The following is a 65152-nucleotide window of genomic DNA, read 5'->3' as shown; positions in this document are numbered from 1 at the left end:
CTATTTGCGTCCCTTTTTGATTCGCCGTTTTAGCCTACGTAAATATTTACGTCGGCTAAAACGGTGAATGAAAAAGGGATGCAAATAGCACCCGCTACGCTATTTGCGTTCCCCTTTATTTTCACTGTCATAGTCTACGTAAATATTTACGTATACTAAGACGGCCAAAAATAAGGAACACAAATGGCGGCGGCTGTAGCCGCCGCCATTTGCGTACGCGGGTTGTTGTTTTTTTTGAACCCAGCCATGATAGGCTACGTAAATCTTTACATAGCCTATCATGTTGTGTGTGTTTTTTTTTACACAAGACTGCAAATGGCGGCGGCAGCAGCCAGTCGGAAGACCAGACACCGCAGCCGCTGCCGCCACCGCTGGAGCCGCCGCTGGCCGGAAGATCTGCCCCAGGTAAATCTCATCCCGGGGGGGATCCGTGGGGGGGCAGGGGGGTGGCAGGCCGTTCCGCCACAGAGTTCGGGGGGCCGAATGCACTGGCATTCGGCCTCACCGAGATCCGTGGTGGAATTCTCTGCCATCCCTACAGTTAGTGGTGTTCAATGTAATGCCTTTGACCTTCAAAAACACTTTCCCTTGTCCTGAAAGTTTAAAACCATAAGATTTAGGACCAGCCGACACAAACTCTGTGATAAACTCATCTGCAGGGATTTCGCTTGTGAGGTCTCCTAAGTATTCTCTGAGAGGGGGCATCCACTGCCCCTCCCTACTCACAAATATCACAGAATCTGTATCGTGATATAAACAGCACTCTTGCAAGCCGTCTAGCAAAGCATAGAGCTTCAGCCAAGCATATGCTGTTGTAAAGGCAGCTATGAACACATTCTTCCTACCTAGAGTCATCATGCGGTCTTCAGAATGTTTCCAGGACGTGCATTCTGCATCAGTATCAATAAATTCACACATTGAAACCTCATAAGCATCAGAAAACAGAATCTGAAATAACTCATCAGGGTCTCCCACCACTTGTGTGTTAGGCAGGTTCGTCCTCTGGCCAAATTTTCCCCACAGATAATTTAAAAATAATTTTGCAATTTGCCATTTTGCGGGGTTCACGGCAATCTCATCGGGGCTCAACGCCACCCCTTCATTTTGGAGATAATCAGCGATATATTGCTGTTTATCTTCTGTGCTGACACACCAGTGTGGGTACCCTGAAGCTTCCTGTTTTTGGCGAAGGTGCATGTCAATGTAATCTGAAAACAAATGGGTGGTCCGCTTTTCAAAATGCCAGACTTCATAAATTTTCACAACCTTGTAGCCCTTTTCTACAGCTGCATTCAGCTCAACAGTGCACCATGTTCCTACTAGCAGAGCCTGTTCCTCATCAGAATGTTTACACGTTTCCTGCTGATGCGCTGCTGCACACAGGGCAAACATGAGCTTACCGCCCACCTTGGTAGGGAGGACTGGGAAGAAAACACCTTGGGGTGGGTAAACTTTAACCTTTGCAATCCTGAAGTAATCTGAGAGAGGTTTAAAGTTCTCATAAATTATTTTGGGGTGACCACAAGGATATGCTTTATTCTTGTTCACATAGGGATACAGGCTTGTAAAATCATAGCAATGAATCCGTTCCCCATCTTCAGGTTTATAATACAGACAGACCGCATTAGTATGTCCCCCAAAGAGAGTGTCCCGAGGTTCTAGAGGGTCTGGAAAATGAACATCAGTAAGAAAACTCTGTAGGTCCTCATCTGTTTTTAACATATGCCTCCACTCGTGTTCCCATATAGTCCTGACGTCAAACCTCATCAGTTTCAGTTCAGCAGCCCTTTTTTGTGTGGAGTTGTACAGGAATTCATATGTTTTACCATGCAGAGGGTTCTTATTCTCTGCAGAATAACACACTAAATACCCATGCCAAAAGCAGCTGTGAAATTCAAAGGCTGTCTTCTTATTATCTATGACCACATAGCCATCTAGAAAATAAGGGCCAGCTTTGAATTCCCCACCCTTTAAGGCGTGCTGAATCTGAATGTTTTCTTTATGCTCGATGTAGCTCAACCACTGAATTGCAGGGGTAGAAAACCGTTTACACTGCCGGTGATAATTATCTGGTGGGGGTATGGCAATGGTGTACTCCGTCAGAAACTTAAACTTGTACATCGCAAAAGATGTACTAGCCAGAGTGGGGTATTGGAATGGATCTATTGCTAACCTTTTCTTCACATACTTCTTACCATTCCAAAAAGCTCTCACTGTCTGTGTCAGTTCCATGATTTCATGTCGGTACTTGGTGCATGCCTGCTCCAAAATATTAACATCTTGCCTGCAGTAAAACATCAACTCCTTCTGCATTTCAAAAGTTTTTGACTTGTTCTCATCATGTTGTTGTTGTTCAGTCGTTAAGTCGTGTCCGACTGTTCGTGACCCCATGGACCATAGCATGCCAGGCCTTCCTGTCCTCCGCTCTCTCCTGGAGTATGCTGAAGTTCATATTCATTGCATCGGTGATGCTATCTAGCCATCTCATCCTCTGCCATTCCCTTCTCCTTTTGCCTTCAATCTTTCCCAGCATCAGGGTCTTTTCCAGTGAGTTTTCTCTTCGCATAAGGTGGCCAAAATATTTGAACTTCAGCTTCAGTATCTGTCCTTCCAATGAGCAGTCGGGGTTGATTTCCTTTAGGATTGACTGATTTGACCTCCTTGCAGTCCAGGGGACTTGTAAGAGTCTTCTACAGCAGCACAGTTCGAAAGCAACAATTCTTCAGCGCTCACCCTTCCGTATAATCCAGCTCTCACAGCCATACGTTGCTACTGGGAAAACCATAGCTTTGATTATACGAACGTTTGTCGGCAAGGTGATGTCTCTGCTTCTTACTATGCTGTCTAGGTTTGCCATAGCTTTCCATAGGTAAGGTGGTCTGGTACTCCCATCACTTTAAGTATTTGCCACACTTTGTTGTGATCCACACAACCAAAAGCTTTAGCATAGTCAATGAAACAGAAATAGATGTTTTTCTGGAATTCTCTTGCTTTCTCCATGATCCAGCGAATGTTGGCGATTTGATCTCTAGTTCCTCTGCCTCTTCGAAACCCAGCTTGTACTTCTGGTAGTTCTCAGTTCACATATTCCTGAAGCCTAGCTTGTAGGATTTTGAGCATAACCTTGCTGGCATGTGAAATGAGCGCAATTGTACAGTAGTTTGAACACTCTTTAGCATTGCCCTTCTTTGGAAATGGAATGTAAACTGACCTTTTCCAGTCTTGCGGCCACTGTTGAGTGTTCCAAATTTGTTGGCATATTAAGTGCAGCACTTTAACAGCATCATCTTTTAGGATCTTAAATAGCTCAGCTGGAATACTGTCATCTCCGCTAGCTTTGTTGTTACTAATGCTTCCTAAGGCCCACTTGACTTTACTCTCTAGGATGTCTGGCTCAAGTTCAGTGACCGCACTATCATGGCTATCAGGGACATTCAGATCTTTCCTGTATAGTTCTTCTGTGTATTCTTTCCACCTCTTCTTAATCTCATCTGCTTCTGTTAGGTCCCTGCCTTCTTTGTCCTTTATCATGCCCATCTTTGCACAAAACGTTCCCTTGAGATCTCTGATTTTCTTGAAGAGATCTCTAGTCTTTCCCATTCTATTGTTTTCCTTGATTTCTTTGCATTGTTCATTTAAGAAGGCCTTCTTGTCTCTCCTTGCTATTCTCTGGAACTCTGCATTCAGTTGGGTATATCTTCCCCTTTCTCCCTTGCTTTTTGCTTCCCTTCTTTCCTCAGCTACTTGTAAAGCCTCATCAGACAGCCACTTGGCTTTCTTGCATTTCTTTTTCTTTGGGATGGATTTCGTTGCTGCCTCTTGAACAATGTTACGGACCTCCGTCCATAGTTCCTCAGGCACTCTGTCTATCAGGTCTAATCCCTTAAATCTATTCCTCACCTCCACTGTATATCATAAGGGATATGATTTAGGTCATACCTGAATGGTTTAGTGGTTTTCCCTACGTTCTTCAATTTAAGCCGGAATTTTGCAATAAGAAGCTCATGATCTGAGCCACCATCAGCTCCAGGTCTTATTTTTACTGACTGTATAGAGCTTCTCCATCTTTGGCTGCAAAGTACATAATCAATCTGATTTCGATATTGACCATCTGGTGATGTCCATGTGTCGAGTCCCCTCTTGTGCTTTTGGAAAAGAGTGCTTGCTATGATCAGCGTGTTCTCTTGGCAAAACTCTATTAACCTTTGTCCTGCTTCATTTTGTACACCAAGGCCATGCCTGCCTGTTATCCCGGTGATTTCCTGACTTCCTACTTTAGCATTCCAATCCCCTATGATGAAAAGGACATCTTTTTTTGGTGTTAGTTCTAGAAGGTGTTGTAGGTCTTCATAGAACTGATCAACCTCAGCTTCTTCGGCCTCAATGGTTGGGGCATAGACTTGAATTACTGTGATGTTGAATGGTTGGCCTTGGATTCGTACTGAGATCATCATACCACGCTAAAAAAAGCCTCTCACTCTCCAAGCATCATGTATTGGGCACCATAGTCCTCTGCTTTAGGCAGCAGGCCCACATAGTCCCAATTCTCAGGTTTGTTAAAATAATGTGGGAAGTAGCCCTTGGTGCTGGTAAAACCCAAGGCTTTTGGTAGCTTTGAGAGGGCCATGGGTAGATGACAGAGTGAATCGATAAATTTTATATCTAGCCCCTTCACTGTGATACATAGCAATTTTCCCCCTTGAGTAATAAGATCTAGTCAGTTTCTCTTTTATCAGCTGACTGAGAATAAAGTAACCATCATACCCCTTTGAGTTATGGGCTATAAAAGTGCACCCTTTGAACTGCGCACTGTCTGTGAAGGTCTTGATAAATTCAGAGAGACAAGAATCACCCTTAAACTCCCACATTTTGCCAGCCATGGCCCACTGGCTTACATCCCCATGCGCTTTCACATGCTGCTTTCTCTTCTTCTTGCCCTTACCTGGTTTATCCTTAAGGTGTTCTACAGTTTCACCTGCAAACGCTTTTGCAAAACAGAAATTAGGAACATGAAATCCTGAAGACTGGTGCGCTTCAAAGTAGGGATGTACGAAACACCTACCTGGCTCTGTGCCGGGCAATCTGTGGTGGGGAGGAGGTGCTCCATCCGTCCCCCTGGAATCCTCGATGGGGGAGAAGGCAATCCGGTCTCCCCCCCTAGAATCCTGCCCAGCCGGCTCCGCTCCGTGGCCAAGCTGCGGAACCGCCGGCCAGCTCCGGCCACCCGCAGCTGGACATCCGGCCACTGGGCAGCCCTGCAGGGATGCAAATGGTGGCTGTTGTAGCCGCCGCCATTTGTGTCCCTGTATTGAGCCGTGATAGGCTACATAAATATTTACATAGCCTATCACGGCAGGGGGAAAATCCCCAGCATACGCAAATGGCGGTAGCTGCCGCCATTTGCGTACGCTGGGGTTTTTTCCCCCTGCCGTGATAGGCTACATAAATACTTATGTAGCCTATCACAGCAGGGGGAAAAAAACCCAGCGTACGCAAATAGTGGTAGCCGCCGCCATTTGCATACGCTGGGTCCCCCCCCCGCCATGATAGGCTACGTAAATACTTACGTAGCCTATCATGGCCTCCACAGGGATGGTGTCCCTGCATTAGCCGTGATAGGCTACATAAGTATTTACATAGCCTATCAAGGCTATGAAGAGGAGGAAGCGAATGGTGGCCGCAGGACGGCCACCATTCACAAAGCAGCGTGGACGGGAGCAGGGAAGTGCTCCGTTTCGCACGCCTTTTGTGGGTTGGGGGCAGTGGGGACTTCATCCCGCGTGCCTTTCGTGGGTTGGGGGGGTGGGGGCTTCGCTCCGTGATGGACTTTGTGGGGCCGAATGCACTGGCATTCGGCCTCACCGAGATCCGTCGCAGAATTTTCTGACATCCCTACTTCAAAGTCATAAAACACATATTTCACAGACAGTTTAGGGCCCCATATAGCACACATGCTTATCACCATCTATGATAAACCCCCAACAGACAGTGCACCGCCTTTCTGGACAACGTTCAATGTTATGATCATGTTTCTGGAAAGTCTGACAGTATTCACAATAGTCTCTAAAGACGCATTTTACTTTACTCTCTAAGGCCAATTCTCTATGTCTATTTAAGCAGGTACTGGATCTGCAGTTCATCCGACAATATCTGCACCTCTTCATTTTACCGACATTTACAGCACAATCTGCACTCAAGCAGAGCCTGCACATATATAGACAACTGTGACTGTGGGTAAAGATTGTACTGCATATTTCACAATAGTTTTGAGCTCCAAAAACCACCTTTACACTATGCACACCATAATAATGATTGTCATGTAGCATCATAGTATATAGGTTTGGGGGTACCTAGGCCCTGGTACTTTAAATAGCCCCCAACCTTTTTTTGCGAAACGTATGACTTAAATGTTGACCCTTAAATGGTTTTCAGTCAATGAAATGTCACTGGGGGCTACTTTTTTCTTTTCAGACCAACCAAGTTCCGTATGTAACTGTCTGGCGGCGGTCAACAACTCTGCATCTGTGGGTGTCCTCTCGGCCATTACTGCTAAAAGACCCCCAGCAAAGCAGAGATTGGTGCCTGTGTAATTTAGATCTACCAAATGTTGTCGTTTTCTAAGGATGATTTGACTGTTCAGGAGAGAACCTATTTTCCTACTTGGATTCCCACCGCCCCGTGGAGCCCTCACAATTGTAACAATCAGCCGCAGCATAACATCCCCACATATTTCAGCATGGCTTTGCAGGACATTACTGATATGGGATAGAAAATATTCTACATGTAAAACATCCCTATGTCTTTTAACTGAAAAAAGAGGATAAGCTAATCCTCCGTGGTCCAATTGTAGTTGGACAAAATCTTGAGGAGAGATTCTCCTATTAACATCATCCAGGATTTGCTGGATCATTGTGTATAATGCAGTCACAGCCTGTGAGAATGATGTTACATGTTCTAAATTAACAAATCTAAATTCTTCATCTATGTGCATTGACCTGTAACGCTCATGTTCCCACTCCCACCTACGCACAAGTTCTGCATATACTTGCGGGTGTTGGTCCACATTTCTGTTATTTGTGGGTGGGGTTTGGTCCAACCCTGAAGCATCCCTGGAAGCTTCAGAAGACTGTGAGGTATCTTGAGACTCCACCTCTGGAGGCTCACCCTCTATGCATGCTTCAGAAAATTGTGAGGCATCCTGAGAATCTGCCATTGGAGAGCAGCTTTTCTTAGGAGACCTTTGATTTTTACAGGCAGAGAGTGTTTTTTTAGCGTGGTGGCTTAGTGGTTAAGACGCTGAACTGCGGACTGGAAGGTCGGCAGGTCAGCAGTTCGAGACCCAAGTGCTGCGTGACGGAGTGAGCTCCCATCTTCAGTCCCAGCTTCTGCCAACCTAGCAGTTCGAAAGCAAGAAATTGCAAGTAGATAAATAGGTACTGCCTTGGCGGGAAAGGTAACAGCATTCCGTGCACCTTGGTGTTCAGTCATGCCGGCCACATGACCACGGAAGCGTCTTCGGACAGCGCTGGCTCTTCAGCTTAGAAACGGGGATGAGCACCGCACTCTAGAGTCAGACATGACTGGTTGGGGACACCTTTACCTTTACCTTAATATTTTACTAACCCTCCTCCGCCAGTAAAATCATACTTTGTTGAATGTGTTCTTCCTATGCCGCCTTTTCCAACACCTCCGGCATGGTTTACCACCCCCAACTTGTATGTGTTTAAAGAATGTGTTGCCATGTGCAGGATACTTTGTATGCATTTTAATATTCTGAAAAGAGCTTACTTCAGATACCCCATAATTATCAGCACTTAAAAACTTGCGTATGGCTGCTTCAGTCTCTGTACGGCGCTTCATGAGCTCATAGCCTTCTTTCAGTCTTTTAGAAGTATGTTCAAGCCAATCGAGCCTCATGTGGCGCAGAGCCTCATGTGGCGCGGAGTGGTAGGCAGCAGTATTGCAACCGAAACTCTCCCCACGACCTGAGTTTGATCCCAGCGGAAGCCGAGTCTTGGGTGGCCGGCTCAGGTTGACTCAGCCTTCCATCCTTCCAAGGTCGGTAAAATGAGTACCCAGCTTGCTGGGGGAAAGATAGCCACGACTGGGGAAGGCAATGGCAAACCACCTCGCTATACTCTGCCATGAAAACGCCAGCGAAAGCGGCGTCCCTCTAGGAGTCAGCAATGACTCGGTGCTTGCACAGGAGGAACCTTTCCTTTTCCTCAAGCCAATTAGCAAGCCCCCTCCCTGGTTTAGAGATTGCAGACTCTGGGTGCCCTTCATATCTTGATCTCTTTGCCTTTGGTCCTGTGGCTTCTTGTGGTTCTGCAGGGGCACTTTTCACAGTTGCAGGTTTCTGGTCTAAAACCAAAAACGAGAAGAAGTAGGGCGCATCCTTATTAATTAGGTACAACCCCCCCCTCTCTCTCTCACAGACATACACACACACACACACACACACAAACACACAGTCAATACCTTACCCTTGCCTGCTGGCGGTCCGGTAGCCTTTGGTTTTTTAAAAGGCGCTCTAACAGGTGTCATGTTCATTGTCTTGGCCTTTGGACCTGTGGCTTCTTGTGGTTCTGCAGAGGCACTTTTCACAGTTGCAGGTTTCCGGTCTAAAACCAAAAAATGAGAAGGGGTAGGGCACATCCTTATTAATTAGGTATAAACCTCTCCCTCTCCCTCTCACACACACAGTCAATGCCTTACCCTTGCCTGCTGGCGGTCTGGTAGCCTTTGGTTTTTTAAAAGGAGCTCTAAAAGGCGTCATGTTCACTGCAAAAAGCAATAACCACTTCAGTAGATTCCTACTTTCGATATGACTCCCCCATACACACACCAATCCCTTACCAACATTAACTTTTTACCTATTTTATCATCAGAAGGTGGTGAGTCTATGTGCTCGGTTTTTCTTGTGGCCTTCTTTGGGGGGGTTAATCACAGCAGCCTCCTGAACATTGGTTGTGGTTTCTAAAAAAGAAAACACACACACACTGCTTTCAGCTTTACAGGAAACCTTAAAAACCACATGACAATTATTAGAACAATTCTGTTTTATCTGCGCTACCAGATGCTGGTGTGAGTGCTGTCCTGGGTCTTTTCTTGCTAAAAGGATGGCTGGCCATAAAGTCTTCTGTTATTTATATATATATATATATATATATATATATATATTTATACACATAGCAGTACTTTCAGAAACAGCATGTTGTTGTTGTTGTTTTTACATTAAAAATACCCCCACCCCAAAAGCCTTACCCAGTTCTTTATCATTTGACTTAATTTTGGTGCATCTCTGTCAGGTGTGTGATTTCATGAGATAGTAAATAAGGAGAAGGTGCTAGTTTGATCACTCAAAGGCATGTAGAGTCTTGCCTCAAGGTTTTGCTCCGCCCCTCCGCACTACATATGGTGTGAGAGCCTTTTGACCATTTCTAGCAGACCCCTTGAGAAGAATGGAGGGGGAAACGGCTATGCTAGTTCATGCTTATATAAGCACAGCTTGTGGACAAATACCCCATAAAATAGCAAAATGCAAAACGTTCTTAATTTTGCAAAAAACACTTTCTACAATTTAAGATGATACTGAACAGCAGTTAAACACCCTCATCCTTGATCCCCAAATTCATAGTCTGGCTGATGCATTCAACACTTTTACTGTGGTGATGCAGTCTGAGTTTGCTGATGGAAAAATCAACTGGGGGTGGATTTTAACCATTTTTCTGTTTGGAGATATAATTGTACAGAAGCTACAGACAGACGATGGGGCTCTAACAAGACAGAATATAGAAGAACTTGCTAATTTTACCACTGCCTATATCATAAACACCAAAGCAAATTGGATCATGGATCATGATGGATGGGGAAGTCTGAAACACCCCACCACACTAAGATCCATATCCCTTGCTACAGATGTGTGTTCTTTTAATATTTATTATGGGTGGGGGGGATATCACGGTTGGGTGTGGGTTCTAAGATGATAAAGAAGCTATACTGCTCTTGTATTAAAAACAAGACCCCGCCGTAATGTTTTATCTTCCATAAAAAATAGGGCATGATAAAGCTACTATTTTCTATTTATTTCAGGAAAAAGGATTTGTAAGGACGTTTGAAGATAGAAATGCCTGGATTCCTACACATTCCTACAATGTGAAGACAAAAATCAAAGCTGCTTGCATGCACTATTTTTCCCTAAAATGGCTGTTGTTCTATGCATAGAGATTGCAGCAACAGCTCTGAATGAAAATATAAATTTTGAAAGTATAAAAAATAAAAAATGGTTAACCTATCAGTAGTAAGCAGGGATGTTAGAGAATTCCACCACAGATCCCAGGGGGGGCAAATTCCGTGCTGGAATGGAGCACCCCGCCCCTCCACCCTGCAAAAGCCCTGCGAAACGGCGCCTACCTGGCTGCGGCTGTGGCTGCGGCTCTGGTGGCAGCGGTGGCTCCGGCTGCTGCTGGGCTGCTGCGGCCGCAAATGGCAGCCATCATAGTGGCCGCCATTTGCGTCCCTACGCCGGCCTGGTGATAGGCTACGTATATATTTACGTAGCCTATCAAGGCTAAAGCAGGGACACAAATGGCATAGGGGACGCCATTTGCGTCCCTGCTTTAGCCGTGATAGGCTACGTAAATATTTACGTAGCCTATCATGGGCTACCATAGGGACGCAAATGGTGTCCCCTACTCAGGACGCCATTTGTGTCCGCACCAGCCTGGCAGCGGCTGGAGGCCCCGCTGTGGGTTGGCCCGCAGGCCTCCACTGCAAGTTGGGGAGCGGAGCCGGCCAGGCAGGATTCTGGGGGAGGAGGAACAGATCACCCCCCCATCGAGGATTCTGGGGGGAGAAACAGTTTGCCTCCCCCCACCTGCGGAACCCGCGGAGCCAGGTAAGCGGGGTTTCGTACACCCCTAGTAAGGAGACCTATTTGTGATCCTGCATCATCACTTACTGGCGCTCCCTGGTCATGCAGATTCATTTTTACCAATAGCAGCAGGTGGATAGCAGCAGGTGGTTCCCCCCTCCCCACAAAACTCCTTAAAACATACAAATTAACTAGAAAATATATGCCTTTTTGATAGACCTGTGACATCATTTTGCACCCCATTTTAGCCTCTGGAATTTGATTAAGTCCTTGCTCACAGGATGGGAGGGCGAATTGCACAGAGTGCAAGTGCAGCCATCTGGGGGAATGGCAGCATCTCAAGCCTTTTTGACCCTGGGTGTGTTTCCACGCTATCAGCTTCACTTTGTCTGCAACTTTGTTGCGATGTTTCCCCAGTCGCATCTTCTCCTTTTCCTGTTTCCACAGCCCTTAAAGATTCAGCTTATCATCGCTGTACCATGGGGCTCTGTGCTGTTCCCACTGAGCTCCAACTGAATTATTTTCTTGATGGCTGGGTGGAGTCTGGGTGGGGTCTGATGACCTCATCAGTGTTCCCGCCTCCTTGGTTGTGTTTCCAGGACAACGGAAGGAGAAGCTGATGGAGGAGTACCAGTTTTTTTTAAAAGGAATCAGCTTTGCTGGGAAGAGAGGCTTCCCTCCTCTCTCCTCCTTCTCCTTTCCCCTGAAAGTCCAGATGCACCTGCATTTCAGGAGCAAGCCTTATTGAGCACAATGGGAGTTACTTCTGAGGAGACACACATATGCTTGTGCTGGGAAAGGTGGGGGGGAGAACTAGCCCCCATTTTAACCCAGAGGACCTCATTGACCACGATGGGAGTTACTTCTAACAAGAGAGTAATGGGTTTGTTGTGGGAGAGTGAAACCAGCCCCCATTTTAGCGCACAGGGTCTCTATATGGAAGAATGAATGAGTTACATCCTAAGGCAATGGACCAAAGTCTCAAGATCACACTTAATCGCATTTAAGGAATTGGGCTTCAAAGTGTGCCATTTCAATTGAGGGGGAATCTCTGTAAGCTCTGAATGCCTACATCTCATTCAGCATAATGGGAGTTACTTCTGAGGAGACACTAATGGGTTTCTTGTGGGAAACAGAGTAGTACACACAAAGAAGGAATCCAGCCCCCATTTTAACCTGCAGGATAGCTATAATGGAGCTGCAAAGTACTTCTTCCTAAGGCAATTCATTGGAGCCTCGCTTGGTCGCTTAAACGCATTTAAGGAACTGGGCTTCAATGTGTGCCATTTCAATTGAGGGGGAATCTCAGCCTCATCCACCGCAATGGGAGTTACTTCTGAGGAGACACTAATGGGTTTGTTGTGGGAAAGGGAGTGAAACCAGCCCCCATTTTAACGCATAGGATCTCTGTTTGGAAGCTGTGAATGAGTTATATGCTAAGGCAATGGACCAAAGCCTCGAGATCAAGATTGTGCTTAATCACATTTAATGAACTGGGCTTCAAAGTGTGCCATTTCAATTGAGGGGGAATTGCTGTAAGCTCTGATGAAGGCATTCAAAAGCAAGCCTCATTCACCACAATGGGAGTTACTCCTGAGGAGACACTAATGGGTTTCTTGTGGGAATCAGAGTAGTAAAGACAAAGACAGAATCCAGCCCCCATTGTAACCAACAGAATAGCTATAACAGAGCTGCGAAGTACCTCCTTCCTAAGGCAATTCATCCGCAGCCTCGCTTAAACGCATTTAAGGAGTTGGGCTTTGATATGTGCCATGTCAATTGAGGGGCTTCTCTTTTATTTCTGTGGTCATTGAGAGGGCAAGCCTCATTCAGCACAATGGGAGACCCCACCACCCACCTTGGGTCACGGGCTGTGTTCTAGTGCTTAGTTTCAATGATGTTTTAAAAGTTGGTCCCTTGGCATCCTGCTCCAAAACGGCAATGAAAGTGAAACTGGAAAACAGGGAGGGAAAGTGTTGGGTCACTGAGGTCACAGCGCCACACCCACAAAGGCCGGGCTACACACCCTGTGGGCAGGACTTTGATACCGACCCAGTGTGGTTGTGGAAACAGGTCAGTAACGGAGCCATGGTAAGATGGAATAGTCAGAATATAAGCAATCTCAGAATCTAACAATCTCAGAAGAAGTCCCCTCACCCCACGTCCGGCTCGCCTGGCCGTGGGGGGGGATGTTGCGGGTGGGGGGGGAAGGGCGGGACAAGATCGAGGGCCATTCGCCCTCGCTCCTGACGTCCAGGTGGGGTGGGGGCTGAGCTGGCCGATATTTAGGCCTCCCCGCCCCCTTTCCTCATTCATTCTGGCTCTTCTGGCTAAGGAGAGCGGAGCAAAGAGCGCATGCGCCTCAGGATGGGGGCGAGGAGAGCGAGGGCTGACTTCACGCGCGCGGGCCCTTGGCTCGCCTTCCGTGCTGCTCCGTCTAGACTCTTCTCTGTCCGTGTGCTGCCGCTGCTTATTAGCGCATGAGGGAGAGCGAGCACGAGGGCCGGCCGGCCAGGATTCATTCTCACAGCAGCAGCAGCGTCGAGGAGGAGGCGATGAGCGTTGTGGAGGAAGCGACGGCGCTCGGCAGCGAGGGCTCCAGCGAGCCACAGGAGGGTGCCAGCCACTCTTAGGGCGGGCTGTTTTTGTTTGTTTGTTTGTTTGTGTTTGTTTTTCCCCGGACCTCGTGGGGCCATCACTCTCGAGTGGGGGGAGGGAGTAGTTCCCTGCATCCCCCCCGCTTGCCCCTAGCGCCGCTGACTGCAGGCCCTCGCCATGCCTATCGAGGGGGGGGGAGTTTCCCATGCCCCGTATAGCCCGGATTCTGCTGCGCTTTGCAGCGGGCGGCTGCAGCGCTGCCTTCCCGGCCAAGCAGTGGGATTTTCACAAGCTTGTTCCCTCCGGGCTTCCTGCGCCTTCTGTGGAGCCCCATTTTGCCCAACAAGGGAGTTTTCCCTCGCCCCGAGCAGCCTGGAATTGCCACCTTTCTCGGTGGCAGCGACGGCCTCCTGCTCCAACTGGAGGAGGGGGGAGTTTTCTCCCGCCTCGCCCGAATTGCCGCCTTTTCGCGGGCTTTTTCCTGCGCCTCAGAGCAGCCCATTTGCCGCTGACTGAGGCTCCTGTATTGCTGCCTTTCTTGGGGGAATTCCCCCCCCCCCGCACCCTGGAGTGGCTGCAGCCAACGGGGGTTCATTCCCTGAGGGTTCTACCCATTTTGCGGGTAGTGTGGCCTGTTTGGCCAATATAGCAGGTTGGCCTACCAGCTAGCAATCATCCCTGAGTAGCATGGCCTTGCTGCGCTACGGGCGCTTCCTGCACCTCCAGTGAGGCCCTTAGGGCTGGGGATTTCAGTGGGCAGCAGCTAAGTGGCCTTGCCGCCCCTGCAGAGGGAAGGGGAGTTTTCAGTGCTACGAAGCAGCCTGAATTGCCTTTGCTGTGGGTGGCAGCAGAGCAGCCTTGCCAGCCCAGAGAGGGGTGGGGGGGTTCGCCCATGCCTCCTGAAGGCCTGCAGTGCAATAATAATAATAATAATAATAATAATAAGCATGCAGCGGAGTTCTTTCCCCACGCCTCCAAGCAATCAGTCAAATGGCTGGATGTGCCCGATCTTTCCTGATCTCAAAAGCTAAGCGGGGTCAGCCCAGGTTTGTACTTGGCTGGGTGACCGTATGGGAATCAGGCTTCCCACATTTAGCAGGGGGCTGGTCCCAATGGTCTTGTAGTCCCCTTCCAACCCTATGATTCTATGATTTTTGGTGGCCTTATTTTCTGCATGGGAAGTCCACGTATTTTGTTTGTTATTAGTCTCTCCCTCTCTTCCAGAGAGATCTTTTAGACGATCTCTGGAAGAAGAGATAAAGGCTTTCTTTTATTTGGCCAAATGAATACATAGCATCAGGGCTATGCACTGTGAGCAGATTTCTTCCTTCTCACCCTCATAGGAAGGAATGGAGACATGTGCATGTGGCCCCATTGCTGCAGGGGAAGTTGTGTTTGGGTGGGGAGGTGAAGACATAGATCCCCCTCTACAATTCAAAGGGTTGTTTCCATCCATTCCCACCCCACATAGAAGGTCTCCTTTCCGCAGGGAGGCAGCTTCGAATTGTGATCTTAATTTTTCAGGTCGGCGTGCAAGGTCCATAGACAGGGAGGAAAAGGGACAAAAGGAAATGAGAAGAAAAGTGAGCAGGGGGGAAGGGGGAAGGCCCTCCGCCTTGCCTAAGTTTCAGACTCGGGCCTTTGAGCATATCACAGAGCCCCCTTATTTTTAACAAAGTCTGGGGCTTGATTCCCAGCTTCCCTGGGTAGGGCGTGGTGAGAATCTTGACTCACGCCCCTGGTAGAGCCATTGCCAACCCCCGCGAGGGGAGACTGGTAGCTATGTGGGTTTGGGGTTCTCCTGTTTTCACTCCTCCCTGGCAGCTTAGAGTACCAGCTTGGTGCAGTGGTTAAAGTGCCATAATGGGACTTGGAGATATGGGTTCTAGTCCCCAATTGGCTGTAAAGCTCACTGTGTGACTTAGGCCAATCCCTGGCTCTCTGTGTAACCCGCCTCACTGGGTTAATGATTGTAAGGGTTGTTCTTTGTTCATCTTGCAAGGCAGCAGCTTTAGCATTCACTCCAAGGGCATGCTCGGGAGGAACAGGTAGCTTCTGCTTTGCTGAAGCTAAACAAGGTTGCCCCCCCACCTTTTTTGTTTACTCCACAGTCAGTGGCAGGAGTCTGTGCCAATTCAGCTAACTGGTTAAATTTATTAAGGTTATAACTGTGCAGTAACACGGGAGGTATGAAACACTACCCTGTTAGGGTCAATGTATAGGATCATCTGGTGCGTAGTGACACGCCCAAGGGCTGCCCTATGATCTCTTGAAATCCCGTTTTTCAAAATTCTCTTATACACAGGATTGCCCATGCAGACTGATTCAAGGCTTTACATCCATTCTTAAATTCCTTGTGTGTGAGGGGCAGGCCTCCATTCAGGTTATTAAACCACAGCCCTCCTGCAATCCGATCCTTATGGATCGGGTAGTAGTATTGAATTTGCAACACACCTCCTGAGTAACGCCTGTTTTTCTCATGAGGCATATAAACGGCAGGCCAAGCACCAGTGCCAATGTTTCATCTAATACCCGGACGCTGGAAATTCCAGAAACCACGCTAAGAGGCTCTCGTTGAGTGTTGTGTATTTAAGTAGTGTAAGCCATGCTGCGCTTCATGTCTCACAGGACAAGGGCCTTCTGTACCTGGGTTGACAGGGAGCCCTGGGGTGTTGCTCTCTCATTCAGCTGCAACAGTTGTAGCCCTCCCGGTAGTTTACAGTTATGGTCTTGTGTCCATTCCTAAAGTGTGGACTTTACTGCTCGGCATCTCTTTTCTTGTCCTTACAGTTATTTATTTATTTTCTTTGATCAATGTATTGGACATCAACCCGTGCGCGCGCGTTCTCATGTCCGGACACAGCTTGTTGTTTCGAGCTGGTCGTAGCGCATATACGTCAAGCTGCAGCTCCCGGAGCAGCCTGTTCCACGGTGCATGTGTTTGTGGATTGACCGGTGCAGCTTGTAGCGAGAGTGCTTTCTTCCCACTCCGTTCCATTATGGGTTGGTGCGTGTTCCCCTGCAGGTTCCAGTGCTGCATCTAGGAGGGAACAACCTGTGTGGGTGGGAAAGGCAAGGACCTTTCCCAGATCATGCGGCACAATTTGCCAGCTATAATGATCATTGGTCCAGCTTGCTTCCTCAACTTTACTGGAGGAATGCGCTTGGTTAGATGGTTGGAGTGTTTGTGAACCGGTGTGGGTGTTTGACTGTGAGCACAGCATGGTTTTCTGTGCCCGTCGGAGGGCCTCCTCAAGCAGTGGATCCCAGCTTGGGCTTAGCTGGTATGCCACCATTCAGTGATTGGCAGATGCGGCATGCGTTTGGAGCACCTCCTAGTAGGTAATGGGCTGCTAACCCAACTTATATCATTGCCAGCTTCAGACGGTGTGGTTAGCAGAATTTGCCTCACTGGTTGCTGACCAGGGGCAATGGGTTGGAACAATCACAGGCCCCTCAGTCCACCTTCAAGGTGGACAGGCCAGGGAAAGCTCAGAACAGCAACTTGGTGTGCCAGTGTTGAAGCCAGGGTGGCATCACCTCGAGGGTGGCAAAAGCTGATGTCTTCCAGTTTTAGCTGTACCCAGCAGCTAATTCCTGTTGTTAATTTTTCCCCTGATCTTTGAATTGGATATTTATAAGCCCGTGTGTTAATCAGAAAATAAAAGTCAACCAGCTTCTTTTAAAAACTTAGAGGTTTGCTGTGCTATGCTTCAGCATTAAGTAGCAGAATGGTTAACAAACATTTAGAGTGCTACACGCAGGTCCTAATATTCATTTTGTGTTTCATTGTGCGGCTTCTAACTTACCTCGCATTGCTTCCCCTGGTGACTTTTGAATGGAGACAGTCTTGGAAAGTAGATGACAAATTGTTAAGATTTTCTCTGTGGCAGTTGATGGGAGCTGTTTGGGCTTATATGTATAGCAGGAGTTTTTCTTATTATTCAGCTTCCTGTACTATGCCCAGTGCTATGGCAGTACAGGAGATGTGTCCAATCCTGGCCTTTAAGTAAGATCTAGTCTAGGCTCTTTTGCTCTTCTCTTATCCTACCCATAGGGTATCCTGCTAGAGTAACTATAGTTTTGGCTTCAACTTCTTCCCAAGCAATGGCCTCAGCATCCTGTTCAGCTGGAACTGATTCAGGACTACGATCAATTTTTAAACATGAAAGGGACTGCCCAGACTATTGGGGCAGGCTTACTGCACTGGCCTTCTGGGCTAAAGATGAAGGGTGTGGCCGACAACACTGCTGACTTCCTGGTCTGGCAGGTGCTCCAGGGTTGGTCTCGGGGATCCCTGGCACCTCCAGACTCCAGACCCCTTCTGCTGCCAGACATATTGCTGGGTTTACGGGCTCTGTGGCCTTTGGTTACCTCACCACACGAGGCTTGGCAGTTTAGTGATGTGCAATTTCCCCAGCAGATGGTCTTTATTCCGCTGAGGAAGTCCAAAACCGACCAGGTAGGGAGTGGGGTTAGCGCGTTGCTGTTCCCAGCCAGGGTGCTGGAACTTTGTCCGGTCACCACCCTGGGGGCCTTTTCTCTAGGTCTGGAGGAGTCTCCCCAGCCCTTTCTTCTGCCTTAATGACTCCTCTCCCCTGACCAGACATCAATTCTGGGTAGTCACTCTGTGGCCTTGAAGGTGTTGGGCTTGCGCCGTGTCTCTGGGGCTCACATCAGACAATGTGCAGGCTGGCAGCAGGTGGAGCTCCAAGGCGTATTGGGCCTCTACAAGGCCCCTGCTGGGCCTTTTCGGACATGAGGACGCTGGGTTCACATGTTTGTCTCTTGTTCTTTCAGATGTCCGGGTGTGATGGAACCGGTATGCGTGCTCATCTGGGGGCACAGCATGGTTCTCTGGGCTAGTCAGAGTCCCTCCTCAAGTGGCGGAGCCTAGCTGGGGCTCAGCCAGTGTGCCACCATCCAGTGGCTGTGCAGACGTGGCATGTGTTGGTGCGCCTCCTGTCCACGTTCTTCCAGCAAGGGCTGGTGAAGGTTCCCCCGCAGATTCTGGTTCTGCACATGGGGGGAACGATTTATGCCTGCTGAAGGGCAAGGCCCTGATTCTTCAAGCCTGAGATTTACAGCTGATTTGGTGCCGCTGGCCCAGAATTGCCATCATTGGGTCCATCCTGCTGCCGAGAGGGGCATGGAATGACAGTTGGGATCCCTGAAGATGGTGGTCATCTCTGACCTAGGCAATGTTTTCTTGTAGGAGTATCTGCGAAGGGGCATCTTGGAGTGTTTTGCTGTGTAGGTTGGGGGGAGGGTGACTAAGCAGAGGCTTGTTGCCCTCCTGTGGCGGTTCCGGGTGGGCACTCCACTGGGGGAGAGGACAGGTGAGCATTCGTGGGCACCGTTTCAGGTGACTGGTAAGGCCCAAGGCTCTCGGCTCCGGATTTTGTGGCCCCGAGTTGGGAGATAAGGCTTACCTTTGAGGCTGACCCTCCTCACCCACTCGGGTTCCATGGCTCAAGGGGTGGTGACAGGGGAAGGTCTCCCAGCCCAGAATTGGGTGGATCGATCTGCAGGGTGGCTACAGTAGACGCCATGCCTCAGACGACGAATGCCTCACTCTATACCTGTCATGATTACTTGTTTTCTATGTGCCCGCCGGGGCTTCCTTCGCAGATTGTAATATGTCAATAAATGTGGCCCCGTTTTATCCCAACTCTATTTGTGTTGTCTCGTCATTTCTCCCCCCTATGCACCCGCAAGCAGTTTTTCAGCAATAAAATGTGGGGATGGTGCTGAATGGCCATGACATCATGGAAACACGGAGACCTCACCACACAGCCAGGTTGGAGTAAATCGCTGTTGGAAACACAGCCTGTGAAGAGAGATTCTTTCTGAGGGGACTGTAAGGAGAGGATATGGATATCGTAAAAGAAGTTCTGCTCTGACTTACCCCGTTACCTGTCAGTAGATGTTTGACAAGAAACTGTCATTAACTTCTAAGTCCTCAACTGCACAGCTAAAAGCAGGAATGTATTTTAAGAAATAACTTACCTTTAGGGAACAAATCACAATTGGATTCCCTTCTCTCTATTTTATGGTATTCATTTGGATGTTTGTTTTTCTTCCTCCCCCTTTTCCTTGCCTATTACAAAGAACTTATTCCTTGTTTTATAGGTTGCTCACTGAGTTTTCCCCACCTGCTTTCAGGGAACAGGGGGTCCTGGTGGACTTAGGTATGCTAGTCTGGGGTCAGCCTCTTTCTCCCTCATCCAGTACCATACGTATGAACCCACCAGCAACAGGGATGCTGGCAGGGAAAGTGGGGTTGCAAGTGGAAGCACCCCTGGGGCCTGGGGTGGGGGCTGTGTGCCCCCTCCCCCAAGGGTGATAGGAGCGACAGTCCTAACAACATCTGGAAGGCCACAGGGTCCCCATCCCTGTATTAAGCAAAACTTACATTTGCAGTGTAGAGGTGGCCGGGTACGAATGACTAACCTGCAGGGGGTTAAACTAAGGCCTTCCAGCTGCAATGGGCTGCAGATGGAGCAGAGGCTGCTCTCCTTTTCTGGCCCTTTCCTTTCTGCCTGCTGCACTGTGTGTACGGAGCAGGTGGTGGCTGAATTTGGAGTCCTACAATTGGCTGTTGGCAGCTCCTCCCTTCCAGCCAGGACTAGGCCAAAGGTGGCCAGCTCAGGCAGCTGATTTGGGGTGTCATGGAAAGGCAAGAAATTGCTGTAGAGTGGCCAGGTGTCCGACGTTACAGAGGGCCATGCTCTATTGGAAGAGGTCTCAGAGGACAGCCCTCTCTTGGAAGGCCTACCCAGTCAAAGCCTGCTTTAAAGTTGATGAACCTTAAGATAAGCCTTTCACTGGAACCAGCACAGCTCTTCCTACGTTCTTTAGCTGCTCTTTAGAGCTATTATGGTGTTCAGAGGTGTGCATTCCCTTTAAATAAGGAGGTTGTACTAATAGAAGGTTGATATTGATGTGCCAGCCATTTAGGAAAGGGTGTCTAGGAAACACTATCTGGAAATGTGTCCAAGCTTTCTTTAGTGCATGTCCTTGGAAGTTCTCACAGTAACAAGGGGGGGGTGGTGGTGTCTCCACCAGTGATTTACTCTGAGCTGGCTACATTTGGAGGTCATTAGGGATACATGACATCATGGCCATCCAGCAGTCACCCTGGAACTTATCACAGAAAAACTGGATTTCCTGAGACTGCTTAAAGTCAGATTCTTTCCTTAAGTCAGGTTCTCTGTGGCATAGCTGTTGTGTGTCCCAACCCCGCATTTACCTCAGGTATGCTAGCCCTGCCCAGGGTTGTGCATTTCACCATGACCCTGGTCAAGTGGTGTTTCCTCTCCCTTTATTTCCCAGTACAAGTCAATTAGTGTCTATTCAGAAGCAACTCCTATTGTGGTCAATGAGGCTTGTCCCCTGGATGCGCACACCAGCATTTACAGAGATGCCCCTTAACTGAAATAGCACATTTTAAAGCACTACTCCCTAAAGGATGTAAAGTGCTTTCTGGAAGCTGCAATTCTCCATTGTTTGGTTTATTCCCTTTGGAAGTAACTAATTCACACCTTCATTTTTGAGCAGCATCGGGTTAGAAGGGTAGCTGGTTTCCCACCCCTTTGTTTCCCTCCCTGTCTTTCCCAGCACAAATATATGTGTGTATCCTCAGAAGTTACTCCCTGTGAAGGATTGCTGGTTTCACCCGAACAACCCTGCAAGGTAGGCCAGGCCCAACTTGGCCACAAATTTCCCCAGAATTAACCCAGTAGCTCCCTTCCAGGCCAATAGGCACTGCATTTAGCACTGAAGTTATTCAGGAAGACCACACCAACTGAAGGTTGGATAAAAGTTTATTAAGGGGCAAAGAGGAAGGAAAAGGGGAGAGGTGGTAGGTTGTACAGGAAATTACAAGCAAGGTTCAAACTCTAAACAAAACCTGAAACGCCAAACACCAAGGCACACACTCCCATGAGCAAAACAATAAAGCTAGCTAGTCTATCCTATACATTCCATTCCATTCCATGGGGTTTTCTTGGCAAGAATACTGGAGTGGGTTGCCATTTCCTTCTCCAGTGGACCACATTTTGTCAGAACTCTCTGCCATGACCTGTCTGTCTTGGGTGGCCCTGCACGGCATAGCTTATGGCTTCGCTGAGTTACGCAAGCCCCTTCGCCACAACAAGGCAGTGATCCATGAAGGAGAGAGAGAGAGGGAGAGAGCAGAGGACAAGAAGGCCTGGCATACTATGGTACATGGGGTTACAAAGAGTCAGACATGACTTAATGACTGAACAACAGGTCTATCCTATACATACCAAAGTATGGGCCTCCCAGGATAGCCATCAACCAGCAGCAGCACACCCTAGTACCATCAAGGCCAAGAAGAGACACCTGCCCCTGCTTTAGCCCTCTTTTTATTACCCAGCCCTTGCAACTCCAGGCAGATTTGAAACACCCAATCCAAGTCCAGTCCCAGGACACCCCACTCCACCCTCCAAAGAAGGTGCATCATCCCACGAGGCATGGCTGTTATCATTTTCCCAATTAGCCAGAGCAAACCGTGGCCTTGAACTGCCGGGCTGAGAACCGGCCAAAAAACAATCAACCTCCAGGTGGCTGCTGCATACATGACTGCCCCAGCAGCCCTCATGGCTCCTACCCTATTAACCCATTCTTGACACTCCCGTAGTGGTCAATAAGGCTTGTTCCCAAAATGTGCACTACTGAAGTTACTGAGATTCCCATGAACCGAAATAATGCATTTAGAGAGTCTTAATGTCCAAGCTTCAAAGCTTTGATTGATTGCAGCAGGGCAGCAAGAACGCTGTGTTCCAATCATTGTTTATTTAAGGAAGGAAGGAATGGGGGCAGGGGGAGGAGGTTGTTCACAACTTTGGCAGCTTCAAGGCAGGGGAAATGCTGTGTTCCTGTGATGATTGTTGGTTGAAGGAAGGAAGGAAGGAAGGAAGGAAGGAAGGATGGATGGATAGATGGATGGATGGGGGGGGCGGGAGAAGGAGAGTAATTGCTGTTGTACCCAATCTTGGGATTTCACAACTTTGTATTAAATTTGTATTAAAACTCTTAGAGGTAGACTAGTACAGTAAGAGAGAAAGTTGTTCAGTTTTGAAAGCTTTTTCAAAATATCCCCCCATTGCTATGACCCGCACTTTTGGAGTTATATAAAATAGAAAAGCATATTTTTCCACTTATTGTGATGAAATTAGCTCCCAAAGTGGTTTTCAGTGTTTTTTTTGCCAAATCTGCGTGGTAAATGCTTTCATTAAAAATATTTAAATCGGTCAAGTGGAACTTGAGATACTGATGGCTAAAGAAATCGCTTCACATTTTAATACCACATGGTGAAAAATTTCATAACAGAGGTTCATGTTTGTTTATTTATTTATTAGTACAGTCCAAGACCAGCTCATATGTATAAACAATCTAAAAATGTCACAATAAACTAAAATATTCCCAAACAATACATGAACAATATAAACAATAAATGAACAATAAAACATTATTTAAAATTACCTATTACAGATTAAAATTAATATTATTAGGATTTTAAAGCATTATATACAATACCTCCACAAATCTTACAGGCGGCTGCAAAAAACCTTGCACAAGGATCTGTTAACTGCACATTAGCACCTAAAAGAAGCTGCCTGGCAACCTCAACATCAGATCTGCCCAGAAACCTTCTAAGCAGAGGAGAAATAAACTTTACACTAATTTCTTGATAAAACTGACAAGAAAAGATAACATGTTTGGTTGTTTCAACCACTCCAACACCGCAAGGGCAAATTCTCTCTGCCATTGGAGTCTTACTATATCTCCCCTCTAGCACCGCTGAGGGGAGTACTCGCCATCTGGCTAAAGAGAAAGCCCTGTGAAGAGTAGGAAACTCCAAAAACAATACACAGGCTGCCATTTTTACAGTGCATCTGATGTCCTCTACTCTGCTAATATCACACTGCCGTTCAGTATCTAACACTCTCTGTTTGGTAGTTACCATCGCCTTATCCAATCCCATTGTTAGGAGAGTCTGTGGCAAGAATCCCAGCAATGTAATCTTTTGATGGACTGCAGTTAGCCAAGAAGAACGAAAGCTGTCCTGAAGAATTAAAGAAGTTAATCCTTGCGGGCAATAATTTAATTGGAGCCAAAAGTTAATAGAGGCAAGGCTTATCCTAGCCTCTATTTTAATCAGGCCAGATTCTAAACACATACTAATGTTAGAAACACAACTGGGCATACGTAAAATTGCCCTTATAAATTTGGATTGAACTCTTTCTAATGGGCCAAAACAAGAGGATGTTGGGCCTAGAGTTGTCCCATAGAGAAGTTGAGATAGTGTTTTGGCCTGATATAATTTAAGGACAGCAGGTATATATTGCCCTCCATCAGTGTGAAATTTTTTTAATGTAGCTTGAGCAGATCTTTGGCCAATCCTGGCCACATACTCATGATGGACATTCCTTGCCCCTGAAGATTGTAACATCACCCCCAGATACTTAAAGCACGTCATCTGCTCTACTCTGTATCCATTAATATATCCTAATTTTAGGATGTTTCCCAAAAGACATAATCTTTGCTTTTTCGTAATTAATCTCCAACTGATTCTCATTACAATAGAGACTAAATGCCCGTAGGGCTCTTCTGAGACTCACAGGAGTTCTGGAGAGTAGTAACGTGTCATCGGCATATAAGAGTGCAGGGATCTTTCTATCGGCTAAAGTGGAGGGAAATATATCACGGGTATTTAAACAACTGATCACGTCATTAATATAAAAAGTGAATAATAAGCGTGCCAAAACACATCCTTGTTTCACTCCTTTTGATGTTATTATGGAGTTGGTAAGATGTCCAATCCTATTGCATCTGACTTTCAAAGATGTGTTAGAATAAAGGGCTCGCATTAAAGATAATGTGACTTTCAGTCGATGGATGTGGCCCCAAGTTTCTCCCATAGTCTTTCTCTAGATATAGAGTCAAATGCAGTCTTTAGGTCGATGAATGCTGCATATAGTGAAACCGTGGTTTTAGCTGCATACTTCTCTATTAAATGTTGCAGAAATAAGCTGTGACCCAGAATTGATCTACCTTCCCTAACTCCAGCCTGCTCCTCAGCCAATGGATTTTCCTGTTCAATCCATAATTTAAATTTATCTAACAAGTGGCTTGCATAAAGTTTGCCAATTATGCTGATCAGGCTAATTGGTCTATAATTGGCTGGATCATTCCTCCTCCCTCTCTTAAAAACTGGAATTATTATCCCCTGTCTCCATTCATTTGGGATATGCCCTGAATAATCAATATAAGTAAATAACAACACCAAGGGGGGAGCCCACCAATCAATATTGTTTTTCAAAAGTTCAGGAGAAAATTGTCGATACCAGGGGCTTTCGCTCTCTTAAGTTGATTAATCAGTGACTTAATTTCTTTATCAGAAACTGGAGACCATTTGGGGAGATCAGCCATCTTCTCTGTACAAAATTCATAAGCAGCCTCAACATGTATCTTTCGGAAGTATGCTTCCCAGATATCGGGTGTGATTAAGGAATCTAAAGGGGAGGCATTCTTAGGTGAAAATTTTGATGTCAGTTTCCAGAAGACTGAAGAGTTCTTGTCTTTGGCTGCCTGTATAAGCCGCACCCATGTTGCTTTGGTGTCATCTTTCTTCTTCTGGGCCACTATCTGTTTATAAGCTCTCTTTTTCTCTAATAGTTGATTAAGAAGGCTCAAAATATCTGACCTTGCTGCAGCCTTATAAGAGTAATATGCAGAATTGAGTGCCTTTTTTGCTTCCCGGCATTCTGTATCAAACCACCGCTTTGAATGCCTACTTACTCTTTTCTTTTGTAAATCAAGCATCATGAGTCAGTATTGGATTCAATAGCCACAATAAGTTATTGTAGGCAGTTATTGGCTCCTGCCCCACTGGCCTTTCCACTATAGCTGCACGGCACTCTAACATGCCTTCATCCTCTAAAGCTGCCTTCAGCTTCTACTCAAGTAGGGGTGACCATTTAGCACAACACGCCAATTACTGGGTAGGTATTATATAAGCCCTGGACTGGATCTTAAGATACGACTGGCATTCTAAAGGAGCCATACGGAGCAGAAGTAGTGGTCTCCCACAAATATAGGTAGCACCTGAAAGTTCTTAACAAAAGGGAGTAAACTTTAATTGGTTAACATGTACTATGTCTTGTTCCAGCCATGATAGTACTATGTGTTATTCCAGCCATGAATGAGAAATCTCCTGGATAATCCCCTAAGGTAGATCCATTCAAAATAGTAAAATTCAGTCTTTCAGCCATTCTAGCAAGGCATATACCAGCATACTTTGCTGTGCCATCTTTAGAGAAACGAGGATAATGGGTATAGAGATGTTCTTCCTCATTGTCAGCAATAGGCACCTTATATTTAGCATAAAAAAAATGATCATTTGGGCCCAGTCTGGCGTTAAAATCCCCCCCTAAAAGGACCTTATCTACAACATTGTCTACTATTAGATCTTGGAGGTAACATTCCAGATCAGTCCAGATCATTGTGGTGATCATCTTTCTTTGTCGCGGGGGGAGATATATATTTACCACCAGTATAGCAACAGAGCCTAATTTAATAAGTATTGCCATAGCCCAGAGGTGCATGTAAAGAATTCAAAGGGCTCATTCAAGTACTAGATGACAATTTCACCATTATTTATCTATCTCTGAACACGTTTGACATTCCTCATCTTCAATTAGTAAATGATGTGCTTGAGCTGCTTCTTTAAAAGTATCGTATACTACCCCGTTATATATTCTGATACCTTCCTAACTGGTGGCACCAAAAATGTGTAGTAACAGTAATCTAAGAAAATATCTTTCTGTATCTGAAGGAGATACATCATGCATTCTCCCTAGACAGGGACAGCCCAAGGCACCAGGGATTGCCTACATCAGAGATGCAGAATCTCAGACCTGGGATCCCAATCCAGCCTGCTTGGGGTCCCAATCCAGTCTTTCAGGGTTCTGCAGACAGGTCTCCCACCCCACCTGTACAGTAAGTACAACGTTGAAATTAAAACTGGGAGGTAACAGCCTATGCACTCAGTGGAGCACATACCCCCAGCCTTTCTGGGGAATATTCCTGTTCATATGGAGCACAACCTGCAATATCAATGGTGGAGAGCATTAACAATGGTGGGGAGCATACATACATTGGCATTGCAAGGTAATCGCATTGCAATACAGTGAGAAGTGAGACCGTGATTAAATTAAAATTTTTAACATTTAATAATTGATGTTTTAAAAAAACTAATTTTTAAAAATAGAATTATTTTTCTGCAATTCTAGGCATCAACAACAAATGCATGCAATTGTGTATTTTGTGCCCGTTCAGCTCTGCAAAAGAAATTATTATAAACTTTAACAATTAATTGTGAAGCTGTCAATTTATTTTTGGGCGTGTGATTATTCTTCTGCAAATCTAGGCATAAGCAGCTTTAATTTGGGACCATTCCAAACTCGATCGGATAATATTGTACAAGAGGAGCTGTGTTCCATCCACAGCTTATTGGCTGATTTGGACAGTCATAATGCTGTTTCTGCAAAATAACCTACACTGCCTGTGCTGGCTTGATCCCTGAGTGGGTCAACACATAGTCTGCCACCAAGGTTGGCAAGTACGAGACAGGGATGTAGAACAGCTTTGCATCCCAGCCTGCAGAGTAGCGAGTGCGAGGGTAGCAGCACGTCAGGGCATGTTCTATGCAGTCAGTGACTGGATGGAGGTTCTTGCTGCCTGTCTTCAAGTGATGTTGTAATGATTTCTGAACTGTGTGTGAGAAATATGATGAAAAGGAAAAGTTAGTCCTGTGATAACATAGGAAACAACAAGATTTTTTTGGGAGCAGAAGGACAGATGTGCAAAGCTGAAGGAGGGACATCTGAACAGGGATGGCGGAGTATTTCTCCCCGAATCTCCGGGAGGCCGAATGCCAACGCATTTGGCCCCCCGAAATTGGTGGTGAAATTCTCCGCCGCCCCCCCCCCCCGGGATGGGACTTACCTCGTGCGAATGTCCCTCTCGGCGGCGGGTCCCGGCGGCGTTTCGGCGGGGGCGGCTGGTCTTCTGACCGGCTGCTGCCGCCACCATTGCGAAATAAAAAAGGAAAGTAAAAAACAAACAAACACGTGATAGGCTACGTAACGATTTACATAGCCTATCACGGCTAGATTTCCAAAGTCAGCCGTGATAGGCTACGTAAATCATCATGTAGCCTATCACGGGTGACTTTGAAAAAAAAAAAGCACGTATGCAAATGGTGGCGCCCATGGGGCGCCGCCATTTGCGTTCCTTAGTTTGGCACGTCTAGTCTACGTAAAGATTTACGTAGACTACGGCGAAAATAAGGGCAATGCAAATAGCGTTCCCTTATTTTCGCTGTAGTCTACGTAAATCTTTACGTAGATGAGACGTGCCAAACTAAGGAATGCAAATGGCGGCGCCCCATGGGCGCCGCCATTTGCATACGCGCTTTTTTTTTTTCAAAGTCACCCGTGATAGGCTATGTGACGATTTACGTAGCCTATCATGGCTGACTTTGGAAATCTAGCTGTGATAGACTACGTAAATCGTTACGTAGCCTATCACGGTTTTTTTTCTTTTTCTTTCGCGGCCGGGGAGACGGGGTGCTTCTCCCCGGCCTGAATTTCGGCCGGGCGAGGCGGGGCGCCTCCCCCCCCGGCCTGAATTTCAGCCAGGCGAGGAGGGGCGCCTCCCCTGCCTCGCCTGAACTTTGGGGGGAGAAGCGAAGCGCCTCCCCCCCACCGCGAAGCAAGCTGCGGGACAAGGTAAGTCCCTTTCGTCCATCCCTACATCTGAAACTATCACTGACATTTGAAACAGAATCTTCCAAGCAGGTATGTGGGTAGTGAGTGTCATTATGTAGCTTGGTCACTAAGTGGCACTGGACATAGTTGCACCTGGGTGGACTTAAGAGATTCATGTTAGTGTCCTGTTCTTTTTGAAGAACAATAATAAACATCTTGTCTATCTTCTTGACGGCCATGTCCTCTAAGCCCTCCATGATAGCAGGGCTAGAGGTCCTTGACCTTCACAGCTCCTGCCCTTTCAATTTTTGACACACATACACAGAGCCTGCAACACAGTATCCAGAAATTAACTCACAATCATCAAAGTATCGTTGCCCATAGGACTCTCTGATGTCAGAAGGCACCCGGTTCCACAGAATGATGAAGTCCTCTTCTATTTTTTGGGCAACAGCGGTCATGAAAGCACCAGGCTCAATGATGCTGACTTGGACTCTGAAAGGAAGGAGCTCACGCCTGAATTAGAAAAAGAAAAAGAAACAAAAATCACTTCCTATCATCATCATTTCTAAATCGCCCCACAGCCAAAGCTCCCTGGGTACTTTACAAAGATTAGAAACGCGTAAAAATACAGTATACAATGTTTAAAAACTATTAACATAAAAAACACACAAGAAGACAGCATATATAGAGACAACATATGTCCACAATAACTTTAAGTAACTGAACCATAGTAATAATGCAGATATGAATATAGGAACAATTGCAAATTCTAGTTCAGGGATGCTCTCTCCCAGTCATTGTAAGGGCCCTCCTTATCACAGCTTCTAACATAAAGAAAGAGCTTCTAGAGTGAGCATGAGTTACAACAAGATAACATGAGTTTATCACATGGGGATGTCCATTTCAAAGAAGCGGCAGGAGAGACCCCCCCCTTTTACTCCACCCAATTATTTTTTAAAATTCATATTTATCCATTCTAGCATTTATAGCCCATGCACTAGCCAGTGAGGTGCTCCAAGCTGCTCCAATGCAAAAACATAAAATAAATGGCACAATAAAACACTTGGATAAAGTCTTGCAATCATAAAACAGCCTAACGCAGCTCAAGGCAAAAGTGGGGGATTATTTATAGCACAGGACCAATTCTATTAAAAGCTACTCATCAGTTGTTGTTGTTGTTCAGTCGTTCAGTCGTGTCCGACTCTTCGTGACCCCATGGACCATAGCACGCCAGGCCTTCCTGTCCTGCGCTCTCTCCCGGAGCGTGCTCAAGTTCATATTCATTGCATCCGTGATGCTATGTAGCCATCTCATCCTCTGCCGTCCCCTTCTCCTTTTGCCTTCAGTCTTTCCCAGCATCAGGGTCTTTTCCAGGGAGTTTTCTCTTTGCATTAGGTGGCCAAAATATTGGAGCTTCAGCTTCAGTATCTGTCCTTCCAATGAGCACTCAGGGTTGATTTCCTTTAGGATGGACTGATTTGACCTCCTTGCAGTCCAGGGCACTCGTAAGAGTCTTCTCCAGCACCACAGTTCGAAAGCATCAATTCTTCGGCGCTCAGCCTTCCTTATAGTCCAGCTGTCACAGCCATACATTACTACTGGGAAAACCATAGCTTTGATTAGACGGACCTTTGTCGGCAAGGTGATGTCTCTGCTTCTTACTATGCTGTCTAGGTTGGCCATAGCTTTCCTCCCAAGGAGCAAGCGTCTTTTAATTTCATGGCTACAGTCACCGTCTGCGGTGATCTTGGAGCCCAAGAAAGTAAAATCTGTCACTGCTTCCATTTCTTCCCCTTCTATATGCCAGGAAGTGATGGGGCCAGATGCCATGATCTTCGTTTTTTTAATGTTGAGTTTCAAACCAGCTTTTGCACTCTCCTCTTTCACCCTCAACAAGAGGCTCTTTAGATCCTCTTCGCTTTCTGCCATTAGGGTGGTATCGTCTGCATATCGGAGGTTGTTGATAATTCTCCCAGCAATCTTAATTCCGACCTGTGATTCATCCAACCCGGCATTTCTCATGATGTACTCTGCATATAAGTTAAATAAGCAGGGTGACAATATGCAGCCTTGTCGTACTCCTTTCCCAATTTTGAACCAATCGGTTGTTCCATGTCCAGTTCTTACTGTTGCTTCTTGACCCTTGTACAGGTTTCTCAGGAGACAGGTAAGGTGGTCTGGTACTCCCATCACTTTAAGAATTTGCCACAGTTTGTTGTGATCCACACAATCAAAGGCTTTAGCGTAGTCAATGAAGCAGAAATAGACGTTTTTCTGGAATTCTCTTGCTTTCTCCATGATGCAGCGAATGTTGGCGATTTGATCTCTAGTTCCTCTGCCTCTTCTAAACCCAGCTTGTACTTCTGGTAGTTCTCGGTTCGCATACTGCTGAAGCCTAGCTTGTAGGATTTTGAGCATCACCTTGCTGGCATGTGAAATGAGCGCAATTGTGCGGTAGTTTGAACACTCTTTGGCGTTGCCCTTCTTTGGAATTGGAATGTAAACTGACCTTTTCCAGTCTTGTGGCCACTGTTGAGTGTTCCAGATTTGTTGGCATATTGAATGCAGCACTTTAACAGCATCATCTTTTAGGATTTTAAATAGCTCGGCTGGAATACTGTCATCTCCGCTAGCTTTGTTGTTACTAATGCTTCCTAAGGCCCACTTGACTTCACTCTCGAGGATGTCCGGCTCAAGTTCAGTGACCGCACTATCATGGCTATCAGGGACATTCAGATCTTTCCTGTATAGTTCTTCTGTGTATTCTTGCCACCTCTTCTTAATCTCATCTGCTTCTGTTAGGTCCCTGCCTTCTTTGTCCTTTATCATGCCCATCTTTGCACAAAACATTCCCTTGAGATCTCCAATTTTCTTGAAGAGATCTCTAGTCTTTCCCATTCTGTTGTTTTCCTCGATTTCTTTGCATTGTTCATTTAAGAAGGCCTTCTTGTCTCTCCTTGCTATTCTCTGGAACTCTGCATTCAGTTGGGTATATCTTCCCCTTTCTCCCTTGCTTTTCGCTTCCCTTCTTTCGTGAGCTACTTGTAAAGCCTCATCAGACAGCCACTTTGCTTTCTTGCATTTCTTTTTCTTTGGGATGGATTTAGTTGCTGCCTCCTGAACAATGTTACGGACCTCCGTCCATAGTTCCTCAGGCACTCTGTCTATCAGGTCTAATCCCTTAAATCTATTCCTCACCTCCACTGTATATTCATCAGGGATATGATTTAGGTCATACCTGAACGGTTTAGTGGTTTTCCCGACGTTCTTCAATTTAAGCTGAAATTTTGCAAGAAGCAGCTCATGATCTGAGCCACAGTCAGCTCCAGGTCTTGTTTTTACTGACTGTATGGAGCTTCTCCATCTTTGGCTGCAAAGGACATAATCAATCTGATTTCGATATTGACCATCTGGTGACGTCCATGTGTAGAGTCTCCTCTTGTGCTGTTGGAAAAGAGTGTTTGCTATGATCAGCATGTTCTCTTGGCAAAACTCTATTAGCTTTTGTCCTGCTTCATTTTGTACACCAAGGCCATGCCTGCCTGTTATCCCGGTGATTTCTTGATTTCCTACTTTAGCATTCCAATCCCCTATGATGAAGAGGACATCTTTTTTTGGTGTTAGTTCTAGAAGGTGTTGTAGGTCTTCATAGAACCGATCAACCTCAGCTTCTTCGGCCTCAGTGGTTGGGGCATAGACTTGAATTACTGTGATGTTGAATGGTTTGCCTTGGATTCGTACTGAGATCATTCTATCATTTTTAAGATTGTACCCCAGTACTGCTTTTCCCACCCTTTTATTGACTATGAGTGCTACTCCATTTCTTCTAAGGGATTCTTGCCCACAATAGTAGATATGATGGTCACCTGAATTAAATTCGCCCATGCCTGTCCATTTTAGTTCGCTGATTCCCAAGATGTCGATGTTCAATCTTGCCATCTCATGTTTGACCACCTCCAGCTTACCTTGATTCATTGATCTGACATTCCAGGTTCCTAAACAATATTGTTCTTTACAGCATCGGATTTTCTTTTCACCACCAGACACATCCACAGCTGAGTGTCCTTTCGGGTTTGGCCCAGCCGCTTCACTCTTTCTGGCGCTACTTGGAAATACCCTCTGCTCTTCCCCAGTAGCATATTGGACACCTTCCGACCTGAGGGGCTCATCTTCCGGCGTCATCTCGTTTAGCCTTGTGATACATTCCATGGGGTTTTCTTGGCAAGAATACTGGAGTGGGTTGCCATTTCCTTCTCCAGTGGACCACATTTTGTCAGAACTCTCTGCCATGACCTGTCCGTCTTGGGTGGCCCTTCACGGCATAGCTTATGGCTTCATTGAGTTACGCAAGCTCCTTCGCCACAACAAGGCAGTACCCAATGCTTAAACTCTTGTTGGTACCATTAAAACCTTCCTGAACAGGAAGACCTTAAACAGCTGGAGAAGGTTGCTTCAGAAAGACCCAGCTACTGAGACTGCCTTCTAGCCTTGGCCAGCTCTGTCCAGGCATCTTGTTTATAGGGATGAGGCAGGCCGTTTGTATGACATGAACACCACCCATTTTTCTGGGAATCATCTGGCCCTTTTTCTATAAAAATGATACCAGCTCTTTGATCTCCCACCAGCAGTGTTTCTGCCAAGTGATGACGAGTTTGAGAAAACTGTTGGTTTGTTTTTTCTGGAATTACTAGGAAACACTACCGAGAATAGTGCTGATACATCTCCCTCCACACAATATACGATGTCTTGTTGTAAAATGCCAAGTGAAGAACAATGGAAAATGCTTTCTGAGAAATAACTATCAATTTAGAGATGTGAAAGTAGTGGTTCTATTAAGGGAAGGCACAAATGCATGAAGCAAGTTCACAATGAATTTTGCGTAATTCACATAAACCTAATTCATGAGTTGGTCTGAATAATTTCTATAAACAAAGAAAGGGTGTTGAGTTAAAACACTAACACTCAAGGTCAATGGTTATTCGTTCAAGGTTAAGGCAGTTATCTGAAGTTTGTGGGATGGTCATTCTATATATTTATGGTAAAAGTGAAAAGTGAATTCAATGTTTTGTCATAGTACAAACCAGAACTGAACCCACCAAACAATTCTTGGCGTACCTGTTGTTGAAATGCATTCATCAGCTATAGGTGGCTAATGGGTAGCTTCCTAAATATTGGCATTCCAGGGGCATGTTGGCGAGCCTTGGTCCAAAACCCTCTCATTCTTCCAACATGCCTCAGGCCTGAGCCCCACACCTATGCCTGCCTGGAGCTGCAAAAGCTATTTTCCTTCCTTTGGTTTCAGTGGGAGGGAAAATTTAAAAATGCCGATGACAAAACCCTAAAAAGCCCGCCACACACACTTCTTCCACTGTGGTCAGAGCAAGCCATCAGAGCTTGGGAAGTGGGGATCTCTCCCCCTCTTGACTTAGGATTGGTCTGTTAATGCTGAGCTATATGAAACAAAGGAGATCATACAATCATGGAATCATAGAATAGTAGGGTTGGAAGGGGCCTATAAGACCATTGAGCCCAACCCCCTGCTCAGTGCAGGAATCCAAGTCAGAGCATCTCTGACAGATGGCTGCATCAGATGGTTCCAGATTACTTAGATTCAATAAATGCAGGACTGTTTCTGAAGAAAGCAAAGGACTTTTACTTCAGTATTCAAAGAAATAAAAACTATATAAGAAAAGTAAGTGAAATAAGCAACAACATTACTAAACTAGAATCCAAACTGACATATGTTGGAGCATCAGGTTTGGAGAATGATAACAATGGCATATTTCAGAAGAAAATTTAGAAGAATCAGATAGCAAAATGCAAAGAAACAATATTTAATCCAGTAGGGTTCAAGAGAGAAATCTGATTAATTCTTCCGGCATTCATTGACCCATATTTTGGGGTCAGATTCTAATTAAGATATTTTGATATAGAAACCTTTTTGGGTTCATTTTGAAGTGGCTACAAACAGACAATTTGATATAGAAACCTCTTAGAGCTATTTTCTAAAAGGAAAGTTGATACACCTAGCCTAGGCCCAAAATGTAATATGACTATTAGGTGATACAATTCTTTGTTGAGCTTTGAGCACTCAACGTAGTATTAGAAATGATGGGGTTTCAAAATTAAATAGATATTGAGAGGAAAATGGTATGATGTCAAATTTCAGATTTATTAATAGCAGCCAAGGTGGTTATGGCTAAGGATTGGTGGGATTCCATGCAATCTATTTAGGGATCGATCAGTAAAGACTGTATGTCACTCAACTGATCAAATTGAATCAAATTGTTAAAGACATGAAAGGCTGAACATAGATTTCTCCTTACCCACTATCAGAATCAGAACTGGTTCACTGTTGTTGTTGTTTTCAAAACCAAGACATAATCTCGATGTTAATGAATATACTTATTTTCCAACACTGGAATCAAAATTTCTCTAAAGGCTTTTGGGCTCTTAAAAGTGGTATTTTATTTTTTAAAGAAGGCTTTAAACATCCCCCAAAATGACAGACAACATGACCCATGCCACTTAAACAAGCAGAAGAGAAAGCTACAGAGCTGATAATTACCTCAGACTGTCAGAGAAGGCTTCCACTCCGTACTTGGCTGGGCAGTAACCTCCTCCATGGCATGCCAGTCGTCCCATCACACTGGCCATGTTGACCACCCTCCCTTGGGCTTTTTTTACCAGGGGCAGCATGTGCAGCGTCACGTCAATCACCCCAAGCAGGTTGACACTGATCACCTTTGCAAAGTCCTCTTTGGTCAGCCATTCGTTGGGAGCTAGAGGAGCAGCAATACCTGCATTGTTTACCAAGCCCCAGAGCCCTGTGCAAGGAGAAGATGAACATATTCAGAGATGGCCTTATCATTCTAGGTTTCAATCCGTCTTAAGAATTGGATTTTTACTATATTTTGGGGGAGTTTGTATGTAACCACATATAACCTTGTGGTCTCTATATATGATGTTATGTATTCTAAGATAAAAACCCTTCAAGATTAGGAGAAGAGTTCATTCTGACACAACTTTTAAGAGTAGTATTAGTTTACTGTTTCTGGATGGTTGAGGATGATTACTGGAGAAATAATTCATTAACCTCCCTCAAAATTATATAAGATGTCATGTTATGAAATGCTATGTAAACTGAAAATAATTTGTAATAATTTAATAATTTGGGGATATGAATATATGTTAAAATAGTGATTCTGTATTATTTGTGGAAGTGCATTATTCAGCTATAGGTGGTTAACTGATAGCCTAGGTTTCCCTAAATACTGTAACTATAAACTGATTACACTAGCAAAGTTATAAATCCGTAACAACATATGCACCAACAAGCATATAAATGGTAAGTTAAGACTCCCATCTTAAGATCCATGCCACAGAACCAGTAAAGACTTATAATCTTACATATTGTGCTTAAGACCTAAGGTCTTGTTTAGATCTTAAGCTCTATACACCCACACTTTCCCACTGAAACTGACATTGGGGTGATTGAAAAGAAGCTCTTCAATGGACAATTCAGTACTATTCCCCCAACCACAGTTAACAGAAAGCAATAAAAAGGGCAAGACCAGCTAACATTCAATTAAAGGCAATGAGCCCTGAAAAGCCTCAATAATGCTTCACCTGTCTGCCTTTGGCAGGCTGGGGCTGCCACTGAGTTTCATTTTCAGTTAAAATGGCTACAAATCAGGAATGTCAACACATAAAACGCTGGGCTGCAACAACAACGATGTCTGGATTCTCAGAAAAGGTGACTGAACAGAAGATAGATGACATACGCTTGTCTCTCTGAATATCCATGTGCACATATCTGGTAACTCTGAGTAATGGTAAACACACAGCAATAGCACATATATGTGGAGCTGTTCTTGCATTTGATCTCAAAATATCTGGAGGTCAACCATACACCCAGGGCCACAGGAGGGATTCTACCAGTTTTAAAAGTGGGACCAACCAGTGGCCTGTGTAGGCCATTTCTGGAGGTGTATCAGGTTTTGCATATGGCATCAATGCTCAGCCAAAGTTAGTTATACCGTCATGAGACGAGCTTTTGTTTTCTGTGCACTGGGCTCTCCATACTAACATAGCTGGAAATGGTGTGCAAGGCACTGCAATATGACTATTCCTAGGCTGCTCCCAAGGTTGTCAACTATTTAGCCTGCCCCTGGGACAAACTACACATTACATGTGGGAGTCATGGTCCAATTTCCTTATATTTTAATTTCAACTGACAAGTACTTACAGGTCCCCCAAACTGGATTAGGCAGCATCTCAGGAGGAGGGTGGAAGGACCTTTTCTTCCTGAGCCCTTTTCCTGATCTAAATTACACCCCTTCCTAGCTGCTATAGGCCTCAGAGGGGCAGGGGATACAGAAACAATACAGGTACATCCATGTGTCCTTCACAGGGCTAGTAGCAGCTTTGGAGAAGGATTTGGACTGGGAAAATTGTGGAATGGGAGGAAGGAGGGTCAACCCCTCCTCCTCAGGACTCACTGGCTGGCTCCAATTGGAAGTCCCCCAACAGCTGCTTTTAAATTAAAATTAAATATTGGGAGATCTGACCTCATAAGGGCATGAGAAGATCTGTGCTGGATCAGCCCAAAGCCCTGTCCAGCATTCTGTTCCTGCAGTGTCTAACCAGATGCCAATAAGAAGTCTGCAGGCAGGGCATGAGTGCAATAGTACGCTCCCACTCTTGTTGAAAGGCATACTGCTTCTGTTACAGGAGGCAATATATAGCCATCATGACCAGCGGCCACAGACAGTTTTATCCACTAATTTGTCTAATCCCCTTTTAATGTGTTAATATTTTAATCTCCTGTGTTAACATGTAGTTCGGTTGTTTGTATGTGTGCTTTTAACAGTGGCTTGATTGATAGACATTAGCAGGTTGTAATGTTTATCTTTATGCCAAAAAATGTTTCACATGCTGATTTCTCAGATCAAGTTGCTGTCAATGGCACAAGAGCAGAACAGCATGCTTTATACTGATCAGTTGGCAACCGTAGCAGCTCTTGTTTATGTTTTAAGTACACCAATCATGTCACTTGCCCCACTCAAACACAGCATAGATACAGCACAATAGAAACAGAGGGAGCCGGTCACCTTTGTTCCCAATGCGCCGTTTCACCCACTCGGTTGCTGCCTCCACACTCTCTGTGCTGGTGACATCCAGAATGGTGGTTTTCAGCCGCTCCGAGGTGGCCTTTCCCAGCTGCTCCGCCCCCTTCTGCGTGAGACAGGCCGCCAACACACGCAGGCCCTGGAGATCCAGCTGCCTGGCGAGCTGGTGCCCAAAGCCAGAATCGCAGCCGGTGATGAAGACATATTTCTCTCCGAGGTTGTCCACAGTCTGCCTCTCCCGGTACCATCGGCGAAGGAAGTAAAGGCCCAAGAGGGCAGCCAGGTAGAGCCACATGGCTAGAATCTGCAGGGAAGAAGGAAGCAGTGTGTGAGAGCTGTGGCGTATGTATCCATCAGGCCAGGGAGAACAGAGTTCAAATCCCCCTCAGCCATGAAGTCACTGGGAAGACATCGTCAACCATCTTGGCAGCGTAGAATGACAGTTCTCCTTCCTGCCGAACATAATTGGTCATAATATTCTATTCCTTCACTCCAATACTTCTCTCAGGGTTAGACTTAGGGCAAACGGAATGTTATCAGAATGTATATCAACTGACAGAGAGTATGCCAGGGATGCCTGTTGGCCCCTTTCCCTTTTAAAATGTCTATATTAACAACACTGTACAAGAACTGAGGAGTCTGGAATATTTTCAGTCCTGGAAGCTTTTAGTCCTGTAGTAGGTAGACAATATTACAATGACCTCCAGTACATTAATTGAGATGTGAAGGCTACTGAGTAAACTGAATAAGTTTTGTATAGAAGAACATGTGACTATTAATTTTTCTAAGATCCAATAGTTTGGGGGAAAAAGAAAAACCCATACATGGGAACCCGACAACAAACCCATTGAACAGCTGCAAAATTTTAGATACTTGGGGCTTTGTTTTAATGCCCAACTTCCTTGGAAGCAACACTTTGATGTCATTAAGCTGAAATCTTCTCAGTCCATTCAGTCTCTGATGTGATTCTCTAAATCCCAAGGAGGGAGTCTGCAGTTGAAGTGTTCTGAGAAGGTAGTCCTGCAGGTGATGTATAGCATGGAGAGATGGGGGTATATAAATATCTCCACTATGGAAGTGGTTCAGAACTCTTTTATTAGATTAAATTTTATTAATTTTATTATTATAATTAATACTTTAATTTATTAATTAATTTATTATTATAATTAACAATTTATTTATTTATTTATTTATTTAAATTAATTAATTTAAATTAATCTAATTTTTATTAGATTAAATTAGATAAATTAGATTTTATTAAATTGTTAAGCATTAACTATCTTCCAAGATACCCCTGCGGCGCTTTTAAGGGAACAAGTTGGACTAGTTTCCATATGGTGCTCATGTTGCAACTCTATATTTGCTGAAGTTGGTTTGTATGAGTGATTCCCGACTGCCAAAAAAAAAAAAAAAGGTTTCCAGGAACAATTACAAATTCCATCTTGGAAGTCCTGGGTAAACTCATTTAAACTATATTACATGCCTAGGGGTTCAATATTGAGACTAACTCTATCAGAAGGAAGAGTAGGTAAACCGATCCTCAAAGAGAGAATCTATTTCTATGCTAAGCGGTGGGATCTATATTCAGTTTTACAAATGTCTTACTCTAATTGGTACCCATTATATTAAATGGCATTTGGCCTGGAGAATTATTTTATAATTCTTACTATGGCTGGTATATGAAAATCATTCACAGCATTATGACTCCAGTGTATGCCCTCTGCTTTTTTGGAAGGGCAATTCAATAACATCCCAACCCACCAAAGACTCTGTATTCCTGAGTCTGGGGAGGGTGAATACGTTTCTAATTATTTTTGAACCCTATATGAGCATCCTAGGCAGAAGTTTCTTATTTCTATTCTTCAGTCCCTGTCAAATAGACCCCTACTGGACCAGATGTGTGCACTACTATAGGCAATTTTAAGGCAATGGTCATTTCAGGCATATCAAAGAGGCAAAGAGGCTGACTGAGCCAAAGTTTGCTTTTGACTTATTACTGGCAGGAAACCTTATGAGAAACTGTCTTGCTCAATGAGGTTCATGTTCCGGGCAGATCAAAACCACAAAGGACAAGTGGGGAAATTTCTATAGAACTGTACAAGTAAAAACATGATGTCATTTAATATGAATAAATATGAAGAGGCGGGATTAAAAGAGTACGGTAGCCAATCACAGTACAGTAAGTAATCACATCACATATCACAATCAAGTGTAAAATTATAAAAGTAAAGGGAAGATATTGGGTGGGGATGCTCCCAGCAGGGCATGATCTCTGCAGGCAGAGATATGTATTGGTAATGTATGCACTGTGCTTTGTCTTGCTTTGTTTTCTCTTGTAACCTTTGTCAGCAAATACTAAGGTATTAATCTCTTTTTGTAGATGTCTTAAACATGCTTACTTGTCGTTAAGAAATTCTTAAAATATAGTCTACAAGCATCCATTTATAAAATAACAGTGTTGAGTGTAAAACGACCAAGTCCTTCTCAGCATCAACGCCCCCCATCTCTACGGACCCAGATACAGACAGAAAATAGGAGCCTGTCAAGATAATAATAAGTCTGCTTATCCATAAATTATTATCCATAAATTATTTCTCCTACACTACTTGTAGGGAAAGATGTATTCATTATCACCCAAGTAGCAAAATGTACTTTGGCACCTAAGAAAATACGGACTAAGGGGGTGTCCCCATGACAATGGAAAGAGAAGCAAATGGTGGCTTACCCGGATTTTTCAAGGAACTGGCTTTGGTCCACACAGGGCTCCACAAACAAATGCACTGCACCATTCTAAGTTGCTTCACAGGAACATACTTTCAGATGGGCTGGGGGGGATTTTGAGTGAATGTCATCAGACTGGTATTATGCCTCCCTCGGACTCCTCCAAGGACGGGGCCTGCTGAAGGGGCAGGCTCCAGACCCGGGGAAAGGGACTAGCACAGAAGTAGCCCCAGCCCCCTCACCCCATATGGAGGAGCCATGCCTAGCTGCAGCTTCCCCAGAGGATTTACAGGGCAAAGTTCCACTGACCCCAGCAGAGCAAAGGTGGCTTCATGTCAAAGAGCAAGGAAGGTGAGCCTCTGTCCGTTTAAGACACTGAAGCTCACAGAGGTCAGAGGATTGATTGCTAGCAGCTGCTCCAGGACACCGCCATTAAAAGCAGGAAGCAGGCAGGGACAAAGCTTCTGGAGAACAACGTCATTTCTAAGTGCCGGATCTCATCAGCCCCACCTCGACCCCAAACCTGAACCTCACCTTGCTTCTGAATCCCTGTGATTAAACCTTGGACTGGAAGATGAACTTCTCTCTGCCATGCCATCTTGGGTTTGTCAAACTGCTAAATCCCCCTGCTCTAGTCTCCTCCTTTCTTAGCCTTGGATAGGTTTATGATCTGGCTCATCAGGCAGTGAGTTATTGCTCCTGTTTGCCACCGGCAAGGACTGACAACTAGCAGGGGCAGCTCAACCAGTAAGAGAGGCTCCCCCACATCCAGGCTCTACCCCCCTTTCTCCTTCCCCTGAAGGTGCCATATTGTGAAGGAGCGAAGCTTCACATTAATTACTTCCTTACAGCAAAAAAACAAACAGTGAAGAAACGCAGCACTGATATTTATCAGTGAGGAACAAGCCTCATTGACCACCATGGGAGTTGCTTCTGAAGAGACACCCTGCTTCCCCAACCTATGCCTGATTCTGCCAATTTTTTTTATTTCTTTCCCTTTAAAACTGCATTAGCAAGTGCTACCCACTATCTCACATTTGTCAGCAATTCCTACACCCCCTATCTCACTATTCCACAATTGTGAGATAGGGGTTTTAGGAATTGCTGACAAATGCGCGATAGTGAGATCAGGGATTTAGGTACTGCCAACAAAAGTGCTATTTCGCTTTAATGCTTTACTTTTTTAAAAAAGAGGCTGCCTGGAGCACACCTATACTTTGCAGGGATGGCCACCAGTGGTGGGCAAGGTGAAATAAATGCCACGAGGTAGCTCAGAACTCTGACGGCCAGCTGTGAAATGGCAGAAACGTCAGGGAAACACAGGCAGGGAAAACACTGGGGAAACATCCCTTGACCAGGTCAGTAATGTCATGGCCAGGAGAAAGACACACTCCTGGGCAGGGAAATCATGCTGGAGTAAATACAGAGGGTGGTGTACACCACAAAAGGAGTGCAGAATTGAGGAAAACAATTGGACTAAATGTAGTCTCAGAAGAACCAGTTTGGGGGCACAAAACTCCAGGATGGCTGTGAGATGGCTATGACTTCATGTGCCCCAAATGACCTCCGAATGCAGCAACCTCACAGTAAATCACTCGTGGAGACACCCCCTAAGAAAATATGAGCCATGTCTCAAAGAACTTAGTGGGGATGGATGGGATGAGTTCTTTCTATATTGTATTTTTAACATCTATAATTCATTGTAGAGGGGTTACATATTGATCGATTGCTGAATGTGTTATACTCTTTGTTTGTTAGTTTATATGGTGGTGGCCTATGGCGTTAAACAAAAAGGTTGTTATACATAATGTACTGTTAAAAGTAGGAAAAGAGTGATCTCCAGCAGATCATATGGCAGGATATGCAACAGAGCACCTCAAATCTTATAAAGATGGATCTTAAAGGTTATTTTAACATGCAAACTGCTGTAACATCAGATCCCCGCTCAGATAAGGAGGAATCCATTAGAGTGCCAACGAAGCATCTCAAACTATTGAAAAATGGAGGACAGAATATGGAATATGCTTATTGCAGACTGGACCAAGATGCTGAAGCTGTTAGAAAGCAAAATCTCAAGCCTTGATCAGAAACTGAATGGCATCACTGACACAGCCAACAAGGCATCTGAAACGGGACTTGCTCAGAAAAAGAAAATCCAGACTCTCACCACAACTACATTAGATCTGCAACTTAAGGTGGAGGATTTAGAGAACTGGGATTGCCACCAAAGCATTTGGGTCCATGGCCTCCCTAAACTGGCAAAAGGGTCAAGTATGCAAGATTTTCTTGTCAAATGGCTCACACACAGAATACCAGGCCTGGGAATCACCATAGTGGATATCGAGTGGGTACATAGAATGTCCAGACCCTGGCCTTCTACCCCTGACAGTCTGAAAAAATTGGTAGCACACTTCTCAAAATATACCGTACGATTCACCCTAAAGGAGGCCATTTTGAAGCCACTCTGAGAGCAACAAGCAATTTATTATAAGAGAATGAGAATCACAATTTTTCAAGAACTTTGCTCTGCCACTCTACACATTTAAGATATACATGTTAAAGCTACAGAAGGCCAAAATTAAAATAGATGGGGTCACTCATTCAACTTGATTGTTCAGCATGGACAAGAAACCCTGACTGCCATGTTGCACAAAGAAGCTAGAGATAATACGGCAGAGTTAAACCTGACCACAGACAACAACCCTCAGTAATTGTGGGCAGGACAGAAATGAACAACTTGCTTGGAGCCAGGCAGAGGAATGGATAGAAGTTACTAATTGCTTCAGCACAAGGGGAAAAAAGGAGAAAAGGCACCTCTGACCCAACTGACAGCTGCTCCATAGTGATGCCCACTCTACAGTAACCTCCATAAAGCCATGACTCCAGTTAGGTAGCCCTATAATTGTTACCTGTGTAGTATAAAAAAGGTAGGTCACACTCTTTATCATACACCTTAAGGTTCATGTATGTACTCTTATTATGCCCTAGTAAGCTTAGAAAACATTACAATGGTTGGAGATGGGAAGGGAAAGATTGGCTGTTTACTGCTGTACCCCTTTGGTTTAGTGAGCTAACGCTCAAGTTGTTATTTATTTATTTACAATATTTATATACCGCTCCACATCAGAAGATTTCGGAGTGGTGAACAACAAGATAAAAGATTAAGACACCAAGTTAAGAGATGTAAAACATTTTTTTTAAAAGACAAATCCCAATAAGGTGGAATTTAATAAACCGCGGATGGTCACGCAAGGGAGGCCTTTCAAAATAACGTCTTCAGGAGGTGCTGGACGGAACACAATGTTGGCACCTGCCTGACCTCTAAAGGCAGGGAATTCCACAGGAAGGGGGCCACCACACTGAAGGCTCTTTTCCTGGTGGACTCCAAACGGGCCATGGATCCACGCGGAACCAACAGGAACATGCCCTCTGATGACTGCAGGTTGGTAAAGAAGGAGGCGCTCTCTCAGGTATCCTGGTCCCAAGTTGTTTGGGGCTTTGTACATGAGTACTAAAACCTTAAACCTGGTCTGGTAGTGAATAGGCAGCCAGTGCAGTTCCCTCAGCAAAGAAGTTATATACTGAAAAGGGGTGGCTCCCGACAACAGCTGAGCTGCTGCACTCTGCCGAGGAAAAGTCACCCAATGTTATTCTCTGACATTGGCCCCGTAGGTAGGTCCAGAACCACTGTAGCATAGTGCCTCCAATACCCATCCCACGGAGTTGATCTAGGAGGATACCATGGTCAATGGTATCAAAAACCGATGAGAGATTGAGCAGAATTAACAGGGTTGCATTCCCCCTGTCCCTCTCTCGATAAAGGTCATCCATCAGGCAGAGCAAGGCTGATTCAGTCCTGTAACCAGGACGAAACCCAAATTGAAATGGGTCTAGATAATCAGTATTATCCAAGAGTGCCTGCAGTTGGTCCACCACAACCCTCTCAACTACCTTCCCTTGAAAAGGGGTATTTGTGACTGGGCGGTGGTTGTCTAATATTGTTGGGGCCAGAGTGGGCTTCTTCAGGAGTGGCCATACTGCCTCCTTAAGGATAGCAGGGACCACCCCTTCCTGTATGGAAGCATTTATCTCTCCATGGACCCACCCAGTCATATCCTCTTGGTTAGCTTTTATTAGCCAGGAGGGACAGGGATCGAGAGGGCACATGGTTGGGTGCATTACTGCAAGCACCTTGTCCACATCACCAAGCCACAACAACTAAAACCGATCCAAAATCGGGCAGATGCTGGCAACAGACACCTCAACTGGTACTGCACTAACAACAGCATCAAGTCTGCTGCAGAGACAAGTGATTTTGTCCTCAATGTGCAATGCAGAAAGTCACAGCGGGTCCTTAACGGGGCCAGGGCCCCATTTACTGGGGAAGATGTTAACAACCGCCAGACCACCTGGAAGAGCTCCAATGGACGCCTACTTGAGGACGCAATGGAGGCAGCAAAATAAACCTTCTTTGCTGCCCGCACTGCCATGCAGCAGGCACAATTATGCACTCTAGAGCGTGCTCGGTCGTCTTCACCTCGAGTCTTGTGCCATTTGTGCTCTAGCCGACCTCCAGCCTGTTTCATTGACTGCAGCTCCCCAGTATACCAGGGAGCAGAACGGGCTCCACAGCGCTGGAGAGGGCACTCAGGTGCAATCAAGTCGGAGGCCCTCCGCATCTCACTGTTCCACAGTGAGGCTAGGGCCTCAGCTGGATCACCAGCTCTCTCCACTGGAAAATCCCCAAGAGCATTCAGAAATCCACTGGATTCCATCAGCCTCCTGGGGCAGACCATCTGAATAGGTCCCCCACCCCTGCAGGAGGAGAGTAACACCATAAGTTCAAATCTCACCAGGAAATGGTCTGACTGTGACAATGGGGTTACTTGGACCCACCCAATCTTCAGACTACCCAACTCACAACTTGGAGCAAAAACCAGATCAAGGGTGTGTCCTGCTTCATGTGTTGGGCCGATGACATACTGAGACAGCCCCATGGTTGTCATGGAGGCCATGAAGTCCTGAGCTGGAACTCCAGAGACAGCCTCAGCATGGAAGTTGGTCACCCAGAACCACCACCCTGGGTTCCTCCAACACCACACTTGCAACTGTCTCCACTAGCTCAGTCAGGGAGGCTACTGAGCAGCAGGGTGGGCGGTACACCAGCAACATCCCCAATCTGTCTCTATGGCCCAACACCAGGTGCAGCCCCTTGAAGCCTGCTCCAAGGAGGTGTGGTTTCCTGATGATAGAGGTGGAGGTTCCATGAACCATGGCAACTCCTCCCTGTCCCAGCCCTCCAACCTCTGTTGGTGCTGCACCGAGTGTGAGCACCAACATCGCTATCAGTGTGAGCTGGTGATTGCGCTGGAGGGAACTCCACCATGGCTGAATATTTTTTATGTTGTTACTGAATGTTAATAGGTCTAGTCAGTTACATGACCTGAGGGCAGCCCAAGCTATATATGCTAGCTACAGGATTTCAGAATGTCATGGGTGACCTCAAGGCGTATATGCCCAATGTAAACAGGTTGGGCAACCCTGTCAAATGCCAATGAAACCTGATATTGTTTTCCTGCAACAAACCCATCAAAAAAGCCAGGAAGATGGTTTACTTGAAGACTTGCTTTGGCATATGCTCCCAACTCAGGACAGCTGCAGGTTCTGAGGGAAACCTTAAATAGGCTGAACCTATTCAGAAGTGGCAACATATTGTGAGGTTGAAACCTAAATATGGCACATGACAAAAATGCAGATAAGAGGCCCTGGCATACCAAGTTGTAAAGACTGAGGCTTCCTTCAAGGTTAACAGCATTTCATTGACGCTGGTGTGGAGGGCACCAGGTTCAGGAGAGCTGGAATAGTGGCTTGAGGAGAAGTGTGGAAAAATACTAGAAAAAGTGTATATGTGAGGCTAAGGTCTCTCTCAAGACCAAAGTGCAATAAGAATGTTGCAAAGCATGGTGAACTAAATGAAGACCAAGCAAGAACTGCATGGAGAGCATGGAAGGAGTTAAGTTTTAGTTTGATTTCCCCAGTTAAGTTTCATTTTTTTCAGGTTTGAAGCAGTACTTTTGGTTTTGAGGGAGGAGGATATATAAAGAGACTGAAAGAGCCAGTAAAAGTCAGAGTCGGGGAGACTACTACCTGAAGAGGGAGCAGGAAGAATCAGCCTGGAGAAGCCTAAGTACAGCTAGCACAAAGGAACTTGCACTTCACAACCGTTATTTTCTTTTAATGCCTTTTGTATCACTCCGCTGTAAATACCTTTAGTTGAAATTTGTTTTAAATCTACTAGTAAACTGTTGTGGTTAAACCCTGTGTCTAGAATGTCAGCCACCCCATGCTTACAGCCTAAACACCATTTATTGGAAAGGAAAAAGAAAAAAGAAGGAAGGCGGGACTCTTAAGGAGGCAAGAGATCCTTAAGGAGTTGCTCAGTGGGTCCAGGTCATAAGGGGAACCCTGACAAAGGCTCTACTCCTTGGCCCACCAACAAGAACCGCTAGACTGTCAGGTACTAGGGAAAGGGCTTTCTCAGTGGTAGCCCTACATCTTTGGAACTCCCTCCACAGGGAGAGATACACATGGTCCCATCACTGCTGGCTTTAACAAAAACAGAGCAAAACAAAACACTGAAGACACATTTATTCCGGTCTGGATGTGGTGCTTAAGAAATCATCATCATCTGCTGTTTGTGTGTGTGTGTGTGTGTGTTCAACTGGAATTGCATGTTCATATTTTTATAATATTGTAATCTGTCTTGTGAGGGCAACGTACCATAAAAGTTGGGTACTTTAAAACAAAAAAACAAAAACAAATTAACTACCTGCCATTTCCTTAGCTATGTTAACAAAACCACAATTAGCACTGTGTGCACATATTCAGTGACATGCTGGTCTATTGGCACTCCTGTCAACTGAACCTGTGGATAGTTTGTAACATTCAGCAAGCATATTTACGGGATTAAAGCGATCATCCAAGGTTTGGAGAGCCACTTTATAAGGACTGCATCCCGAGTCACAGCAGTAGGAGAAGACAGATTGTTGAAGATCCTCTGGCCCCAAGGAGTAAGGCAACAAGGCCCTCTGTTTGTCAGGGGTAACATCACTGATCCAGATGGTAAGGAGATAACTGCAACAGCATGCCTTCCGTTATCTCCAGGGAAGAGGAGGTTCTCCTGGGGTGGACAGGAAGAAAGGCGGCAGAGGTTTTGCTTTTGATGTTGGTGCACAGGCAGGGGAGAAGCTGCATCAGAGTCAAGAAAATGCCAAGGTTAGAGAAGTAGAATACCAGTCAGTAGCTGCAGTTGCAAAAGCAGTACTCACATAGTTAACAGGATGCAACAAGCACCACTCAAATACATTGTGCAATAGCTTTTTTTATGGAAAGAAAGAAGATGGGAGAAGCAGTGGGGAAAATATGAGATGTTTACAAGCAGAAGACAATATTTGCTTGGACTTCCCGTAAAATTCTGCGAATGAAGCAGGGTGGTCGCAAAGTAGTAGCCTCATCGGGAACGAACAGAAAACACACCTACACACAAAGCAAAACATCACCAAGATTCCAGCACATGTAATTTTGGTTGTTATTCCTAAGGTTTTACAGTCTACACTGCATAAAAACTTCATTTTACACTGCTGTGCCCCCTCAGCATTATTTATATTGCAGTTCTTATTTTCCTCCCCCTTTTAAAGTTGACAGCTTTTTTCAAACAAGGGTGGTCCTGCTCCTGTAACAGCTGCGTGAGAAGCAGAAACTCAGCAAGTGAACTTACCCTCTGGGTGGAGATGCAGCGAGGTGAAAAGTCTCAGCTGCTGAATAGCAAAACAAAGCTGACCCCCGCAATGGAGCCCCATTTTTTCTAAGGCTCATGCATGCATTATGCAAAACTGACGTTTGCAATGTAAAGCTAGCCGGATGTCAGCAACTAACCTGCTTAAAAGAAGGCCTCTCAGCGTCAGTTGGTTGCAGAGACACAGAACAGACGTTGTCTCCTTTTCTGGCCCATTCTTTTTCGCCTGCCAAAAGGCGGTGGCTGAAATTTGAGTCATCCAATTGGCTGCAGGTGCCTCCTGTCTTGTAGCCAGCGCTGATTCAAAGTTCAGACCAACAGACAATACAGATAAAATGGTCTGACGATTGAATTCAAGGGGTTTCCCCAGACTAATTGGGAAAATTGCTGTGTGTGTGTGTGTGTGTGTGTGTGTGTGTGTGTGTGGAGTGCCCAGTCCTTCCTTCTGCAGATTTGAGTCTGGGTCGCCCTAAATTCAGACCCTTTCCCATCCACACATGTGTATAGACCACACACAATCATTTGCTTGTATGGAGCAGGGAGCTGTAGTTGGGAAAATCCTTAGTACACAAGCACATTTACAGCACTACGAAGCTATGGTGCAGGGCAGGGGGGCTGCAAAATCAGCTTTTAACTATGGCAGCAAAATAACCTGACCTACCCTTTCCTTTCGTTTTACTGGTGCTTCCTGCCAAGACTGTAATCGCACTTACAAACCAAAGCCCCCTTGAGCAGATCAGGCTGTGTCCACTTCATAGTTCCTTTATTTTAAATGTTGGATCCTGCTGTCTCGTAGAAGTGCTACCTGCTCTTTGCCTTTAACAGGTAAGCTTTGGAGAAGAGATGTGGGCAGGGCTGAAGTCTCCCTAATGCAGAAAATCAGGCCATAGATCACCTTATAGCTGTCACAATGAAATTCAAGTAAGGTCAAGGTGTGGAGTACCTTCCTCCTATTATGCAGTATTCCTAGTGGGCTATAGATGCCAGCATCCACATCAGGGATGCTTGTTGTTTTAATGAAATAAAAACTGAAGGGCAGCCCCATATAACAGAAGGCATCTGTGTGTGTGTGTGTATGTATATATATATATATATATATATATATATATACGCACACACACACATACACACACATATACGAAGGTCTCAGTTCACTGTCCTGGCCTCAGAAGACTGATTCATTCGTTTGTTTGTTTGTTTATTTATTTAGTACATTTCTAATCCACCCAATAACTAACGTTCTCTGGGCAGATCACAACCAGTTAAAAGCTAAAATACCATTTTAAAACACAGTTAAAATTGTAAAGCACAATACAAATATTTAAAGGAATAAAACACAATTTAATGCAAAACAAACAGTACAGGACTCGATAAAACAGCCATAATACCCAGGTCTCTAATATGCTTGGGAGAAAAGAAAGGTCTTTGCCTGGTGCTGAAAAGATAACAACATAGATGCCAGGTGATCCTCTTTAGGAACTTGGGTGCCACCACTGAGAAGACCCTCTCTCTTGTAGCCACCTCCTTAGCTTCCTTTGGCAGGGACACCTGGAGGAGGGCCTCTGAAGATGACCTAGGGTCTGAGCAGGTACATGCAGGAGGACATGTGCCTTTAGTCTGATGTAACGAGGGGTGGGATATTCAAATAAAAAAGTTTATGAAGGGGAGGTTATCAATGCATCAAATAAATCATACACACACACACACGCAATATACATTTCATGCATCGATATACCACACTTCATTACATTGCTGTATCCAGGGCAGCTTTCTTGCAATGTCTTATCATTCCAGGCTGCTGAAGTCATAGTAACATGTTAGTGAATGAAGACAGGAATGAATCTTAGGTTTATTAATCCATCACAGATGTTGTAGACCAGGGGTGGAAAAAATGTGTTCCCTGGGCCACATGCAGCCTGTCAAGCCATTTCTGGTGACTTGCCAGATGCCCACTCCCTGCATTTGCCACTGCCACTGAAAGAATTGGGGCCACACTGCCTCAGGTTTCCCATGCTGGTGCTAGCAAATGAATCCCTTCCTTATCCCCAATCTCGGCAGATTTGGAGGACATGTAATGAATGGCAGGGGGGAGGAGGGAAAGGAAACTCTTGCTGCACAAATGGAAGTCTGCTTGCGTAATGTTGGATTTAGCCCTATAAATTCATGGCCTGATTTTCATGTAGGTTGACTTTAACAGGGTTTTCTAAAACTTATTCCCGTAATTCATGGGCGTTGAACCTTTGAGCCCCAGGGCCGACTTTGATGGTCTGCAGCTGAGTGCGCACAGAAGCTGGGGGCAGAGCTGACATGTGCCCCCATGTCTCCTTCCCTACTTTTAACTCTACATGCAAGAAGTGAACACCTGCATAGAGCTAGTGTTACAGTTATTGAGACAGTAATAGTCACTTCTGCCGTTCCTGGGAGTGCCATTGCTGGCCTCTGCTGCTGAGTCTGGCCATGCCTTCCTGGGTGAGGGCTGCTTTTCACATCTCTTTCTTTTTACCACTCTGCTGCCTTTCCTTTCCTTTCCCCCCAGCCACTCTTCCTTCCTTGGCCTTCTCTGCTTCTCCTCTTGTCTTTCTTCTCATAGCTCCTGGCCAGCCCTCAATATATATATATTTTTTAAATCACTAGGAATGTTGCCGAAAATTGGGCCCAGTGGAGGGAGCTCATGGAACTAACCTTTGCAGGCGCAGAAGCACACACATGGTCTGAAGAACAAACGGTCCAATGCACCTCTAGATCTACATCGGACAGAAATGCAGATATCTCTGCAGGTACAGGGGTGCTTGGGGTACAGGGGTGCTTGCAAACCATCTGCAGAGTGTAGAAAGAAAACAACAGTACTGTTTGCATTGTTGGAAGCGTATTTCATACCCAGAAAAGTTTCTATACCATGTCAAGTAGTTTGTGAATGGCACCAATGACCACCAGAAGCAGTAGATGACTGAGTCATGCAATTATGCTTAATAGCTCAAGATGGCAGCTTTCACAACAGTGACAGTATGGTAAAGGATAGGATATTTATTTATTTATTTACATTTCTATACTGTCCCATAGCCAAAGATTTCTGGGAGGTTTGCAGAAGTTAAAACATTAAAATACAATATAAAAAGTTTAAAAGCCATTTACATAAAAGCACACAGACAACATACACAAACAACAACTAACTAAAAACAACTTTGAACAGTCAGTCATAATGAAAGACACACCCAGGACCAATTAAAACTCATCATGTACTGCCAAATGCCTGGGAAAAGAGATACGTCTTAAACCTTGCGTCGAAAAGATAACAATGTTGGCTCCAGGCAGGCCTCATCGGGGAGCTCGTTCCATAGATGGGGGGGCCACCACTGAGAAGGCCCTCTCCCCCGTTGCCGCCTTCTGAGCTTCCAGCCGATATGAATGGCTTCTATCTCAAAAGAGAATTTACTGCAGTAGGAAGATCTGATCTTTTGCTTTCACAATTAAATGCTGTATTTTCCCTGCTCTAAAAAAACTCACCAGAAGTGCTGGTTACATACAAAAGCAAAACTAGAGGGTCATGCCATTGTCTAAAGAACCTGTAAACAACTGTAAATAGGAAATGATGAGAGCACGATAAATGCCTCATGTAGAAGAGCCCTGTGAAAGTGAAATAAAGCACCATTTCCTCTTACGTACTTACATATTTGTGCTACTCTGCTATACCACAATGCCACTTTGAGGTTATGTAGCAGAAAAGCAGGAAAGGAAATTCTCCTCATGTAGCACTCAGATCTCACTTCTGCGAGGAAACTGAAAGTAGATACAGCAGATTAACAGCTGATTAACATGGAGAAAAGCTCCTTGTGTCTCATGTCTTTTTAGATTGTGAGTTTGAGGGCAGGGACTATCTGTTGATTATTGTAAGCTGCTCTGGAAGTCTTTTGAGTGAAGAGCAGGATAGAAATGTTTCAAATAAATAAATAAAGCAAGACACGGCCAGAAAACAGCAAGGCTGCAGTGTTGATAACTTCTGGGAAAAGGGGATAAAGAAGCACTTCAAAAGTTGAATGCTGTTTTGAATGAAGAACTAGAAAGGGCTTCTCTACACAAGGCTTTTATTGTGCACTCATGATTGGTCACTCACGGTTTTTCGTGGGTCCTTTACTGGGCCCTTTACACAATGTCATCAACCTCCAGGGCAAAGGGAGACAAATGTTTATTTTGAAGTTCCTTTCCAGGAATCAGACCAACAGGAGGCTTCAGGAAATGATGTACTTTGAATGTTCAGATCATTGGAACAGATGGGCCTGTTCAGATGTTTTGACAGACCACTGTGGCTGTTGTGTTGTGCTGAGCACCCATGGGTGCCTGGCTTGCCATGTCATGTGAACCCAGGTGGCAGGGGCTGTTTGAGGGTTAGAGAACCCTCAAATAACCCTAAAACAAGCCACGTCTGAGTCTGGCCTACTGGAGAAATGATTGCTGACGATTATAAGCATCCTTTTTCTGATGTTGACTTGTCTGAGTGTCCCCTGCCTCACTGGTATCTGGAAGAGAGCTTCGGCTATTGGGCGGTATAGAAATGAAATAAAATAAATAAATAAATAAATAAATAAGTAATGAGTCAAGAGTATGGATGCTGTATTGATTTATGGGATCCTGATTGACTTAGGTCCTAAACAAACCCAATTCGCAGTTGCTAAAGTGAGACAAATCACAAATGGATCAATTTAACAGTTTATTGATTACACAAAGATGATATATGGAGGCAGAAAGAATATACAAAGAAAGCTCACATCCCTTCAGTTGACAAAGCAGACCTTCATCACAGCTGATTACACTGTGGGGGCCCCACAGTGTAAGAGATGTTACCCTAGGACCGGCAAGTTTCTCTGGGCTGGTAGCACGTGTATTCCCCCTTGGAGCAAGACCAAAATGGTCTGCTTTGTTCTCAGCTTATATAGCTCTCTCTCATATTCTAGAAGGTGCTCAAAGCATCCCAGTCTATGAAATTAATTGCCTTTCCTGTGAGAAAGAGGCCCTAACATTCCAGCATAGGAGGGAGAGCCTCCCAGCTCATGGGTGGGATAAAACACTACACCCTTATCTCAGAGGGGTAAGGTAACCAGGCAGATGTATAGTTATTGACATATGGAGCTGCAGTTGCTTGGTACCAATTAAGAATGTGTAAGAGACCCACTAAAGAAGCTGTCCATCAAGGGGCCTACTACCTTGGTTAGCTAAAGCCTGCCAAAATCTACTCACTATGTTAAGCTACACATGTCTCTATGCATTTAACACACTATACAGGATGCAGCTGTGAGAGCTCACTAAAATTCCTCGCCAGTTCTTCCGGTATCAAATCCACTACAGATACATACAGATTGGCTGATATTAAGTTGCTAAAATGGAAGAGTACAAAATATCATAGGGGAGGAGGGCTGTTTATAAGGTAGACTTTAAAAGGCAAAAAAGATAAGAAGTAATTAAGTCAAAGATTAAATCAGGGATAGGAAATATTTAGGGGCCATGGGCACATCTGGCAATTTAAAGAACTGATTGACACCACAAAATGGCTGCCATAAGAGACATGGAAAGAGCAAGTAACCTGCCCCCCAAATTGAGAACAAGGCAAAGGTGGGTTCTGAGCTCCCCTCCACGCTAAACTGAACCCACAGTTTTCAGCACCAACAGAAATCTATTGTACAGCTGCTGATAATTTAGAAAAAAAAGTGGGAGGAGTAGGGAAACTTGGTGGGTGCCAAGAAAGATGTCCTGGGGCCGCCCATCCTTGGGATAAATACTTGTCTTCAAAATGAGAAAACAGGGAAATGCAGAAATCAATCCTTACCTATAGGATGGAATGATCAAGAGGCTATCAGGGGTTAAATGGATTATCTAGATCCATTTCAATCTGGCTTCAGGCCTGGTTTTGGAACAGAAACTGCCTTGGTTGCCCTGTGGGATGACCTCTGCCAGGAGAGAGACAGTGGGAGTGCGACCCTGTTGATTCTCCTGGACCACTCAGTGGCTTTCGATACCATTGACCATGGCATCCTTCTGGATAGGTTGTCTGGGTTGGGAGTGGGAGGCACTGCTCTGCAGTGGTTCTGCTCCTACTTGGATGGCTGACTCCAGAAGGTGGTGCTGGGGGATTGCTCTGTGCCATGGCAGTTATGCCATGGGGTTCCACAGGGCTCTATTTTATCCCCCATGCTGTTCAACATCTACATGAAACTGCTGGGGGAGGTTACCCAGAGGGCTAAGGTGTCATCATTATGTGGATGACACCCAGCTCTACCTCTCTTTCTCATCAAAACCAGGTGAGGCAGTGGTTGTTCTGAATCAGGGCCTGGGCACGGTAATGGACTGGATGAGGGCCAATCAACTGAAGCTCAATCCAGACAAGATGGAGGTGTTAGTGGGTGGTTCGTTCGCCTGGCTAGGTGATGTTCAACCTGTTCTGGAGGGGGTTGCATTCCCGCTCCACGTTCGTAGTTTGGGGGTGCTCTTGGATCCAAAACTGTCACTTGAGGCACAGGTGAACTCAGTGGCACGGAGCACTTTCTATCAGCTTAGGCTGGTATACCAACTATGCCCTTATCTGGACAGAGATAGCCTAGCTACAGTTATCCATGATCTGGTAACTTCTCATCTGGATTACTGCAATGCGTTATACATGGGGCTGCCTTTGAAAACGGTCAGGAAACTTCAGCTGGTCCAAAATAGGGCAGCAAGATTGTTAACAGGGACTGGCCAGCGAGCTCATATTACACCAATACTTTTCCAGCTGCGCTGGCTGCCAGTCCATTTCCGGGCCCAATTCAAAGGCCTGGTAACAACATTCAAAGCCCTGAACGGCTTGGGGCCAGGTTATCTGAAGGATCACCTCCTCCCATATGTGCCTGCCCAGACCTTAAGATCATCCTCAGCAGCCCTCCTCTGTGAGCCCCTGCCAAAGGAAGTGAGGCGGGTGGCTACTAGGAGGAGGGCCTTTTCTGCTGTGGCACCCCGGCTGTGGAATGAGCTCCCTAGTGAGGTTCGCCTGGCACCTACACTGTATTCTTTCTGGCGCCAGGTGAAGACCTTTTTATTTTCCCAGGCATTTTAGCTTTCTAGACTTTTCGCTTTGCTGTTTTAAATCTGTATTTTAAATCCCTGTATTGCTGCTAGGTTTTATTCTGGTTGTATTGTTATACTGTGGTTTTAATGTTTTATATATTTTATACTATTTTATTGTGTGCGCTTGGTTTTAATTTTTGTGAACCGCCCAAAGAGCTTCAGCTATTGGGCAGTATAGAAATTAAATGAAATAAATAAATTTTTAAAAGGGTTTTTTTAATTTACAGAGCAATTCTATGGCCTCTAGACAGTGTGTGTTTGGGGGGGCATAGGATAGTTCAGATTCCTGGATCCGAGGTCGGAGACAGCACTCTGACCTTCGACCCAAGAGTCCGAGCTCCCTTTCCCCCTCCCCTCACAGATGGCATAGAAAGAACCACGCTGGCTGCCTCCAAGGTTGCAAAGGAGAGGAGGGAAAGGGGGTGGTCCTGTAGGCAGGGAAGGGACTGAGGAAGTGGCGATATGAGCTATCCCCAGCCTTCCCCAGCCTCCTCCCATCCCCCTCCACAGAGCCCTAGCTAGGTGGGCAAAAACCCGTCTAGCAAAAATGCAGAACGTGAGAAGCACAGAGATTACAATTACCTCCATGCTTCTCCTGCTCTGCATAGGATGCCTGTCAACCTCTGAGTCTGGAGGCTGATTGGCATCCCGATAGGATTGTGCCCTTGGCGACTTAACAGACTTTGCCTTTTCCAAAAAGCCAGGGTTCCTGTTTTCTCAACTGGACTTAATTCTGAATAATCATGCACATCCTGGTGATGTGATGAACAATACCAGTTTAATTGTACTTGGCTTCAACATGATAATTGGGACTGCTGCTTTTGTAGTTGGAATATTTCTGGTGAAAGATGGAGTTGTAAACCTGTTTTCCCTTTCAATAATTTTAAAAGGGAATTTTGTTGACAAATTTAATTTCTGGAGGTTTTTTCCTTCTTTTTTTAGCACATGGGGTGTGGGGTGTGGGGATTTTGGAAAACAAGCGGCTGAGGAGGAAGTTTTAAACCTCCCCTACCATGCATGGTGGTCCTGATCCAACTTGGGGCTTTTAAAAAGAGAGAGGGTCAGCTGCATGCTATGTAGTTAACATATTGTGTAGTTCATCCCCCAGTCATTTGATTAGTGAAGTTGCATCTCATTAGGATATTAAAAAATGCAGTTGGAGGTATGCCCTATCCACACAGCTTGTTTGGAGAATCATACTGCTGGGCTTTTCTACATGAGACTTTTAACCGGCCACTTTATTGAGGCTTCTGCTTCTGGATTATTTGATGAGCTGCTTTACGCTTGTTTTTTTCACAGCGTTTTTCTTTCTCTGCCTTTCTATCATTATACAACCACTAGGTGGTGGTGTCACGTAGCAGAATTGTGCAAACATAACAGGGTTTCATGCCGCCATTCAAGGAAACACTAGATTTTCGCTGGTAGGAAAAAAAACAAAAACCACTATAATGGTTGCAAAGAATGGGAGAGGTCCTGGAGGAGGAGGATTTGTGTAAGGCACCCACAAACTGCCATGAGTGAGGAATCACAAGTGCACAATAAATACCCTGTGTAGAAAGGCTTGCTGTTTCCGCAAAATAATCTACACTGCCTGTGCTGGCTTTGGAAAAACATTTGTCAACATATAGTCTGCCACTGAGGTTGGCAAGTACGAGACAGGGATGTAGAAGAGCTTTGCATCCCAGCCTGCAGAGTAGCGAGTGCGAGGGTAGCGGCATGTCAGGGCATGTTCCATGCAGTCAGTGACCAGGTGGAGGTTGCTGCTGACTGTGTTCATAATTCTTTGGACTAATTTGCAATCTGTGTTTGAGAAAAATATGAAGAAAAGGAAAAGTTAGTCCTGGAACAGCATGGGAGGCATCCTGAAATCTTTGGTAGCTGAAGGGACAGATGAGCTAGCCCACAGATATCCTATTAACCAAAGGAGAGGCATCACGAACTATCCTTGATATTTGAGAACAGAACCTTCCACAGCAGGTGTGTGGATAGTGAGCACCATCATGTAGTTTAGTCACTAGGTGGCACTGGAGTTAGTTGCATCTGGCTGGAGTCTGGAGTTTCATATTACTGTTCTTTTAAAAGAGTGATAATTTTCATGCCTTCTCCTGGAACCGGAGTTGCAGAGGAAGAATCTGATTCAGAGATAGGACTGGATTTAGGGCTTAGTCAAGTCCTGGACATTCAGTATGTTGGGAATTCATCTCTAACTGGTTTTGCAGTAGATTGTGATGATGAGGAGACAGTTGCTGGGAAAGAATGGTCTACTCGCCCCAGTCTGAGAGCATCTCTACACCAGCCTAAAATCTTGCATTTAAAACAGGGCTTTCTGCTTCCATTTTAAATGCAGGATCACCACTGACTCCCTTTACATGTGTTTCCTTCCCCGCATCCCTTCACCCTGTATCTGAGTCTTCCATTATCTTTCACTGATCTCTCTCCTCTTCTTGCCGCTTTAACTCTTTTAACAGTAAATGGAAGGGCCCCCTCCTTATCACCATTTCTAACGTAAGGAAAGGGCTTCTGAAGTGGGTACATGCTTATTTTTAATTGAAAAGAGATACATATATAAGAAGCCTCTTGCTTACTTCTAATCTCTTAGGAATGTTTGGTAAGTGAATCTTATGCGATGAGTATGCTGGATATCATTTCAATATGAAGTTATATTCACAAGATAGTATAAATGTGCTCTGATATTGGGATATATGAGCTCTTCTCCATCTAGAGTTCCTTGTCTTTACAAACATCCAAGCTGGTCAGCTTTAACAGAAGAGCCAGTTACGACTTGGGATGTAGAAAAATTTTCTCCTTCTGAACTGCTTGAACCTTGAAATCTTTAGTAGTAAGAAATGTTTACGAACAATTGTTTCTTATCTTAGGCTGTGCAAGCAGCTGTGCAAATGTAACTTTACTTGGATTTCCCTCTTTCATATAGTTCAGAACCTAGTTTACAATAGTGCAATGTCATCTGTGCTAGCGGAATGACACACTTGGATACTGCCCATCATTTTTTATTGTCATGTTCATGTTTTATTGGAAGAAGTCTATATTTTTAAGTGAGAAATGGGGTTAAAGACTGTCCCATTACTAATTCTTCATAGTATACAACCAGAACTGAACCCATCAAACAATTCTTGGTATGCTCTATGTTGAAGTGTATTAATTAGCTATAAGTGGCCAATGGGTAACCTATAGCTTCCTCGATATTGGAACTATAAGGCATTCCAGGCATGCGTTGGGAAGCCTTGGGTCTACTGGATCCAAAAAACCCTCTGTCAGGGTTCCCTTTGTGACCTGGACCCCCTGAGCAACTCGTTAAGGATCTCTTGCCTCCTTAAGAGTTCCACCTTCTTTTACCTTCCCCTTTCCAATAACGCAGGGTTTAGGCTGTAGGCGTGGGTTGGTTGGCACTTTAGACACAGGGTTTAACCACAACAGTTTACTGGTCAATTAAAGCAAGCAAATCACAACTATAGGTATTTACACAATAGAGCTGAGTGATACAAAAGGCATTAAGAGAAAATAAAAGTTGCAAAATGCAAGTTCCTTTACCCTAGCTGTACTTAGACTTCTCTGGGCTGCTTCTTCCTGCTCCTTGTTCAGGCTCTGGTCTCCCCTACTCTGCTCTTACTACTCTGGTCTTTCTGACTTTCTGTTTTTATACCCTACTCCCCCAAAACTGAAAGTACTGTTTCAACTCCGAAGAAATGAAACTTAACAGGGGAAATGAAACTGCTCCTCTCAGAGATACCCCCTTCCAACAAAAAATCCCAAGGCCTCTAGGTCCGACCTTTTTCTTTTCCTTCGCCTCTGTAGGCCTCAAACCTTCATACCCTCACTGCCCCAACATGCCCCAGTATTGAACACCACAGCTATCCCTGCCTGGAGCTGCCATAGCTATTTTAACTCCCATTGGTTTTGATGGAATGGAAAATAAAAAAAAGAATTGCTGGGGGAAAAAATCCTAAAAAGCTGCCCCCCTCCCTTCCACCCTGGCCAGAGCGAGCCAGCAGAGCTTGCGAAGTGGGGATCATTCCCCTCCACCACTTCGGACTGTTCTGTCAGTGATTAAGTGTATGAAACAAAGAAGATGTTTGTAATCAAAATCCATAAGAGGATGTTGGGCTCTTAACATCCCCCAAAGGAAAGAATGAAGAAAAAGAAGGCTTAATCTTCCTTTGCTTGCTAGGTGGCAAGCAACATGGCCATGTGGGTCTTCATGGACAGAGAGCTCCAAGGTAAGACACCATGATTGAGAAGCCCTGCACCAATAGCAACACATCAACTCTCTGATGAGTTTTGAAGGGCATACTTACACCTCCTTTTCCTCTGCCTCCTGACACAGAGATGAGCAAACCTCCTTCAGCTCATATATGGGGGAAACCTGGTCTGGTACTGTTATTTCAAGCTGAGCAAACACCTGTTTATAGCTCTGGGACATCTTCGTGTAGTTCCTCACAGCAGCCATATTTCTGAGCATTTGCAATTAACCACTGCAGTACAGAACACCTGGGTCAGTGTATCTGCTTCCTTCAGATTTAACTGGGCAAACAATGCCACTTAGCGGAGCTGTATTTTACCTCAGACTGTCAGAGAAGGCTTCCACTCCGTACTTGGCTGGGCAGTAACCTCCTCCATAGCATGCCAGTCTTCCCGCCACACTGGCCACATTGACCACCCTCCCTCTGGCTTTTTTCATCAGGGGCAGCATGTGCAGCATCACGTCGATCACCCCAAGCAGGTTGACGCTGATCACCTTTGCAAAGTCCTCTTTGGTCAGCCATTTGTTGGGAGCCATAGGAGCAGCGATACCTGCGTTGTTTACCAAGCCCCAGAGCCCTGTGTGAAGAGGGAATGTACACATTCAGGATTGTCCTTCTCAATCCAGTTTCCCACCTATGTTAAGAACTGGGTGTTTACCTTTTTTTTTTTTTTAAGTTTGTATGTAGCCACCTATACACTTGTGATTTGTATATATGCTGATATAACTTCTAGAATAACCCCTCTAGAAATTCAAGGGAAGAGTTAAGGCCATTACAGAGTCTCTCTGACACAGCTTTTAAGAGAAGTGCAGGCTTAGTGCAGGGGTGCAGAACCAGAATGCGACATCTGGCCTGTGAAGGGCCTAGTGAGGAGCAATTTGGCCCTCCACAGGCCAGGTGATGCTGGATAATTTTGCCTTTCTTTGTGCTGATTGAGGGAAGCATGGAGTTCTCTACAGCTGTGAAGAACCACAGAATTTATTTTAAAATCTCGATTTCTGCGCAGCATTGAAGGTGCACATGCAGTTAGCAGACAAAAGAAAAGCAGACTGAAATGCCGGTGGACGCTGCTCTGTATTAATTAGTGTCTGCCCCCCACAGCAAAGGTTGTGTTTTTTAAAAAATGCTGACACAGCAGTGCCTCAAAAGAGGTGCTAATGTACATCTTACCCTACAAACTTTAGTTAAAGGCATAGGAGTCCTGAAAAGCCTAGATGATGTTTCTCTCATCCACATTGAAAATGCTGGAGCTCCTATTATGTTTAATTGCCCCCCAATGTGGACACAAATCCAGATGCACAACACAGAAAACACCGGACTGCAACAACTTGACAACAATGATAATGTTGAGCTTCGGCTATTGGGCGGTATAGAAATGAAATAAATAAATAAATAAATAAATGATAATGTTTGGGTGCTCTGTAAAAAGTGATTGAACAAATAGTAGTTGATATGAACTTGTTTCTGAATACCCATGCACATCTGTGTGGGAGCTCAGAGTGAACAACGGTAAGCACACAGCAATAGTTAGAACAGTTACCACTGTGGTTACTGCGAAAGGGAGCTGCAAAAAGTTGTGCGGGGAGCCAAGATCTCTCCTTTCTGGAGTAGCTGGAGACTCGGGAAAGTGTTGAATGGGAGCAGGACACTGGGAAATGTCAGTTCAACACTTAAAAGCAAGAGGATCATCATGACAAGGAGGAGATGTTGTCCCCCTGCTTTTTGGTGCACCTACTTCTCCTGCTCTCCCGCCCCTTCTTTGGTGCTGTCACTGTCAAGTATGCACAAATTGGCCTATCTGCAATCTTGCCTTGTCAATGACTTTGTACATTCTCTACTGCACTTGGCTGCCTTTGACAACTGAAAGTTACAAGGACATTGACAATGCAGGGCTACGCATAGTATCAGAGAGCCCTAAGTGTGCACTTGTGAAAGAAAGACCGACAACAGCAACAACAACAACATGGGAAACATAACTGCACAATTTTCAACCCACCCCAAGCGACCCCCATTGTGCACTTTTTGAGGCACTGGGAAAAAAAGCCGGGGAATGAAAAGGGGTAGCGATCCGAGCAGAGGGGCGGGCGGGGGGAGAGAAGATGGGTCTTGCTGCGAAGGACACTCAGATACCAGCTGGAGGACCAAGGGGGAATGCGGGAGAGAACAACCCATGGTGAGCCCGATTGTCTGTTAGGAGCATTGTGGGTTGTTCCGCACGAAACCCACACTGTGTAGCTTATTGCAGAGTGAACTAGTGTGACGTGCAAACCTGCCCTGGGCCTTCAACAGTGGCTTCATTGGTAAAGACACAAGATTAGCAGTGACCAGGTTCACACGATTGGAGTTAACAAGATGCGATGGCTTGTTAACTATGCTGTGCGTGCCCATCACATGCCAGGAGGATTTGCATAAATACCCTCGGCAGCATATGTAGCTTGTCATGTTGTGTGAACCTGGCCAGGGTGGCTTTTTGCCATGAGTAACAAGCCACCCAGAATCCTACAACAGTCCATGGGTTCTGGGTGGCTTGTTACCCATGGCAACAAGCCACCCTTGCCGGGTTTGAATGAAAGCCATGCTGGTGAGCGCAATTATGCAAATTCCTGCAGTACATGACTGACACAGGCAGCATCATTAACAAGCCACCGACTTGACTGCCTGTTGGTCATGCAAACCAGCTCAGTGGCTTGATTGGCAAAGAGACAAGAGTGATCCAGGAAGCTTTATTCTGGTCAGCTGGCAACCCTAGCCCCTCTTGCTAACATTTGAAGTAAATCAGTCATGTCACTTGCCACTCGCCTTTGTTCCCTATGCATGATTTTGTCCACTCGGTTGCTGCCTCCACACTCTCTGTGCTGGTGACATCCAGAATGGTGGTTTTCAGCCGCTCCGAGGTGGCCTTTCCCAGCTGCTCTGCCCCCTTCTGCGTGAGACAGGCCGCCAACACATGCAGGCCCTGGGCATCGAGCTGCCTGGCGAGCTGGTGCCCAAAGCCAGAATCGCAGCCGGTGATGAAGACATATTTCTCTCCGAGGTTCTCCACAGTCTGCCTCTCCCGGTACCATCGGTGAAGGAAGTAAAGGCCCAAGAGGGCAGCCAGGTAGAGCCACATGGCTAGAGCCTGCAGGGAAGAAGATAGCAGTGTGTGAGGGCGCTGAGAGCATATGTATCTATCAGGCCTAGGGAGAACAGAGTTCAAATCCCCTCTCAGCCATGAAGATCACTGGGAGACTTTTGAGTAGTTGCCATGGAAGAGTTTAGCCAACCTTGCAGGATTGTGTTAAGTATAACATCAGGAGGAAAGGGCTTTGAATGTTGCCCTGGGTAAAGTCAGGAATAAGAAGACAAGCTGATCAGAGCAGAAGCCAATAATTTGGAATAGGAGCTCTTGGTCTATTGTAGAGGAGGTAGCTAATACTTACTGACAAATAGAGCGATCCTAATCCGGGTTCCACTGGCTGGAGGTGATCAGGCTGGAGTAAAGGTACCCCTCTGCCAGCAGAGAGGAGCTCTCCTAGTGCAGGGGGTGGGAAGATGAAGACAATCCCAGAGGCCCTGGTTACACCCATAAAATGCTCCAGGGGCAGACAACTGCTGCTAGTGGTGTTTCTGCCAGCACTAGGCCCCAAACTGGAGCATTCCAGCGGCTGGGTGATTTTTGAATCCCCTGAATCCAAAGCCCATCTATGCTCCTCCGAGGCTCCAGGAGCCATCCCTCCCGTTGCAGCGAGGGGTGGGGATTCAAAAAATAAAGATCCGCTGGGCTAAAAGTGCAGCAATTCCTCTCCCAGCCCTTCTGTCTAATGTGAGGGGCAGGGCTTTGGAAACCCCACTGCCCACCATGGATTTCACAGGAACTGATTTACCTCTCCAGCCTTGCAGGTAATTCTAGATCACTGGCAACATTTCCCTGCTGAGTGGCTAAGGGCACACTACTGGCTGGAGGGGTGCTAGGGGCTGTAGGACTTTTCTCTCTCTTATCATGCATAGGATTGCATCCTCAGTAAGTTATTTATTTATTTATTAAATTTATTAATCGCCCATCTGGCTGGTCACCCAGCCACTCTGGACGATGAACAACAATAGAACAGTTTAAAACAATAAAATTCTACATTAAAAACATATTTCTAAAAATACCCTAACCCACCCCAAATACCCTAACCCACCCCAAAAGCAATTTAAGGTGCTTCCAGATGGAGGGCTCCAAGAGCTACCAATCAAAGTATATTGTGCAGTTATTCTGTTATTTTCTACTTTCTGTGAAAAGAAAAAAGATGGAAGTAGCAGTGGGATACAAGCAGAAGACAACAATGTTTGGACCACTCTACAATTCTATGAATGAGGTAAGGTACTTGCAAAATAAAAGCTCATCTGGAAGCAGCCTTAGTAACTGATCAAATAAATAAAAAGGAAAAACACACCAAGAAAAATGTCACCAGGACACTGATGATAACGTTAATCAGCTATCATTTCTGAGTGGAAAACACCTTCAAATGCTTCTGTTATAATTGTGCCCATGTTCAGTGCTTTCCACCCCTTATCTTTCCTCGACTAGTGGACAAGTACACCTACAGCATTACATGTGATGGAAAACTGGAACCATTTTATGCAATACGGTTCCCATTTTTGTGGAAGAATGATCATACATCACAGACCTATGCCCCTCCAAATCACTAAAAGATTTCGAAGACCAGCTAAGAGAAAATAACTTTGGCTTGAAGATTTTGCAGTTTTGCACCCCTGTGCATCCTAACTAGATTAATTTTATATTTGATTTGTTGCAGAATTTTCCTTCAGAGGAAGTTTTCCTGTTTCCAGAGACAAGGGCCCTGCTAGGCATTGTGACTTATGCGCAGTGGGTTAGTCATCCACCGTCCTCTAGCACTAATTCAATCCCTACGTCCTTTTGCCTACATGAGTCTCAGCAACACATTTCCATGCTAACAATGCAAGTCATATATTTCCACTTCAGTCCTTCCTTTTGGCCAGGGCCTACTCCATTGGGGAGGCCTCTGGCCAACCTTTAGGTTTTATTACCGTAAGTCTCAAAACTTCCTCTTTTCCACTCATTTTCCATTTCTTTTATTATCAGCAACTTCATGTTAGCAGCAGACATGATTTGTAAAGATCTGTTAGATCTTGAGATACAACATTTGCAAATCACAAGTTGTATGAATACATATATGGTTATGAGAACAATAATACCAACAATAAGACACTTCAACAGGGACTTCACCCAGTCTGAAAGATGAGATGTGGTCTTTGTACAGGGTGTAACTCTTATTACCCTACTATGGGATATCTACAGAGTTGGGAGGTGCATACTTTTCCAACATTTAGACAGTTTAACATTCCTTGCTGCTAAGTTTCCCATAGTTATAACATGATTTTTATCCCAACCTCCCAGTGTTCTTTTATTACCCAAAGTCCAAAATCATTAAGACATCTTCTGGTCTCATGATCAGTTGTTCACCAGCTGGCACTAGGCTCACTGCTGGACTTTGCCAACTCTGCCAGCAGGGCAAAACCTTACTGGTTTCTCAGGAGTGGCAGGACGTTATTATGGCCCTCGAATGGCACCAAAGAACTACAAAGTAGTTTTTTCAAACAAGGAGAAGTCCAAACAGGAGAAGTCCAAACAGGGAAAATCCAGACAGGGAAAGTCCAAATAGGGACCAGGCGGGACAGCTGCTCCAACCTTCCCAATACAGGTCGGGAAGTGGGTCCATCAATAATGCCCTTTCTCCTTGAGCTCAGGTCGTTCTTCTGGGAGCCTGGTAAGTCCTGGGTACAGCAGTCCACTTCTGAAGTCATCTGCTTCAAGAAGATTTCCTTGGATTGTCCTAGGGACCGCCGTCTCTGTCCCATGTTGTCACCTC

At 45.3% G+C, this 65152-nt stretch overlaps 2 protein-coding genes across 9 annotated transcripts; both read right to left on the bottom strand.

The window, feature by feature from the left end:
• Positions 1-22858: 22858 nt before the first annotated feature.
• LOC146353645 (retinol dehydrogenase 7-like) lies at positions 22859-48149 on the bottom strand. 7 transcript variants are annotated; one of them, XM_084836926.1, is made up of 7 exons: positions 48066-48149; positions 47093-47666; positions 37392-37713; positions 34847-35105; positions 28634-28791; positions 27512-27585; positions 22865-27277 (listed from the first exon to the last, which is right to left on the bottom strand). In XM_084836926.1, exons 3-7 carry the CDS (start codon positions 37702-37704, stop codon positions 27251-27253), a joined length of 831 nt encoding a protein of 276 aa, XP_084693052.1. In that variant the 5' UTR covers positions 37705-37713; positions 47093-47666; positions 48066-48149; the 3' UTR covers positions 22865-27250. The 7 variants fall into 7 exon arrangements, with proteins under 7 accessions (XP_084693048.1, XP_084693047.1, XP_084693046.1 ...); XM_084836923.1 differs by having other exon boundaries at positions 47093-47378; XM_084836925.1 differs by having other exon boundaries at positions 47093-47310.
• A 1102-nt stretch (positions 48150-49251) lies between these two features.
• LOC146353644 (retinol dehydrogenase 16-like) lies at positions 49252-63111 on the bottom strand. Of its 2 annotated transcripts, XM_084836912.1 has the most exons (6): positions 62696-63110; positions 62073-62394; positions 59592-59850; positions 51593-51702; positions 50608-50742; positions 49252-49542 (listed from the first exon to the last, which is right to left on the bottom strand). In XM_084836912.1, the coding sequence occupies exons 1-6, from the start codon at positions 62984-62986 to the stop codon at positions 49538-49540; spliced, it is 1122 nt and encodes a 373-aa protein (XP_084693038.1). In that variant the 5' UTR covers positions 62987-63110; the 3' UTR covers positions 49252-49537. The 2 variants fall into 2 exon arrangements, with proteins under 2 accessions (XP_084693038.1, XP_084693039.1); XM_084836913.1 differs by lacking the exons at positions 49252-49542; positions 50608-50742; positions 51593-51702 and adding an exon at positions 55956-56814 and having other exon boundaries at positions 62696-63111.
• Positions 63112-65152: the final 2041 nt, after the last annotated feature.

Source organism: Heloderma suspectum, chromosome 2 (assembly GCF_057233095.1).
Source record: "Heloderma suspectum isolate Gila_16-S chromosome 2, 16-S_ref, whole genome shotgun sequence".
Taxonomy (NCBI): Eukaryota; Metazoa; Chordata; class Lepidosauria; order Squamata; family Helodermatidae; genus Heloderma; species Heloderma suspectum.
This window is presented reverse-complemented; position numbering and strand designations above follow the sequence as displayed.

Bases quoted from the DNA above. Each gene is read 5' to 3' on its own strand.
- LOC146353644 (XM_084836912.1), bottom strand. From the start codon at position 62,986: ATGGCTCCTGGAGCCTCGGAGGAGCATAGATGGGCTTTGGATTCAGGG. The intron at 62,395-62,695 runs GTAAGTATTAGC...TCTTCCCTGCAG, and splicing joins TAGGATCGCTCTATTTGTCA to GCTCTAGCCATGTGGCTCTA. The intron at 59,851-62,072 runs GCGAGTGGCAAG...CTCTTCACACAG, and splicing joins ATCATGCATAGGGAACAAAG to GGCTCTGGGGCTTGGTAAAC.
- LOC146353645 (XM_084836922.1), bottom strand. From the start codon at position 37,704: ATGTGGCTCTACCTGGCTGCCCTCTTGGGCCTTTACTTCCTTCGCCGA. The intron at 28,792-34,846 runs GTAATTATCAGC...TTTCTAATTCAG, and splicing joins GCCTTCTCTGACAGTCTGAG to GCGTGAGCTCCTTCCTTTCA. The intron at 27,278-28,633 runs GTGAGTTAATTT...TCTCACACACAG, and splicing joins GCAACGATACTTTGATGATT to TTCAGAAATCATTACAACAT.